Here is a 72089-nt window from a genome sequence, read left to right on the forward strand (position 1 = left end):
CACAAGCAGAAGGTGCCATGACATCTCTACTTTGTTAGTGCGGTGCTGGTTGAATCTGAGGCACTTTATCCCATGATACAAAATCTCATTAGCGACATGCTCATCACCTCAACAATCTGCTTGACTATGTCCAAGAGCATTCGATTTGTGGTGATATGTTTCTACATTAGCAACATCATTCACAATCGAAATGCTATGAGAAGGATTGCCAAGTGAGTAGGCAAGTAGCCTCATCCAACCACAAGCACTCAAAACCGGACGTTTGAGATTGTTGTCTGGGTCATACAACTTTCTAAGGATCTCGATCAAACAGGCTCGTAATCCATGGATGACCATGAAGTCTTACGTTCTCCTCCGCTCATTGGACAAGATAAGTTTATATGAGTTCCTTCTAAAAAGAAAAAGTTCACTGGAGTCTAGTCTCTCTTGTCTGCTACTGACCTTGCTCAAGCAATAAACGATTTAGGGTCCGTTTGAATCCTATGAGCTAAATCAAAGTGACTAAAGTTTAGTCACTTTATAAGCTAAAGATCTAAATAGGAAGAACTAAAAGTGCCTAAAATGATAAAAATGTATTCTTTTATTTACTTTTAGTTTTCAAGGAGGAGCTAAAATCTAGTTTTTGATTTTAGCTCCTCGGATCCAAACATTAACAAGGTAAATGATGTTGGGGGCATGGAGGCTAGCAACATGCTCGTCTTTGCGTAAGGAGGCGCTTCAAGTATGTGTCGGAGCCTAACTCTCGCCGGTGTCTTAACAATGGCAACGACTAATATGCAAGCAACCATTAGGTGTAAGCGTGCAAGCAGGTCTTTTGGTCCGTTGGATGTAGATCTAACCGTATGTGTAATCGAGGTTTGTTCGCAGCTTTTTTTATAAAGCTACACGAGTTGGTGGTGGGAGGATTCAAATGCTAAATATAGCACACGATTAGATCTAAATCTAACGGACCAAAAGACATGCTTGTACGCTTGCACATAATGGTTGCTTGCATATTAGTCGTTGCCCTTAACAATATGGTATATAGTCTCTTGGATCGTTGTAGCACTTGGCATTCACCAACTAGTGGTCAATCCAAAGGGTAGTAGTCATGTTAAAACTTATCTGAGTAAAATACATTAGCGGTCCTCGAACTTGGTACACTGTGTCATTTGGGTCATTGAACTCAGAAAAACGGAAAAAAATGAGTACCGAACTATCCGACTCGTGCAAAATCATCAAAAACCGGGTTTGCTGAAACTAGACGCTGACATGGCATGCTGGAGCCTCCCTAAGATAGCTCTCTCACTAAAATATAGTAGATTGATTTTTTTCTTGTGTTTAAGAGGAGGATGTTCCACTAATTTATAGGCGAGTAGAACTCACACAAAAAGAAGTAGCGAAGAGTGACAATAAAGAAGCTATTTAAGTTGTTTCTCTTCCATTATCAATTATCAATGTGATACTAATAAATAGACCTTAGCTCATAAACTCCAACGATATATTTGCCAGAGAATTAAGTAAACCAAAATGCTGTCCACATTCTATTCCTTATTGCATCGGACATATAACATGCAGTTCATTATTCAGAGCGCCATCGTCATGCTGAAACCTGAAAGCTGATCAAACATCACAGCGAGCAAATGTAGTCCACCAGACCGTCGAGAGCCAAACTAATTCCTCCTCTTTCTGCAACGCACTGCTTCGCCTGCGCCTTAAGAAGCCGAGCCCTCTCCCTTGGCCCCTGTGGCCCCAGCTCGCCGGCCATCAGCTTTCTAGCCGCCTTCGCCATGGCTGTCCTCTCAAGCGGCTTCCCGACCTCGTACCCGATGCCCCACTGGTGCGTCACATACCTCGCGTTCACTATCTGCTCGGCGAAGCACGGCTGCACGAGCATGGGCACCCCTTCGGATATGGCCTCCACCATGGATTTCCACCCGCAGTGCGTCCAGAACCCACCCACCGCCGGGTGCGCCAGGACCTCCCTCTGCGGTGCCCACGCCACGATCTTGCCCCTGTGCCTCACCGTCTCGCGGAGCTCCTCCGGGACCGGCGGCACCTCCTCATCCGCGCCGCGGACGGAGCCGCGGCGGAGGACCCACAGGAACGGCACGCCGCTGCCGGCCAGCGCCCACGCCGTCTCCTCGAACACGGCGCGGTCGACGCGCGCCACGCTTCCCATGCTGACGTACAGAACGGAGCGCGGCGGGCGCGCGTCCAGCCACGCCAAGCAGGTGGGGTCCGGCGCGTCCTGGTACCCCGCGGCCGCCGCCGCCGCGGGGTCCGGCGACGCCAGGTGCAGCGGCCCCACGGCGAAGACCGGGCGGCCGGACAGCTCGCGCCGGATCTTGGCCAGCGCCGCGCCCTCGATGCCCTCGAACGTGTTCAGCACCACGCCCGACGACGAGGCCCGCACGGCCTCGGCGTTGCGGGTGATGAAACGGAGCACCGTCTCGTCGTCGCTGCCGTCCACGCGGATCAGGTCCCGCACGCGCAGGGGCTCCAGGCCCGGCACCACCTCGTCCAGCCGCTCTTCTGCATGCAAGACAAGAAAAAACGAGTAACCGGTCGGTGCCGTGCCGGTGGCACAAGATCGTCACGCGGAGAAGGGGAGGAGAAGAGGGTGGTGGATCGAGTGCCTTTGATGGGGAGGTAACCGTCGGCGCGGAGGCGCGGGGTGGCGAGCATGCTGAGTAAGGTGGCGGCGCCGTCGGCGCGCAGCACGAGCGCGGGGACAGCGACACGCGTGGCCGCGCCCAGCATCTTGTACCACTGCCCGTCGACCACCACGCAGGCGACCTCGCGCGGGCCACCGGTTGTTGTACCGCGCGCCAGCAGCTCCCCGGCGAGGGCCGCCTGGAACGGCGCCTCGCAGACGGCGTTGAGCTGCATCATCTGCTCTACCATGTCGGGGTTGGCGACGACCTCGGCGGGGAGGGACTCGCGGATGGACACGAAGGTGATGTCCGGGTGGAGTGCGGGGTCGGGCGCGTTGAAGTCGGTGTGGAGCATGGTGACGCCCAGGCCCCGCGCACGGAGGAGCTTCCCGAGCTGGAGCATCTGGTTAATGTGGCTCCAGAACGGGAAGGGGAACATCACGACGCGGAGGCCGGAGGGAGCACGTCCGTCGTCGCCGGCCATCGGTGCTGGGTGGTGCTGGTGTGGTGGATTCAGGCTGTGGATGCTGCCTGCGCTGCGCCTGCCTGAGGATTGAAAAAGATGGGGGTGTCGGCTGAAGACACTGCTACATTGGCATGCAGCCTGACGAGACACGAGGCATGTGAAGAGGAGGTTGCTTGTGCCTTGTGTGCTGTCGACCTGTCGTTACCTTGCAAAGTAAACAGAAAGGGAGTCGCACCAAAACTCTCTGCAAACTGCATAGGCAACGCATTTGTCTTGTTTGGATTTGTTACGGCGACATGACAAGCGAGAACGCTCGGTAACGAACAGAAAGATTCTCCGAACGTTCTCCTACTCTCCTACCCAGGCCCAGGAGAACAAGAGGCTATCCTACCTAGCCCATGAACATGACGGCAGCAGGAGCAAGCCCACTAAGAGAGTGTTTAAATACACTAAAGCTAATGAATACTGTGGAAATTTTAATCCTTTTTAATATTATTTCTAGAATAAATACTATGGAAATTTTATTTTTGAAACTAGCTCATTTAGCCACACTAAGAGGGTGTTTAAATGCACTAAAGCTAATGATCATTTAGCTAAAATTTGCTAGCTAACAAATAGAGAAGAACTTGATTCATGAACTAGCCCTTAGGAAGGAAATAAGAAAATATATCCACTTACCAAGTAGCCCTTAGTTGATTTTTTTATTTTCTATGCTAAAGGCTAGTTTATGGCTAAGAGCATCTTCACCCCTGGCCAGAGATCTCTAGATGGAGACAAACAAGGAATTGTGTGGAAAAAGGAAATAGGGTCGAAGAAGGAACATAAACGAAAAAATTAAGGTCGATTCGAAGAAGGGACGAAGACGAAGAAGAAACCGAGACAAAAAAGAAACTTTATTTTTTTATTTATACTGAAAAATATGTACTACTCTTATTGTATTTAATAAAGTGTCTTAACTTTAAGAAGAAAAAAGGAACTACCTATACATTTAGTCATATGTTCCATTAGAAAGGACTTATACATTTGTGTGTGCATATATTAATTAAACATATATATAGCTTCATCAAAAAAATTAAACATATACATATGTTAAAATAGCCATCCATATCAATTTGTATATACATAAAATAAAAAATCACTTTAGTATTGGTTCTTTGCTAGAACAGTACTAAATATCCAACTTTAGTACCGGCTCTAGGCTAGAAACGGTACTAAAGGTTTATCTTTAGTACTAGTTGTAGTCAATAACCGGTAGTAAAGGTCGACCTTTTGTCCAAGAACTAGTACTTTGGACCTTTAGTACCAAGCCATACAACTAGGACTAAAGATTGTCGCCTTTAGTCTTGGTTGCCCAATGCTAGTTAGGAATACAGTATTGTAGCTGAGTCTCAATCAGCACTGATCGCCTGTTCTCTAGTAGTGGCTAACATGATGACATGGCAAGCGTTGCTGCACTAATCCGCCTGGCATGATAAAAGAGTATATTTAGCCACACGTGGCCCTCCGTCCCTTCTTCATCCTGTGCTTCACGCCTACATCCGTCATCGCCAAACCTACCTATCGCGCTGGACCTCTTACTTCTAAGTACATATTGTGGACTTGGTTTGTATGAACTTGCACTAACATTCTTGTTATTAATGTCGCGAGTTCATCAATCAAGTACTTTGAAAACCTCAAATCATTTTTACGTATACTCTAAGTTGCGTTGTCATCCATCACCAAAAAAGGACAGACTAAAAGCATTTAGGCCCCTAGTTGGGTTTCAGTGATTAATGACAACACTAGATTATTGTGACAAATGTGTGTTTACAGAGACAAACTGAGTTTGGTGATAACAATGGTGATTGATTGGATATACATGGTTTTTGAAAGGGAAATGTGCCCTTGGGCCATTTCTAAGTATTTTGGTGATTGAGTGCAAACACAAGTGCTTAAATGTGAATCTATGCCCATGGATGAACAAAGTACAAATCACAAGTAAAGGTATGTTTCTAAGCCTTAGTACATTGGTTTTGTGTACTAATATATTTGTCTAAGTGTTAGAAACAGAGAGAAGAAGAAAGGGAGAATGTTGGCTGTGTACAGCCAACAGGCTGTTTCGGTCTGGGGCACCGGATTGTCCGGTGGTGCACCGGACAGTGTCCGGTGCGCCAGGCTGCCTCGACCTGAAGACGCCGCTCTCGGAAATTTGCCGACGGCGTACGGCTAAAATTCACCGGACTGTCCGGTGTGCACCGGACTGTCCGGTGAGCCAACGGTCGGCCGCGGAATCTACGCGCGACACGTGGTCTGGCCAACGGTCGGAAGGGGGCACCGGACTGTCCGGTGTGCACCGGACTGTCCAGTGCGCCAGATCTGCAACGGTCGGCAACGGTCGGCTGCGCTGTTTAAGGAAAGAAATCGGGCACCGGACAGTGTCCGGTGTGCACCGGACTGTCCGGTGCGCCCGACGACAGAAGGCAAGGATGGCCTTCCAGATTTGTTCTCAACGGCTCCTAGCTGCCTTGGGGCTATAAAAGGGACCCCTAGGCGCATGGAGGAGCACACCAAGCATTCCTACAACATTCCTAAGCACCAAGACATCGATCTCACGCATTCGTTTCATTGTGATAGCATATAGAGCTCTTGTGGAGTTGTGAACTCTTTGAGTTGTGTTGCGAGCTCTTGTTGCTGCTTGTGTGCGTGTTGTTGCTCTGATCTTTTGAAGTCTTGTGTGCGTTGCTCATTCCCACCCTTGCTCTGTGTTTCTTTGTGAACTTCAATTGTAAGGGCGAGAGGCTCCAAGTTGTGGAGATTCCTCGCAAAACGGGATTGAGAAAAAGCAAGCAAAACACCGTGGTATTCAAGTGGGTCTTTGGACCGCTTGAGAGGGGTTGATTGCAACCCTCGTCCGTAGGGACGCCACAACGTGGAGTAGGCAAGCGTTGGTCTTGGCCGAACCACGGGATAAACCACTGTGTCATCTCTGTGTTTGATCTTTTGTGGTATTGTGTTTTGTTGAGACTTCTCTCTAGCCACTTGGCAATAATTGTGCTAACACTTAACAAGTTTTTGTGGCTATAAGTTTAAGTTTTACAGGATCACCTATTCACCCCCCTCTAGGTGCTCTCAATTGGTATCAGAGCTGTTCTCTTCAAGAAAGGGACTAACCGTCCGAAGAGATGGATCCTAAGGGGAAGGGAATCGTGATCAACGATAAGGAGAAGGAGTCCTTCGTCAACGAGCCCAAAGATGACAAGCCTACCGACTCCGGCTCGGGTCATAGACGAAAGGAAGGGAAGAAGAAAAAGACAAGGCGCATCAAGGAGATCGTCTACTACGACGACAGCGATGAGTCTACTTCTTCCCAAAAGGACGACGACAACGACTACAGGAAGACGGTTAATTCAAACTTTTCATTTGATTATTCTCGTATTCCACATAGTTCGAACTCGCATTTGCTTTCCATTCCTCTTGGCAAACCTCCACACTTTGATGGGGAGGACTACGGATTTTGGAGTCACAAAATGCGTAGTCATTTATTCTCTCTCCACCCAAGCATATGGGAGATTGTAGAGAATGGAATGAAATTTGATAGCTCGGATAGCCCTATGTTTATTAATGAACAGATTCATAAAAATGCACAAGCTACTACTGTATTGCTAGCCTCTTTGTGCAGGGACGAGTACAATAAGGTGAGCGGCTTGGATAATGCCAAGCAGATATGGGACACCCTCAAGATTTCTCACGAGGGGAACGACATCACCATGCTCACTAAAATGGAATTGGTGGAGGGCGAGCTTGGAAGATTTGCGATGATAAGGGGCGAGGAGCCAACCCAAACATACAACCGGCTCAAGACCCTTATCAACAAAATAAGGAGCTATGGAAGCACACGATGGACGGATCATGACGTCGTCCGACTATTACTAAGGTCCTTTACCATTCTTGATCCTCATTTGGTGAATAATATTCGTGAGAATCCCAGGTACACCAAAATGTCGCCCGAAGAAGTTCTTGGGAAGTTCGTAAGCGGGCGAATGATGATCAAGGAGGCAAGATACGTGGACGACGCGTTGAACGGTCCTACTCATGAGCCTCAACCCATTGCTCTCAAGGCAACGAGGAGCAAGGAGGCGCTACCAAGCAAGGTGGCGCAAGTTGAGGCGGCCGGGCTAAATAATGAGGAGATGGCCCTCATCATTAAGCGCTTCAAGACGGCGCTTAAAGGTCGCAAGGGACAGCCAAGCAAGACCAAAACAAAGGAGAAGCGCTCGTGCTTCAAATGTGGTAAGATTGGTCATTTCATTGCTAACTGTCCCGATAATGAAAGTGACCAGGAAATAGGGGACAAAAGGGAGAAGAAGAAGCATTACAAGAAGGCCAAGGGCGAAGCACATATCGGAAAAGAGTGGGATTCGGATTGCTCCTCCTCCGACTCCGACAATGAAGGACTTGCCGCCACCACCTTCAACAAGTCATCCCTCTTCCCCAACGAGCGTCACACATGCCTTATGGCAAGGGAGAAGAAGGTAAGTACTCGAGACACCACTTATACTTCTTCTAGTGATGATGAGTCTAGCGATGAGGAAATAGATTACTCTAGCTTGTTCAAGGGATTGGATAGAAATAAGATTGATAAAATCAATGAATTGATTGATGCCTTGAATGAAAAAGATAGACTCTTAGAAAAACAAGAGGACATTTTGTATGAAGAGCATGACAAATTTGTAGAGGCACAAAAATCTTATGCCTTAGAAGTCAAAAGAAATGAAGTGCTTTCTAGTGAACTATCTTCTTGTCACGAAACCATTGCTACTTTAAAGAGTGTTAATAATGACTTAAATGCTAAACTAGAAGTAGCCAGTAAATCTAATTCTTGTGTGGAACATGTTGAGATTTGCACTAGATGTAAAGATTTCGATGTTGATGCTTGTAGTGATCATTTAGTTTCAATTTCCAAATTAACTGAGGAATTGGCTAGTCTTAATGCCCAACTTAAGACTAGCAAGAATGAATTTGATAAACTAAAATTTGCAAGGGATGCCTACACGATCGGTAGACACCCCTCAATTAAGGATGGACTTGGCTTCAAGAGGGAAGCCAAGAACTTAACAAGCCATAAGGCTCCCATTCCCGCCAAGGAGAAAGGGAAGGCCCCTATGGCTACTAGTGCTAAAAAGAACCATGCCTTTTTGTATCATGATAGGAGACGAACTAGAAATGCTTATAGGAGTTATAATGCATACGATGATTTTTCTCATGCTATGTTTGCTTCTAGTTCTTCATATGTACATGATAGAAATGTTGGTAGAAGGGATGTTGTCTATAATATGCCTAGGAGAAATGTTGTTAATATTCCTAGGAAAGTTAATGAGCCTTCTACAATATATCATGCTTTGAATGTTTCCTTTGCAATTTGTAGAAAGGATAGAAAGGTAATTGCTAGGAAGTTAGGGGCAAAATGCAAGGGTGATAAGACTTGCATTTGGGTCCCTAAGGAAATTGTGACTAACCTTATAGGACCCAACAAGAGTTGGGTACCTAAGTCCCAAGCCTAAATTTGCCTTGCAGGTTTATGCATCCGGGGGTTCAAGCTGGATTATCGACAGCGGATGCACAAACCATATGACGAGGGAGAAGAAAATGTTCACCTCCTACGTCAAGAGTAAGGATTCCCAAGATTCAATCATATTCGGTGATGAGAATCAAGGCAAGGTAAAAGGGTTAGGTAAAATTGCGATTTCTAATGAGCACTCTATCTCTAATGTGTTTTTAGTAGAGTCTCTTGGATATAATTTGCTATCTGTTAGTCAATTATGCAACATGGGGTATAACTGTCTATTTACAAATGTAGATGTGTCTGTCTTTAGAAGAAGTGATGGTTCACTAGCTTTTAAGGGTGTATTAGACGGCAAACTTTACTTAGTTGATTTTGCAAAAGAAGAAGCCGGTCTAGATGCATGCTTAATAGCTAAGACTAGCATGGGCTGGCTGTGGCATCGCCGCTTAGCACATGTGGGGATGAATAACCTTCACAAGCTTCTAAAGGGAGAACACGTGATAGGTTTGACTAACGTGCAATTCGAAAAGGATAGACCTTGTGCAGCTTGTCAAGCAGGTAAACAAGTGGGAGGAGCGCATCACAGCAAGAATGTGATGACTACTTCAAGACCCCCGAGTGCTTTTGGACGGAAGCCGTGAACACGGCTTGTCACGCCATCAACAGGGTCTACCTTCACCGCCTCCTCAAGAAGACGTCGTATGAACTGCTAACCGGTAACAAACCCAATGTATCTTACTTTCGTGTATTTGGGAGCAAGTGCTACATTCTAGTGAAGAAAGGTAGAAATTCTAAGTTTGCTCCCAAAGCAGTAGAAGGGTTTTTATTAGGTTATGACTCAAATACAAAGGCGTATAGAGTCTTCAACAAATCATCGGGTTTGGTTGAAGTCTCTAGCGACGTTGTATTTGATGAGACTAATGGCTCTCCAAGAGAGCAAGTTGTTGATTGTGATGATGTAGATGAAGAAGATGTTCCGACGGCCGCTATACGAACCATGGCGATTGGAGAAGTTCGGCCACAGGAACAAGTTGAACGAGATCAACCTTCTTCCTCAACTATGGTGCAACCCCAACTCAAGACGATGAACAGGTTCATCAACAGGAGGCGTGTGATCAAGGGGGAGCACAAGGTGATCATGTGATGGAGGAAGAAGCGGAACCGGCACCTCCAACCCAAGTTCGAACGATGATTCAAAGGGATCATCCTGTCGACCAAATTCTGGGTGATATTAGCAAGGGAGTAACTACTCGATCTCGATTAGTAAATTTTTGTGAGCATTACTCCTTTGTCTCTTCTATTGAGCCTTTCAGGGTAGAGGAGGCCTTGCTAGATCCGGACTGGGTGTTGGCCATGCAGGAGGAGCTCAACAACTTCAAGAGAAATGAAGTTTGGACACTGGTGCCTCGTCCGAAGCAAAATGTTGTGGGAACCAAGTGGGTGTTCCGCAACAAACAGGACGAGCACGGGGTGGTGACAAGGAACAAGGCTCGACTTGTGGCAAAAGGTTATGCCCAAGTCGCAGGTTTGGACTTTGAGGAGACGTTTGCTCCTGTGGCTAGGCTAGAATCAATTCGTATCTTGCTAGCATATGCCGCTCACCATTCTTTCAGGTTGTACCAAATGGATGTGAAGAGCGCTTTCCTCAACGGGCCAATAAAGGAGGAGGTGTACGTGGAGCAACCCCCTGGCTTCGAGGATGAACGGTACCCCGACCACGTGTCAGGGTGATGGCGCAGAAATTCGAGATGTCAATGATGGGTGAGTTGAACTACTTCCTTGGGTTTCAAGTGAAGCAACTCAAGGACGGCACCTTCATCTCCCAAACAAAGTACACGCAAGATCTGCTGAAGCGGTTTGGGATGAAGGACGCCAAGCCCGCAAAGACTCCGATGGGAACCGACGGACACACCGACCTCAACAAAGGAGGTAAGTCCGTTGATCAAAAGGCATACCGGTCAATGATAGGGTCATTACTTTACTTATGTGCTAGTAGACCGGATATTATGCTTAGTGTATGCATGTGTGCTAGATTTCAATCCGATCCTAAGGAGTGTCACTTAGTGGCGGTGAAGCGAATTCTTAGATATTTAGTTGCTACGTCTTGCTTCGGGCTCTGGTATCCAAAGGGGTCTACCTTTGACTTGATTGGATATTCAGACTCCGACTATGCTGGATGTAAGGTCGATAGGAAGAGTACATCGGGGACGTGCCAATTCTTAGGAAGGTCCCTGGTGTCATGGAATTCTAAGAAACAAACCTCTGTTGCCCTATCCACCGCTGAGGCCGAGTATGTTGCCGCAGGACAGTGTTGCGCGCAACTACTTTGGATGAGGCAAACCCTCAGGGACTTTGGCTACAATCTGAGAAAAGTCCCACTCCTATGTGATAATGAGAGTGCTATCCGCATGGCGGAAAATCCTGTTGAGCACAGCCGCACAAAGCACATAGACATCCGACATCACTTTTTGAGAGACCACCAGCAAAAGGGAGATATCGAAGTGTTTCATGTTAGCACCGAGAACCAGCTAGTCGATATCTTTACCAAGCCTCTAGATGAGAAGACCTTTTGCAGGCTGCGTAGTGAGCTAAATGTCTTAGATTCGCGGAACTTGGATTGAATTGTAGCATACATGTATTTATGCCTTTGATCATGTTCAATCTGCATTTTGTTGCTTATTGTGGTGCTCAAGTTGTACAAACACTCCCTGGACCTCACAAGTCCGTTGCAAAGTGATGCACATGTTTAGGGGGAGATGTGTTACAACTTGACCCTTTTGAGACTAACCATATGCTTGAGTTTGCTTGATTTAGTCTCGAAGGAGAATTGAAAGGGAAAAGGTGGACTTGGACCATGAAAGACTTCCACTGCACTCCGATGAAAAGAGTAACTTTTCCAAGTTCATCTTCTAACTCTTATTGCCTATTTGCTCTGAATTGAAGATTTTGGTGAGGCAATGGGGTTAAAGGGCCAAGATTGATCCCGTTTTGGTGCTTGATGCCAAAGGGGGAGAAAATAAAGGCCAAAGCAATAGATGGATCAGCTACCACTTGAGAAATTTAGAAATTTTGAAAATAGTGAAATAGAGCTTTTTGTTTTGTCAAAACTCTTTTATTGTATCTTTTGTCAAAAGTTGGCTTCTTGTGGGGAGAAGTATTGATTATGGGAAAAAGGGTAGTGAAATAGAGCTTTTTGTTTTGTCAAAACTCTTTTATTGTATCTTTTGTCAAAAGTTGGCTTCTTGTGGGGAGAAGTATTGATTATGGGAAAAAGGGGGAGTTTTTGAAATCTTTGATCAATCTCTTTTGGAATGACTCTCTTTATGCTTCAACATGTGTGTTTGACTTAGAGATAGAGATTTGAGTTTGATTTGCAAAAACCAAGTGGTGGCAAAGGATGATCCATATATGCCAAAAATGAATCAAAATAGATTTGAGTTCTATTTGAAGTAATTTTGCACTTGTTCTAGTTGCTTTATGTTGTGTTGGCATAAATCACCAAAAAGGGGGAGATTGAAAGGGAAATGTGCCCTTGGGCCATTTCTAAGTATTTTGGTGATTGAGTGCAAACACAAGTGCTTAAATGTGAATCTATGCCCATGGATGAACAAAGTACAAATCACAAGTAAAGGTATGTTTCTAAGCCTTAGTACATTGGTTTTGTGTACTAATATATTTGTCTAAGTGTTAGAAACAGAGAGAAGAAGAAAGGGAGAATGTTGGCTGTGTACAGCCAACAGGCTGTTTCGGTCTGGGGCACCGGACTGTCCGGTGGTGCACCGGACAGTGTCCGGTGCGCCAGGCTGCCTCGACCTGAAGACGCCGCTCTCGGAAATTTGCCGACGGCGTACGGCTAAAATTCACCGGACTGTCCGGTGTGCACCGGACTGTCCGGTGAGCCAACGGTCGGCCGCGGAATCTGCGCGCGACACGTGGTCTGGCCAACGGTCGGAAGGGGGCACCGGACTGTCCGGTGTGCACCGGACTGTCCGGTGCGCCAGATCTGCAACGGTCGGCAACGGTCGGCTGCGCTGTTTAAGGAAAGAAATCGGGCACCGGACAGTGTCCGGTGTGCACCGGACTGTCCGGTGCGCCCGACGACAGAAGGCAAGGATGGCCTTCCAGATTTGTTCTCAACGGCTCCTAGCTGCCTTGGGGCTATAAAAGGGACCCCTAGGCGCATGGAGGAGCACACCAAGCATTCCTACAACATTCCTAAGCACCAAGACATCGATCTCACGCATTCGTTTCATTGTGATAGCATATAGAGCTCTTGTGGAGTTGTGAACTCTTTGAGTTGTGTTGCGAGCTCTTGTTGCTGCTTGTGTGCGTGTTGTTGCTCTGATCTTTTGAAGTCTTGTGTGCGTTGCTCATTCCCACCCTTGCTCTGTGTTTCTTTGTGAACTTCAATTGTAAGGGCGAGAGGCTCCAAGTTGTGGAGATTCCTCGCAAAACGGGATTGAGAAAAAGCAAGCAAAACACCGTGGTATTCAATTGGGTCTTTGGACCGCTTGAGAGGGGTTGATTGCAACCCTCGTCCGTAGGGACGCCACAACGTGGAGTAGGCAAGCGTTGGTCTTGGCCGAACCACGGGATAAACCACTGTGTCATCTCTGTGTTTGATCTTTTGTGGTATTGTGTTTTGTTGAGACTTCTCTCTAGCCACTTGGCAATAATTGTGCTAACACTTAACAAGTTTTTGTGGCTATAAGTTTAAGTTTTACAGGATCACCTATTCACCCCCCCCCCTCTAGGTGCTCTCAGTTTTCATGACCCTATTGATGGTATTTAACTATTAGTTTTCAAATGATGAGCAAGGAGGTTAAGGATCGATAAGTTCTAAGTGTCAAGGAGTTGATGAACATATAGACTAGTTTTAGGAAAAGCCTCTGGCAACTGGGACCACCGGTCAGTGAGCACGCTAGGGAAAAGCCTCTGGCAACTGGGACCCGTCGGTCAGTTCGAGGAGGAAGGAAATGTCTACCTTAGAAGCACCCGCCCACGGACGAACCCCGCAACACCTAAGGTCGGGAGTGGCGAAACCAGATAGGGGGTCAGGTGAACCGAAAGGAAACCACTTGAGTAGATCCTTCGCCTGACCCACCATAAGTGACTGCCACACTAACTATGCCTAGCACCGAGCCAAGGCAGAGGCGTCGGTCTGCCTCCCACTCATGGCCTACGAGCTCCTCGGTCTGCAGCACACTCATGTCATACGCACCCCTCGGACTGTGGTGCATTTAAGACCCGCGTACCCCCCCTCCCTGGGCCTGAGTGCACAGACCGCTTGCACGACACACCAAGAAAAGTCATGCCAAGCCCCGAGCTACGGAGGCTAGGGGTTGGTATAGCTCAAATGATGGCGCTCATGTCCCACGCTGCCCGTACCGTCCGTTATAAATAATACGAGACTGTCAGATGACCCTAGGGCCCACGGGTGCGCGTGGCTTCACCTCGTGGTAGAATGCTTAGTTTTACCATCTCCCGGTGATTCCTTTCTGAGGAAGCCACCACCGAGCGACCCTCTCTTTGGCCTATAAAAGGAGGAGGTCAGTCCCCATGAATAGGAGGGTAGGGAAAGGGGGGAAGAAGGACGGAGATACGATAAGACGCCTAAACGGACACCAAGACACAAAGACGAGGGCCTAGAGGTCAGAGCCCCAACGCCAAACCAAGACTTAGTTAGGACTCCACTCTGTAGCCCTTAGCTCCTCTTCCTCCATCACACAGAGACTTGGGAGCCTCTCCTCCCTCTCTCGCTCGCTTCTAACCTCTACTACGAGCATTGATCAGCAATGGTGCCGGTAGCGCAAGCCGTCCATGACTAGATGTAGGGACTGAAAGGGAAATAGGCTTACACCTTTTCCTAATTGATTTTGGTGGTTGAATTTCCCAACACAAATAATTGTACTAACTAGTTTGCTCTAGATTATATGTCCTACAGGTGCCAAAGGTTCATCTACAACTATTCTAAATCAACTATCCGGCATACCGTAGATTATTCCGGACAGGAGAAGCTTTTTGGAAAAACAGACTAAGCGCAGACCGTCCGGGCCTTTGGGGAGGACCGTCCGCAACACCTAAATGACCCTTAGACAGAACCAATGCAAAAACACATGTCTCTACTGCGGAACGTCCGATGAGAAAGCAAGCACCGTCATAGACCACGCGCGGACCGTCCGGACTGAGGCGCGGACAGTCCGGTAGGTAAGGAACCGAAAAACCCGAAGGTGACGGGTTAGGTAAAATGAATTATAGCATCCTCGCGGACCGTCCGGGGTGCACCACCGGACCGTCCGGGGTGCACCACCGGACCGTCCGCGACTACCTTTTTCTGACATCTGACGACGCATTTAATGCATTATAGCCGTTGATATAGTCGTTACTGCTGACCGTTGCGATTTCAGCCGTTGATGTACAGGGGTGGACCGTCCGGACCAGGGGCGCGGACCGTTCGCGGTCGGCAGAATTGGAGCAACGGCTAGGAAGTGGTTGGTGGCTATAAATACAACCCCAACCACCTCCATTCACTTCACCCAAGTATTCCAACCTTCAACATTCAATACAAGAGCTAGCATTCCATTCCAAGACACAATCAAAGCCTCCAATCTCTCAAAGTTTCACAATTGAGACAAGTGATCATTAGTGATTAGTGACTTGAGAGAGAGAGTGATCCGTGTGTTATTTGCCGCTCTTGTTACTTGGCTTTTGCAATCGTGCTTTCTTCTTCCTCATTCTTATTCTCAAGACACTTGTAATCAAAGCAAGAGACACTAAGTTTGTAGTGGTCCTTGTGGGGTCTAAGTGACCCGTTTGATTAAGGAGATAGCTCACTCGGTCTAAGTGACCGCTTGAGAGATGGAAAGGGTTGAAAGAGACCCGGTCTTTGTGACCACCTCAACGGGGAGTAGGTTTGCAACAACCGAACCTCGGTAAAATAAATCACCATGTCATCCACTCTTATTCGCTTGTGATTTGTTTTCACCCTCTCTTTTGGACTCGATTATATTTCTAACGCTAACCCCGGCTTGTAGTGGCGCTTAAAGTTTATAAAATTTAGATTTGCCTATTCACCCCCTCTAGGCGACTTTCAATTGGTATCAGAGCCTAGTACTTCATTAGAGCCTAACCGCTCGAAGTGATGTCGGAAGATCACGCCAAGAAGGAGATGGTGACCGGTGAGAAGCCCGCCACAAGCCATGGGAAGGCTTCATCCGGGGAGTCCGGCAACAAGGTGAAGGGATCCCCTTCACACGACAAGTCGCGTCGGAGCGGCGAGAAGAAAAAGAAGATGAAGAAAGTTATCTACTACGAGACCGAATCTTCATCGCCATCCACCTCCGGCTCAGACATGCTGTCCGTCACTTCTAAGCGCCATGAGCGCAAGAAGTTTAGTAAGATTCCCCTACGCTATCCTCGCATTTCAAAACGTACTCCTTTACTTTCCGTCCCATTAGGCAAACCACCCATGTTTGATGGTGAAGATTATAATATGTGGAGTGACAAAATGAGGCACCATCTAACCTCACACCACACTAGTATTTGGGATGTTGTTGAGATTGGAGTACAGGTACCATCACTGGGGGATGAAGACTATGACTCGGACGAAGTTGCCCAATTCCGGCACTTCAACTTCCAAGCCACCACTATACTCCTCGCCTCTCTAAGTCGAGAGGAGTATAACAAGGTGCAAGGGTTGAAGAGCGCCAAGGAGATTTGGGATGTGCTCAAAACCGCGCATGAAGGAGACGAGGTGACCAAGATCACCAAGAGGGAAACGATCGAGGGGGAGCTCGGTCGCTTCATGCTTCACCAAGGGGAGGAGCCACAAGCAATGTACAACCGGCTCAAGACATTGGTGAACCAAGTGCGCAACCTCGGGAGCACCAAATGGGATGACCATGAGATGGTCAAGGTTATTCTTAGATCACTCGTATTTCTTTACCCTACTCAAGTTCAATTAATTCGTGGTGATCCAAGATATAAACTAATGTCTCCCGAGGAAGTTATAGGGAAATTTGTGAGCTTTGAATTGATGATCAAAGGCTCCAAGAAAATCATCGAGCAAGGCGCCACCTCCACATCCGAGGTGCAACCTGTTGCCTTCAAAGCGACAGAGGAGAAGAGAGAAGACTCTACACCTAGTAGGGTCCCCATCGACGCCTCTAAGCTCGACAATGAGGAGATGACTTTAATCATCAAAAGCTTTCGCCAAATCCTCAAGCAAAGGAAGGGGAAAGATTACAAGCCCCGTTCCAAGAAGGTGTGCTACAAGTGTGGTAAGCCCGGTCATTTTATTGCAAAATGCCCATTATCAAGCGATAGTGACAGGGGCGACGACAAGAAGGGAAAGAGAAGAGAAAAGAAGAGGTACTATAAGAAGAAGGGCGGCGATGCCCATGTTTGTCGGGAGTGGGACTCCGACGAGAGCTCCACCGACTCCTCCTCCGACGAGGACGCCGCAAACATCGCCGTCACCAAGGGCCTTCTCTTCCCCAATGTCGGCCACAAGTGCCTCATGGCAAAGGACGGCAAAATGAAGAAGGTAAAATCAAAATCCTCCACTAAGTATGCAACTTCTAGTGATGAGGATAATTCTATTGATGATGAGGATAATTTGCTCACCCTTTTTGCCAACTTAAACATGCAACAAAAGGAAAAATTAAATGAATTGATTAGTGCTATTCATGAGAAGGATGAACTCTTGGATAGCCAAGAGGACTTCCTAATTAAAGAAAATAAAAAGCATGTTAAAGTTAAAAATGCTTATGCTCTAGAAGTTGAAAAATGTGAAAAATTAACTAGTGAGCTAAGCACTTGCCATGACACTATTTATAGCCTTAGAAATGAAAATGCCAAATTAATTGCTAAGGTTGAGAAATCAAATGTCGGTGATAATTCAATTGCTAATCTTAGAAATGATAATGCTAGTTTAATTGCTAAGATTGACAAATTGAATGCATCTCTCTCTAGCCTTAAAATTGTGAATGAAAAATTGATTGCTAAGGCTAAAGATTTAAATGTTTGCAATGCTTCCATTTCCAATCTTAGAGATGAGAATGCTATTTTACATGTTAAGATTGTTGAATTAAATACTTGCAAACCCTCTACATCTACTGTTGAGCATGTTACTATTTGCACTAGATGTAGAGACATTAATGTTGATGCTATTCATGATCACTTAGCTTTAATTAAGAAACAAAATGATCACATAGCTCAACTTAGTGCCAAAATTAAAGAGCATGACTTAGAAAATGAGAAATTTAAATTTGCTAGAAGCATGCTCTATTGTGAGAGACGCACTGACATTAAGGATGGCATTGGCTTCCAACAGGGAGACAATGTCAAGCTTAATGCCCCTCCTAAGAGATTGTCTAACTTTGTTAAGGGCAAGACTCCCATAGTTCAGGATAACGAGGGTTACATTTTATACCCTGCCGGTTATCCCGAACACAAAATTAGGAGAATTCATTCTAGGAAGACTCACTCTGGCTCTCATCATGCTTTTATGTATAAGAGTGAGGCATCTAGTTCTAGGCAATCAACCCATGGTAAATTGCCTAAAAAGAAAACTCCTATTGCATCAAATGAACCTAACATTTCATTTAAGACTTTTGATGCATCATATGTTTTAACTAACAAATCAGGCAAAATAGTTGCCAAATATGTTGGGGGTAAACACAAGGGGTCAAAGACTTGTGTTTGGGTACCCAAGGTGCTTATTTCTAATGTGAAAGGATCCAAGATTGTTTGGGTACCTAAGAACAAGGCCTAAATTTATTTTGTAGGTTTATGCATCCGGGGGCTCAAGTTGGATCATCGATAGCGGGTGCACAAACCACATGAAAGGGGAGAAGAAGATGTTCTCCTCCTATGAGAAAAACCAAGATCCCCAACGAGCTATCACATTCGGGGATGGAAATCAAGGTTTGGTCAAAGGATTGGGTAAAATTGCTATATCGCCTGACCATTCTATTTCCAATATTTTTCTTGTAGATTCATTAGATTACAATTTGCTTTCTGTTTCTCAATTATGCAAAATGGGCTACAATTGTCTTTTTACGGATGTAGGTGTCACTGTCTTTAGAAGAAGTGATGATTCAGTAGCTTTTAAGGGAGTGTTAGAGGGTCAGCTATACTTAGTTGATTTCAATAGAGCTGAACTCGACACTTGTTTAATTGCTAAGACCAACATGGGCTGGCTCTGGCATCGCCGACTAGCACATGTTGGAATGAAGAATCTTCACAAGCTTCTAAAGGGAGAGCACATTTTGGGACTAACCAATGTTCATTTTGAGAAAGACAGAGTTTGTAGCGCATGTCAAGCAGGGAAGCAAGTTGGTGTTCATCATCCACACATGAACATCATGACGACTGACAGGCCACTCGAGCTGCTCCACATGGATCTATTCGGCCCGATAGCTTACATAAGCATCGGCGGGAGTAAGTACTGTCTAGTTATTCTGGATGATTATTCTCGCTTCACTTGGGTGTTCTTTTTGTAGGATAAATCACAAACCCAAGAGACCTTAAAGGGATTCTTGAAACGGGCTCAAAATGAGTTCGGCTTGAGGATCAAGAAAATAAGAAGCGACAACGGAACGGAGTTCAAGAACTCACAAATCGAAGGCTTTCTTGATGAGGAGGGCATCAAGCATGAGTTCTCTTCTCCCTACACGCCACAACAAAATGGTGTAGTGGAGAGGAAGAATAGAACTCTATTGGACATGGCGAGGACCATGCTTGATGAGTACAAGACTTCGGATCGGTTTTGGGCCGAGGCAGTCAACACCGCGTGATACGCCATCAACCGGTTATATCTACACCGAATCCTCAAGAAGACATCATATGAACTCCTCACCGGTAAAAAGCCCAATGTTCCATATTTTAGAGTCTTTGGTAGCAAATGTTTTATTCTTGTTAAAAGAGGTAGAAAATCTAAATTTGCTCCTAAGGCTGTAGAAGGCTTTTTACTTGGTTATGATTCAAACACAAGGGCATATAGAGTCTTTAACAAGTCCACTGGACTAGTTGAAGTTTCTTGTGACATTGTGTTTGATGAAACTAACGGCTCTCAAGTAAAGCAAGTTGATCTTGATGAGCTAGATGATGAAGAGGCTCCATGCGTCGCGCTAAGGAACATGTCCATTAGGGATGTGTGTCCTAAGGAATCCGAAGAGCCTCCACATGCACAAGATCAACCATCTTCCTCCATACAAGCAACTCCACCAACTCAAGATGAGGGTGAAGCTCAAGATGATGAAATTGAAGATCAAGAGGAGCCACCTCAAGAGGAGGACAATGATCAAGGGGGAGATGCTAATAATCAAGACAAGGAAGATGATGAGGATCCAAGACCGCCACACCCAAGAGTCCACCAAGCAATCCAACGAGATCATCCCGTGAGCACCATCCTCGGCGACATTCATAAGAGGGTAACTACTCGATCTCGTGTTGCTCATTTTTGTGAACATTACTCTTTTGTTTCCTCTATTGAGCCACACAGGATAGAGGAGGCACTTCAAGATTCGGATTGGGTGCTGGCGATGCAAGAGGAGCTCAACAACTTCACAAGGAATGAGGTATGACATTTAGTTCCACGTCCTAACCAAAATGTTGTAGGAACCAAGTGGGTCTTCCGCAACAAGCAAGATGAGCATGGTGTGGTGACAAGGAACAAAGCCTGACTTGTGGCCAAGGGATATTCACAAGTCGAAGGTTTGGATTTCGGTGAAACCTATGCACCTGTAGCTAGGCTTGAGTCAATTCGCATTTTACTTGCCTATGCTACTTACCATGGCTTCAAGCTTTACCAAATGGACGTGAAGAGTGCCTTCCTTAATGGACCAATCAAGGAGGAGGTCTATGTTGAGCACCCTCCCGGCTTTGAAGATAGTGAGTACCTTAACCATGTTTACAAACTCTCTAAGGCGCTTTATGGGCTCAAGCAAGCCCCAAGAGCATGGTATGAATGCCTAAGAGATTTTCTTATCGCTAATGGCTTCAAAGTCAGAAAAGCGGATCCTACTCTCTTTACTAAAACAATTGCAAATGATTTGTTTGTATGCCAAATTTACATTGATGATATTATATTTGTGTCTGCTAACAAATCTACTTGTGAAGAGTTTAGTAGGATTATGATTCAAAAATTCGAGATGTCTATGATGGGGGAGTTAAAGTATTTTCTAGGATTTCAAGTCAAGCAACTCCAAGAGGGCACCTTCATTAGCCAAACGAAGTACATTCAAGACATTCTAACCAAGTTTGGGATGAAGGATGCCAAGCCCATCAAGACACCCGTGGGAACTAATGGGCATCTCGACCTCGATACGGGAGGTAAATCCGTAGATCAAAAGGTATACCGGTCGATGATAGGTTCTTTACTCTATTTATGTGCTTCACAACCGAATATTATGCTTTCTGTATGCATGTGTGCAAGATTCCAAGCCGACCCTAAGGAAGTTCACCTTAGGGCCGTGAAACGAATCTTGAGATATTTAGTTTATACTCCTAAGTTTGGTCTTTGGTACCCTAGGGGATCCACTTTTGATTTAATTGGTTATTCTGATGCTGATTGGGCAGGGTGTAAGATTGATAGAAAGAGCACATCAGAGACTTGCCAGTTCTTGGGAAGATCCCTGGTGTCTTGGGCTTCAAAGAAACAAAATTCTGTAGCTCTTTCTACCGCCGAAGTCGAGTATATTGCCGCAGGCCATTGTTGCGCGCAATTGCTTTGGATGAGGCAAACCCTTAAAGACTATGGTTACAAATTGACCAAAGTCCCTCTTCTATGTGATAATGAGAGTGCAATCCGCATGACGGATAATCTCGTTGAGCATAGCCGCACTAAACACATAGCCATTCGGTATCACTTTTTGAGGGATCACCAACAAAGGGGGGATATCGAGATTGCATATATTAACACCAAAGAACAATTAGCCGATATCTTTACCAAGCCACTAGATGAGAAAACATTTACCAAACTTAGGCATGAGCTAAATATTCTTGATTCTAGGAATTTTGATTAATGTTTTGCACACATAGCTCAAATATATACCTTTGATCATATCTCTTTCATGTGCTATGACTAATGTGTTTTCAAGTGAATATTATGCCAAGTCATAGATTGAAAGGGAAATGGAGTCTTCGGCGAAGACAAAAGGCTTCCACTCCACTCCATCGAATTATTCATCCTTTGCCGTCACTCCACACCGTTCTCCAAATTTGGTATAATCTTCACTCATATATTATTTGCCAAAGGGGAGAAAGTAAAGGGCTTATATTTCACTCACTAGTATCCGTTTTTGGCGATTCATGCCAAAGGGGGAGAAAGTATTAGCCCAAAGCAAAAGGACCGCACCACCACCAATTTCAAAAATTGAAGTCTTTCAAATTTGTATTAAAAGAAAAGTTGTGTTCAATTGGTATCTTAGTTTTGATATAATTGGTATACCCTCTTAAGAATTAATATCTAAACCCCTCTTGAACTCTAAGAGGAGGATTTCATTAAGGGGGAGTTTTGTTTAGTCAAAAGAAAAGCATTTGAAACAGGGGGAGAAAATTTCAAATCTTGAAAATGCCTCTCAAAATCTTATTTATATACCTTTGACTATTTGCAAAAAGAGTTTGAAAAGAATTTCCAAAAAAAACTTTGCAAAACAAAACAAGTGGTGCAAGCGTGGTCCAAAATTTTAATAAGAAGAAAACCATCCATGCATATCTAGTAGAAATAATTATTGGTCTCAATCCAAGCAATCTTTGCACTTACATTATGCAAACTAGTTCAATTCTGCACTCTTATATTTGCTTTGGTTTGTGTTGGCATCAATCACCAAAAAGGGGGAGATTGAAAGGGAAATAGGCTTACACCATTTCTTAATTGATTTTGGTGGTTGAATTGCCCAACACAAATAATTGGACTAACTAGTTTGCTCTAGATTATATGTCCTACAGGTGCCAAAGGTTCATCTACAACTATTCTAAATCGACTGTCCGGAATACCGTAGATTATTCCGAACAGGAGAAGCTTTTTGGAAAAACAGACTAAGCATGGACCGTCCGGGCCTTTGGGGCGGACCGTCCGCAACACCTAAATGACCCTTGGACAGAACCAATGCAAAAACACATGTCTCTACTGCGGACCGTCTGATGGGAAAGCAAGCACCGTCCGAGACCACGCACGGACCGTCCGGACTGAGGCGCGGACAGTCCGGTAGGTAAGGAACCGAAAAACCTGAAGGTGACGGGTTAGGTAAAATGAATTATAGCATCCTCGCGGACCGTCCGGGGTGCACCACCGGACCGTCCGCGACTACCTTTATCTGACATCTGACGACACATTTAATGCATTATAGCCGTTAATATAGCTGTTACTGCTGACCATTGCGATTTTAGCCGTTGATGTACAGGGGCGGACCATCCGGACCAGGGGCGCGGACCGTCCGCGGTCGACAGAATTGGAGCAATGGTTAGGAAGTGGTTGGTGGCTATAAATACAACCCCAACCACCTACATTCACTTCACCCAAGTATTCCAACCTTCAACATTCAATACAAGAGCTAGCATTCCATTCCAAGACATAATCAAAGCCTCCAATCTCTCAAAGTTCCACAATTGAGACAAGTGATCATTAGTGATTAGTGACTTGAGAGAGAGAGAGAGAGAGAGAGTGATCCGTGTGTTATTTGTCGCTCTTGTTACTTGGCTTTTGCAATCGTGTTTTCTTCTTCCTCATTCTTATTCTCAAGACACTTGTAATCAAAGCAAGAGACACTAAGTTTGTAGTGGTCCTTGTGGGGTCTAAGTGACCCGTTTGATTAAGGAGATAGCTCACTCGGTCTAAGTGACCGCTTGAGAGAGGGAAAGGGTTGAAAGAGACCCGGTCTTTGTGACCACCTCAACGGGGAGTAGGTTTGCAACAACCGAACCTCGGTAAAACAAATCATCGCGTCATCCGCTCTTATTTGCTTGTGGTTTGTTTTCACCCTCTCTTTTGGACTCGATTATATTTCTAACGCTAACCCCGGCTTGTAGTGGCGCTTAAAGTTTATAAAATTCAGATTTGCCTATTCACCCCCCTCTAGGCGACTTTCAGGGACGTCCTGCGCGAACCATTACAAATCTTGCGCCCACCACGCACATCGTCTGGAGCCCAGAACACACACAAAAATTTACTTGTCGGAGCGAGGTTCAAAACACCGACAGTTGGGGCGCAAGGTAAGGGCCTTGCGCTTTCCCGACGAAGTTCTTCGAGCTCCGGATGTCTAGCCGTGATGCCATCGATCCCCCAAAGTGGCAATACGTTTTGGGAGCCTCGACGCTTCCCTCGATGGCAAAGGCGAAGGTGAAGTGTGTTAGGGGCCCGGAAGCCTGACCCCCTCCGCCGAGGAGTCTCCGAACGACCGCAAGGGCCAACAGCGGCCCCCACATCGATTACAACCCTGAAGCAGCCATCCGCTTCAGAAACCTCGATATTGTCATCAACCAGGAGGATGATATGGTCAGGTCGATGCCCGCCTGACCTCCTTGGACCGAGAACCTCGACACCGTCTCAGAGGCCCTTAGCAGCCTTAGCCTTGCCCCCACGCGGGTGGTGTGAGGAGCACAAACTAACCCCACCTTCTAATGCCGACGAGATAAGGTGACAGGTCGTGATCCATATGGGGCCCAACCCCACGTATGACGATATGTTGGTCTTCTTCACATCATACACGGAACTTTCCTCGTTATACGACATAAAAGCGTCGTCCTACTACGGTGGCTCTAGCAGTGGCCCTGGCGCATTCCCACCATGACTACGCCACGCCCCGGTGGTGATCATGGCCCTAGTGGCCCATGGCCATCTCCTTACATTCGATGACTTGGAGTTCGCGGGGACGGTCGATGGCGACATAGACCTTATCTTCGACATACTCTGTACGGACTCCAACTCTGTCACACCCGGGTTTTAGGGGTCCAAAACTCGGGCGCAAAATAATCACCAAGTGTGCTATGATCAAGTCTCACACATTAGATTAGCACAATTAATATTCTGTGTATATCTTGATCCTTTTAGTGTGATTATTCGATTTGGAATAGAGGGTGCATGTGACTGTATGACTTCAAGGTTCTTATAATTCAGTGATAAGTTCATGGGGTACATCAAAGTTTACTCAACTAGAAATAGGGGAAGACCAATTGCAAAAATGGTCGAAACATACTCCACAAATATAAATCATGTTTTGGGTTATCTAAGTCAAATGTTTTAAACTTTGACAACTAGTTATTATTATATTATATCCAAAAAATATAGAGAAGGCATACTTTTATTTCCCAAAGCAAATATGCTCATAGCACTTCTAAACATTCAAACCCAACCTGAAAAAAAATGTCAAACTTTGAAATGTTTAGCATAAGACGACAATTATATAGGGTTGTCCCTCTTCTACATCTGTTCTTTGCAAACTTTTATAATATATTCTATCCTCTCTAATAACGTACTTTATATCTCATCCTCTATAGATTGAAAACACATTATAGATATGTAGTTTGCTCCAATTTTTTATATGTACAAATTATCGTGCTCTCAAATATCTTATATATTTTTTATTTTACTAATCCGTTGTGATAGACGTGATAGAGAAGAGAGTCTATCTATAGAGGATAAAGAAATATCATGTATATTTTGAGGATACCATTGGAGACTATAAAGAAGAAAATCTTCTTTATACTGAAGATAGAGAAGCATATAATCTCTTGGAGACAGACTAAGGTCTCTTATTTGTGACAGGGCAGAGTAGCCTATCTTTTTAGCAAGGTCGCACATTTGCCCTCCTAAAAGTAGAATTCATAAGCTCAAACAAAAGGTGGATATAGAATTTGTATCAAAAGCCTCACAAGTAGGCTTCTCCATCATGTCCAATCAATATTGAAAAAAAGATAGATCCAAAAGAGATAAACTGAGACAAGCCTTTCCCTCGCAACCATCATGCCCAAACAATAATAATACTAATAATTTGAGATGTAATTTCTCTCTCGACGCAAACCTAGAACCAAAGTTGAAGACATACACCACAAACAAAATTTCATCTCAGTTCACATTTTAGGCTGATTTCCAAGAAGCTGTCCGATTAGATTAGTCACCTGAAGAAGTAATATTGGAGATAACAGTGAGAAATTAACCGAATTGAGGGGAACGTTGAAGGCTGATTGAATTGTCATTGTGGGTAATTCTAGTTTCTGCATTGGTAGAGACTAAAGCGAAGTGAGACAGAGAGCCTTAGACATCCAATATGAGCTATTTTATGCTCCGATTAATATGAAGGCACAGTAAACACTAAATCCATGCAAACAAGTGAGGCTGTAACATATGATGCCATAGCTGGAACAATAAAAAAATTATATAACTAAATCTATTTGCTTCTCAGACATGAATCCCAAAGAAAAAAGAGGGCAGTACCTTTTGAGGATGAAGAAAAAAACAATCAAAAAATATTTTGCTGTAGAAATTAAGCATTAATGAAGTTGTCTTTTTCCCATAGTACTAGTCTATAAAGAGCTAAAATATGTGTCCCAGTAACAAGCACAAAAGTGCAATAGTACAGATATCACCAAATTCAGCATTTCACATTTTAAGCTTCATTGTGGACACAATGGGTGTGTTTGGTTCGGCTTTTTTCTCAATAGCTTTTCTAAAAAGCTGGCTGTGGGGAAAAGCTGGCTGTTGAGAAAAGCTGGTGGTTAGAATTTAGGTGTTTGGTTCGTTAGCTGTGCAGAAAAGTTGTTCGTTAGAATCTACGTGTTTGGATAATCAGATTCTCATATTGCAGATTCTGTTCGAACAAACGATAAACTTGAACCCAGAACCAACAAAAGGTCATTACACAATAATTAGTGGAGTTGATTACATCATAAGTACCGTTACATTGACATAGTTAACTACGACACTAATGCATTAGCAATTGCATCTCGAAAAGCACTCATGTCTAACTCATCAGATGTGCTACTACTACTCTCACCTGAAGGTACATCATGACTGAGGCTATTAGGTCCTAGTTCATCAAAGTCTCTATCGTGTAGAGCACTTTCTCTAATAAAGTTATGCAATGTCATACAAGCAATAATTATCTTGGATTGTTTGGTAAGCGAAAAAGAAGGGAGACCTAATAGCACTCTCCACTTCATTTTAAGCACCCCAAACGATCGCTCTATAACATTGCGTAGCGAAGAGTGTGCATAGTTGAATACTTCTTTGCTCCCAATAGGTTGCCTCGCATTTTGCCATTCCGAAATGTGGTACTTCTGACCCTTATAAGGTGCAAGGTACCCCTTTCTATTTGGATAGCCTGAATCGACAAGATAGTATTTACCTGCACAAACATGAAATACAAAAGTTAAATACTTAAGACATAAATTAATACCGTATGATAAAAAAGTACAACAAATTTATATACCTTCCGGTGGATGGGGGAACCTGTCCGCATAAGTTATCGAAGTATCTTGTAATACTCTAGTGTCATGTACGGATCCTGGCCATCCTGTGACAACAAATGTAAACCTCATATCGAAGTCACAAACGACCATTACATTCTGCGATGCGTAACCGTGCCGGCCAATATATTTGGCTTGCTCCGAGGCCGGGACTGACGCTGGAAAGTGACTACCATCAATTGCTCCTATGCAATCCTTGAAGTGTGGCCAAAATCTCACCTCTCGCAAACGAGGATGAATCTCGATGAAATTTGGGTCTTTGGGCTTGATTATGTCAGATGACATCTTATACAGTGCATTAAGGACTACTTCACTATACTTGCGACTAATTGTTTCCAAGGAGTGACCAAACTTATTCCTTATCTGACTAAATGATTGTGGACCCCCACATGCCCACAAGAAAATGCCTAGAGCTTCCATAGTACTGACACCCCGGCTTGGAAGCAGACCATAATTTTCCACCAACGTATCATGCAATCGTCTAAAAACAGTTCGTCGCATGTGAAACATGTCGAAGCAGTCGTTACTATTCTCCAACGTTCTCTCAACCCATTGAATACCAGTTTCAACCATTGCTCTTCTAGGAACCTGACTTAAAGGTCTGCCCCAAATGTCTACAACATATAGAGCAACAAGCAATGCTGCATCTCTGTCATCCATTTCATGATCATATGTGTGTGCACCAGGGTCACACATCTGCATGCACGTAAACAACAGCCACATATTCATATGCAACCACAGTTTATAAGGCACATATTAATGTAGAAGCATAGTTTACAAGCCACATATTCATGTATCATAGGTGACAGAAAATTCACAGATTCACATTGTTCACAAGCTTACAACTCTGATTATTGAAATACATGTTCAACTCGAATATTTGGAAAATTGTTTGAAAGGGAAAATGATGCGTACGAAAAGTTTATGTTCTAAGACGACAATCCTCATCAAAGTGAAACGACTTGACTCATAAAACAGACACAACTAACATAATACTCAACATAAGCCTCTGTTGTCGGACGACCAGCATCTAATTGGACTTTTTAAGATCTATCTCGTAAGCTTTGCGAAGCCAAGCGTTCCTTCCTTCTTTTGTCTTCAGTGATGCAAATACATCTCTATACTTTTTTCTCAATCAACAGATGAGTGGCAAACAAATGTAGGTCGCTGCCTTCTAGTGATCCATCATCGATAACTTGTTGCAACTGTGCAATAACCTCAACACGAACTGGGTCCGTGTCAGCAGAGGTAATGGACTTGTTAGTGGTCATTGAACGCGACTCAAAAGCCTCCACTAGGCGTTTCATGTACTCTTCCCTCGAATCTTTTTTCTTCTTTGGTTTAGGAGAATCATGCTGCATCTTACGCTTCCCAGTCGCATTTGTGCATGGGTCAGGTGTGCTGTTTTCACCCCCACCTAAAGTGGCTTCCAAATTATCATGAGATGATGAATTAGCATCCTCGACGCCAGGAACAAGGGTTCTTTCATTTGTGCAGACAATGGGTCCAAACATAACCTTTAGCTCGTCCTCATTCTCTAGGGGGGCTGTTTTGAACATAATACAACCTGGCATTTCCTGCAGCAACATGGTAGTTCCTAGTTTGAGATGGCCAATACTATTGTTAGTCTACAAAAAAAAAGATCTACTTACTTCATTTTGCTTAGCCCACCACTCATCTGGCGCACTGACTGAACTAGTATGAGGGTCTCGACCAAGACCTGTAGCCCTTTCATTAAGAGTTTTCCACTGTGTGAACATTCTCTTTAAGGAGTCCCACCTATTTTTCATTTGATCCCTGGTGTAAGTGCGACCAGTGTGTTCCTTAAACTTCCTTATGAGGTTAGCATACCCTTCTGCATTAAGAAAGTGTTGTGGCCTGTTCCGGGCATTGACCTCTTCTACACAAATTTCTGTGTAAATTTTTGTTGCTCTACTATCCCACTTTGCAATCACTTTGCTAGACTTGTCCATCTAGTGCAAAACAAGTGTAGAGTTTTGAAAATACGTAGTGGTCTCGAATTAAGAAGAAAACAAAAACAACACTCAACTGACCATAATAACATAAGGTAGTACCATAAGTAGTAAAATTCGGATTTCCTTAATTACACAAAGACAACGTTAATTAAAGAGGTACTGGACACAAAAGGACAGGGAAGACATTTACACCAGCCCATTAAGCAAAAGCCTGATCATATCCCTGTTTCACTAAGACCTTACTACAAGCTGAACCAAGTTCTAACTTAAACCTCATTGTCACTAAAGGAAGGCATCTGATCGGAGTCATATTCAATTCCCCAAAACCTTTCGAAGTGCTCGGCAAAGTCCCAGTCTGGACTAAGGTTGTCTTCACCAGGGGGTGGTGAGGACAACTCTGAGGGTTCGTAGTTGCTCTCAGGCTGGTGGGTTACGTTGTTCACCTTGTCCAAATACTCTTGGAAAACTAGAGAATCTTGCTCCATCATGCAAGCAATGTCCTCCAATGCTACACGAAGTTTGGTAGCGTCAAAGGAGGTCAACCCACGTCCTGGACGGATTGTTTCCCGAGCTACGAAATAAATCTTGTCCGCAATCTCTTGCATCCTTCCAATTGCCTTGTCGGCTATGGAGTCTGCTGAATCCATCTGATGTGGATTTAGGTGGTTAGTGAACTAGACAAGGGGACAATCTACTAACTTCCATTTATTCACATGAATTGCGTGCTAAGATGGACAAACTTTGGTTGAAGGTACTAACATACAGGTAGTAACTAACACAGTATGAACTCAACCTTGAACATACAAAAGGTTGTGACAAACAAAGTAATAAAGACCCCGAGTAAACCATACAAACAAAAACAACCATAAACAAAAATTGGCTCAGCACCTGTTGACAGTAAAGTGCGCAACAAATTGAGTATAACATTACCTTGGTTGCACTGGATCTTGGAACCGAAGACGAAGACCGCCGAGTTGATACGGATATCTGAAGGCGACAATGCACAAAAAATTAGTTTAGTACGTCGGTCCATAACAGTAATGATGTACTGAATAAACTGGAGAACAGTCGGCAGTGGTTCAAGCCTAAACAAATAGCAAACGGGGCAAGACGAACCCTAGCAACACGAGAGGAGGGGGCGGCGAGGGTCGGGATCGAGGCGAGGTAACCGTACCTGGCAAGATGACGACGCGACGTGGGGGAGCAGTGGAACCTTCACGTCGAAGCAGCGGCGCCGGTGTGGGTGCGATAACCCTAGCGACAGTAAAGGGTCAACGAACGTCCGAGGCGGTGGCGGTGAATGAGAGGGTCCGGATGGAGAGAGCCCGTACCTGCGAAGACGAAGACAGGGGGAGAGGTTCCTTCGCGACAGGGCTGCGGCGCCGACGTGGGTGCGTGAACCCTAGAAAAGACGGGAATGAGACGCGGCATAGGGGAACAGACGGTTGGGATGGAGGAGTTCGCGGATGGAGGTCGGCCGTACCTGCGAAGACGACGGCGGCGGCGCGTGCTTGGGCGAGTACCCTAGCGAAGTGGACAGACTTCTATCCGAAGCCAAGTGAAGGCCGCTTCCAGCCCGTGCGCGGGGGGCTTCTTACCGAAGCGCGTCGGGCAGAAGCCGCGCCAAAATCTGAGCGTTTGCTTCCAGCTTCTGCTTCTGGCGGCCAGAAACCGACCAGAAGCTGAACCAAACAGGGGCAATATCTTTTCACTAATAAAAGCTATAAAACTACCGAAAACAAGATGAATGTTCAATATGGAATGGACCAAGAACATAGAAACAAACTTGCCTACCAATACTTAGAAACACATCGATCAATGCAGCTGTTCTCACCCATATTGAGCTCAGCATCTTTGTGCCTAGATATAGTGAATACAATCCAAATCAATCACATATAATCCATAACTTCGTGTATTCACTAACATCATGGCAATGAATCCAAGAAAGCAAACTTTAATGTTGGGAAGTGATATAGCTGTCTTAAATAGTTAAATTGTATCATATCTCTAATCATTTAAAGCATCAGTTTCGTGCATCGTGCGCCACGTGTAAAGGCCGTACGTCTGTTCCTCTCCACCTCTTCTCGCCTACCAATGGTTTTCTGCTCCTTTAAAGCACCAGTTTCGTGCGTCGCGTCACGTGCGAAGCGCGCATTCTGTTCCTCTCCCCCCGCTTATCGCCTACCAATGGACCGCCGTGAGAAACCACCTAAACCCAACACGACAAAAAGTCACACGCAGTGCAACGCTCTCACATAGTACCACCTCGCTAGCTAAAGGAGGACATGCGATCGTGGAAGCTATAAAAAAAGAGGGTCGGGCTCCTTTTCAATTGATATCTTTCTTAGCCTTTTGGTTAAGATAAAGTGTAATATTTGTTTTTATGAATTTAATATCTGATATATAGACTGTATGTTCACTTTGATATTAATTTTATTTTTTATGAGTAACAAATATGATTGTGTGTTGTCGCAACACACAAGCATTGTACTAGTGATTATCTTCATATCACACATTTTTGCCACACTAGTGCACATCCAATTTTCATTACTTGTAGCAATAAAATGAAAGAGTTCACACAAGCAAGTTTTTAATGATGGTAGCAAACGATACTGATATAGCAACTAGACAATAACAGAGCATAGGGCTCCTTCACTCTTTGCTAGGGCGCAAAACATAAAACTACTGATCAGCATCATGAACCAATAAACTTCAGCCAAACCAACGCAACAGCACAACATTAGGGGTGTAAAAACAGGCTAATACATCAAGAAGCTGACCACTTAATAACTTCTGCCACTTGCTTATCAGCAAATCTTCGTGCCACAGGTGGGTTTACAGAAGCACAAATAACATTGATCTGATATACTTCACATATACGAATACTAATATCAAAACAGAAAAGATGCAGATGTAACAGCAATTTAGAGAAATATAGAAGATAATAAAAAATCATGCTAAATCCAGGTGTACCTCTTCTCGATGCACTTGTCAAAACATGTATGTGTAAGTTTGTAGTGAAACAAAGACCGAATATCAGATAAACTGGCAGACATAAATTTTGGTTTGGTTTGGTTTAAGAACAAAAGACAATGTCATGTAGAAGACAAATTCCAGTGGTATAAATAGAAAACTGAACTTCACTACTGCATCAAACCTCAAAGCTCCTGTAACACCCGGATTTTAGGGGTCCAAAACCCGGGCGCTAACAAAAACACCAGGTATGCTGGGACCAAGTCTCACACATATGATGTAAAGTGGCACAGGATCGAATGTCACATCTTTATATATAACAGGAGTTCTATACAAAATAAATAATTACATTATAAGGAGACAACGGTCCAGCAACCCAAAGTTGACTGGGAGACGACGACCTAGACCACTCACGAACTCATCGCAGCATCTTCCATGAGCATCATCCTGCAGTACCTGGTCTTGACCTGTGGTGTATGTGAGACAGCAAGAGTGAGCTCACATACGTTCATCACTCAACAAGTTGTGGGGAATAATGTGCATGAACTCGCCAAAGGTGGGAGCTCACGTGAAGTGTAAGGCTTACCAAAGAGGATGGTTAGAGCTGAGCATTGCTTTTAAAGTTGGTCAAAATTTTATTAGCAATTACTAAGTATAAGTAAATACCAACCCAATTAAATAGTAGAACAAAAGTAACAAACTCACCTGCGATGCAATGCATATGACAAATTGAGTTTAAGTTCCATAATTTAATCATGTGAGTGTCCGAGCCGCTCATGACCGTGAGCACGGCTAGTATACCAGTTTTACACTCTGCAGAGGTTGCGCATCTTTACCCACAAGTCATGTTACCCATCTGCCAAGGGATCGCGACTTCCCATACACCTCTACCGAGGAGGCGAGGCAGGGTAACACTACGAGGCCTTTACAAAGTTCCACTAGCTTCAGAAAACCCGCTACAGTTTATAGGAAGCTCCAATGCAGGAATCCCTTGCAGGACCGCCATCACAGCAAAATCCTCCCGAGGGCCTCCCCAGGAATCCCTTGCAGGACCGCCATCACAGCAAAATCCTCCCGAGGGCCTTCCCAGGAATCCCTTGCAGGACCGCCATCACAGCAAAATCCTCCCGAGGGCCTCCCTACACTGACCACTCCCCTACTGCCCTTGCCCCTTTCGGGTAAGGTAGTCTTCCACTAGCTTTCCTAATTAATCGGCCAAGGGCGTCCCATTAAACCCTTGTGGTAGCACTGTTTTCCCGGGTGGTTCTCCATGTTCCAATTAACATAATGATCTTATCATGAACAGTGATAATAAACAGATAATAAAAGTGTGATCATGAATAATGTATCTTCATACCCAAAACCACATAAAGCACTAGCAAGTACTACCCAAAAAGTTCAGTGGTAAACAAGGTATAAAGATAGACAAACTAGGGTAACCTATTGGGTCCCATCAAATTAACCTATGCAGATCATTATGATTAATTAGAACATGAGTGGGTAAAAAGAAGTGATCAAGGGCACAACTTGCCTGAGACTTGAGATTCCAGGTACCAGGATGATCTTCAGGTGACTCGTGACCTCACGCTAGTCGTAGCAATACAAACAAATATGGTATAGGCAAAATTAACATCACACCAAACATAAGAATAAACTGAGTAATAATAATCTATGCGTTGCTACGAGATTGTAGGACCAAGATTCACTAAATTTGGAGTTATAGTTATTTAGTTATGAATTTCTGAAGTTATTAAGCACCTAGAACAGATTAATTCAAATGAACAATTTTGCTTCAAGTTTCATGGCCAAACAGTGTTACTAGTTGATATACAATATTAAAATAAAATTATTGCAACTGGAATGACTCAATTTGGAGTTAAAATGAATTACATATGAATTATACAAGTTTTAAGATTTATTTTTATACTAAAAATCAATTTCTAATATTAATTATCTAGTTTCTCTGTTATTTGGACTGCGCGCAGGATTTCAGAAAAGTGCAGGGTCTAATTCAAAAGACTCTCTAGGCTCAGGCTACAACTGAGGTGGATTGCGGGTTCAATAGTTTGAAGTGGAGGGTCTCTTTAAGAAAATACACGGCCGAAGGGGTACGGAGTGCTAGCGGTCGTCCGATCAGGCGCGGATGGCCCAGATTAGATTGGCATTGAAATGAAGCGGTATGCGATCACGCCCCTCGGATTGCAGATCAACGCTTCGGATTTAAAGTGGCGAGGGACATTCCCGCACGCAGGATCAAGATCCCGCGGTCACGCTGGATCCGATCGGACGACCCAGAATGATCCCCCAAAGGGGGTAAGCGCGCTCCAATCGTGGCCACCCGATAAAGATCGGACGGCCAGGAGCCGTTCTCCTTCCTCGAGCACCCCCAAATCTCAACGACGCGCTCACCGCGGCGGAGCGCCATGTCCAGAGCTCCCCAGCAATACGCCCAGGCGTTAAATTCTCGATTCCCTAGCGCTACGCGTAGAGGAGGTCAAGGCGAATCCGTTGGTGGGCTTATTACCTTGGTATGATGCGGCGACGGTCTCCGCTCGCGCGATGGTGCGGCACCACGGCCAATCCCCGCGACGGCGACAAAATCGCGCGCACCCCGGACGAGTTCTTTGCCCGCCAATGGCTCCTACACCATCAACGAGCGCGGGCGAACCAGATGATGGCCTCCAATGGCAGATGCCGGCAAGGTTCTATGGTGGCGGCCGCGCTCTTCCCTTTTCCTACCTCTCTCTGCTCTCGTCGCTCCTCACAGTTATGACGACCGCCCAGCTAGGATGATGAGGGGGGGCTCGCGGGGCCGAGGAAGTTATAACTAGCATCAAGTCCGCGATGGGGATTTGGCCGGAATCGCGCGAAGCCCACGGCGGCGGAGTTGCCGCGATTCTGTTGGGATCCGAAGGGGGACGCTGAAGCTGACAGAGTGGGGTCCATGCGTCGGTGATACAAGCCAATTTCGCGCGCGCGCTTACTCCAGTTGGAGCCACCGCCATGTGGGACCCGCAGCCAGAGGCAGGGCGTGATGGGTTACGCAAGCTGGCTGGCAAGCGGGCCCGCGGCGCAGCGTCCGACCACACGCGCGCGATGCACCAGAAGCGGAGTAACGATGACTGACGAGGTGGCCCCGCCTGCCAGTGAAGTGAGCGCGAGGGGAAAAGGGAGCCAGTGTCTGGGCCGGCTGGATGGGCCACGCAGTAGAGAAGATGAACTGGGCCAGAAGTGAGGTTGGACGGCCCATGTAGGGTTTTAATCCTTTTCTTTTTATTTTCTTTTCCATTCCAATTATTCAACTCAATTCAAAATTTGGTTTTGCATTCTAGATTTCAAATATCGAACAAAAGTCTACATGAATTATACTTTTACTGTCTGAATTAATATTATTTATTATTGTTATCTTATAATGTATATTCTTTTTATTTTTCTTCTCTTTTCTCTTTTATTTCCAAATTCTAAATTTTCCAACTTAAACTTGTCTCACAAATTCGAATACAAATGTAAACTTATAAGAAAACTTCATGGAATGCACATTTATGTATCTATTTTATTTGTTATTTACATAATTTAATGCCATTAGTTGAGTATGTAGAGAAAATCAAGGGATCCCTGAAACATCCACTTATAAATTTACTTATTTATTCATTTTTTTTTCCTTCAAATTTTGGGCTTTACAAATCCTACCCCCCTTAACAGAAATCTCGTCCTCGAGATTTGTAAGAAAACGGATACAAAAGGATTGGTTTGTAGGTCGGTGCATAGTTCTTATTATTTGGTCTAAATATGCAAAGTCTTTTTTTGAAGTTTTAGCATCTGTAGAGGTGATTAACAAGGCATGGGCACATGTATATGTATAGCCACCTAATGTGTAGAATAAAAGATGTCTTTAAAGCATGGATAGGCTTGGGTAGGAAAGAGTAGGGTATTGTGGATCTTGCTTTCTTTGGAGATATGGCTTGACTCTTAGTATTCTTCAACGAGTTTGATCTCCTTCTCAAGTCTTGGTGTCTTCATCCGGGTTAGGGACAAGAGGTTAAGATAGATTTGTAGGCAACGACTTAGAAGGTAGAGTAGCTGGTTTAGTAGGTAGCTATGAGTTGATTGAGATTAGTCAGAATCTGGTTTGGTTGTTTGCTTCTAGATTTGTTGGAAGGTTATGTAACCTATAATATAGGTCAAATTGTTGTGTATGGCCGAGTTGATCTAAGTCACCAATTTAGGCGTAAGTGGATTAGGGTATGGCCTTATCTTTTGTACCAGTATCGAGTAACTTACTCTAGATTAGATCATAATAGATTAGATAGAATCTAGATTAGGTTGGATATGACTAGATTAGACTAGTTAAGATCTAAATAAGTTTTTTTTTGGATTAGCTCATGGTTGTTATTCTAGAGTGGAATAAATATGCTAATTAGGACAGGATGAATCCATAAGGATAAGGTAGAATCTTTTGAGATCAGTTAGTTCTATTTAGAATAAGATAAAATCTTTTCGAGATAAGATGGATCTATGAGTGTAGGAAAGAATCCTTCGAGATGAGATGGATATTGTTAGGCTAGATACTTAAATGAGGGATAATCTAGTTTATCTAGTTATTTTATAAGTATTTTTCCCTATATGTATATGCAGATGTAATTGTGGACATTACTCCACAACCCATCACACTCAATCAAAGATCCAAATCAGACAAATATCATAAGAACAAGCATTCAAGCATATAAAAAATAATAGTTTTGTTTTTGTTCCTAAGATTAGGTTTCCTATTCCTAAAAGTCACTTTAGGTACATGATTTCAATGTGTGAAATCCACATTTTTCTTTAGAAAGAAAAAGGTAAGAATAATCAGAGTAAAGCGGAATTAGATGAGAAAAGATTAAGATAAGTTTAGAAAAGAATCAGAGTAGTAGAGGTAAGTAGATAATGGTTGTCCAATTCTATCTAGGTTTCGTCCTACAGTCAACATTCCTCTGATACCACTTCTGTAACACCCGGATTTTAGGGGTCCAAAACCCGGGCGCTAACAAAAACACCAGGTATGCTAGGACCAAGTCTCACACATATGATGTAAAGTGGCACAGGATCGAATGTCACATCTTTATATATAACAGGAGTTCTATACAAAATAAATAATTACATTATAAGGAGACAACGGTCCAGCAACCCAAAGTTGACTGGGAGACGACGACCTAGACCACTCACGAACTCATCGCAGCATCTTCCATGAGCATCATCCTGCAGTACCTGGTCTTGACCTGTGGTGTATGTGAGACAGCAAGAGTGAGCTCACATACGTTCATCGCTCAACAAGTTGTGGGGAATAATGTGCATGAACTCGCCAAAGGTGGGAGCTCACGTGAAGTGTAAGGCTTACCAAAGAGGATGGTTAGAGCTGAGCATTGCTTTTAAAGTTGGTCAAAATTTTATTAGCAATTACTAAGTATAAGTAAATACCAACCCAATTAAATAGTAGAACAAAAGTAACAAACTCACCTGCGATGCAATGCATATGACAAATTGAGTTTAAGTTCCATAATTTAATCATGTGAGTGTCCGAGCCGCTCATGACCGTGAGCACGGCTAGTATACCAGTTTTACACTCTGCAGAGGTTGCGCATCTTTACCCACAAGTCATGTTACCCATCTGCCAAGGGATCGCGACTTCCCATACACCTCTACCGAGGAGGCGAGGCAGGATAACACTACGAGGCCTTTACAAAGTTCCACTAGCTTCAGAAAACCCGCTACAGTTTATAGGAAGCTCCAATGCAGGAATCCCTTGCAGGACCGCCATCACAGCAAAATCCTCCCGAGGGCCTCCCCAGGAATCCCTTGCAGGACCGCCATCACAGCAAAATCCTCCCGAGGGCCTTCCCAGGAATCCCTTGCAGGACCGCCATCACAGCAAAATCCTCCCGAGGGCCTCCCTACACTGACCACTCCCCTACTGCCCTTGCCCCTTTCGGGTAAGGTAGTCTTCCACTAGCTTTCCTAATTAATCGGCCAAGGGCGTCCCATTAAACCCTTGTGGTAGCACTGTTTTCCCGGGTGGTTCTCCATGTTCCAATTAACATAATGATCTTATCATGAACAGTGATAATAAACAGATAATAAAAGTGTGATCATGAATAATGTATCTTCATACCCAAAACCACATAAAGCACTAGCAAGTACTACCCAAAAAGTTCAGTGGTAAACAAGGTATAAAGATAGACAAACTAGGGTAACCTATTGGGTCCCATCAAATTAACCTATGCAGATCATTATGATTAATTAGAACATGAGTGGGTAAAAAGAAGTGATCAAGGGCACAACTTGCCTGAGACTTGAGATTCCAGGTACCAGGATGATCTTCAGGTGACTCGTGACCTCACGCTAGTCGTAGCAATACAAACAAATATGGTATAGGCAAAATTAACATCACACCAAACATAAGAATAAACTGAGTAATAATAATCTATGCGTTGCTACGAGATTGTAGGACCAAGATTCACTAAATTTGGAGTTATAGTTATTTAGTTATTAATTTCTGAAGTTATTAAGCACCTAGAACAGATTAATTCAAATGAACAATTTTGCTTCAAGTTTCATGGCCAAACAGTGTTACTAGTTGATATACAATATTAAAATAAAATTATTGCAACTGGAATGACTCAATTTGGAGTTAAAATGGATTACATATGAATTATACAAGTTTTAAGATTTATTTTTATACTAAAAATCAATTTCTAATATTAATTATCTAGTTTCTCTGTTATTTGGACTGCGCGCAGGATTTCAGAAAAGTGCAGGGTCTAATTCAAAAGACTCTCTAGGCTCAGGCTACAACTGAGGTGGATTGCGGGTTCAATAGTTTGAAGTGGAGGGTCTCTTTAAGAAAATACACGGCCGAAGGGGTACGGAGTGCTAGCGGTCGTCCGATCAGGCGCGGATGGCCCAGATTAGATTGGCATTGAAATGAAGCGGTATGCGATCACGCCCCTCGGATTGCAGATCAACGCTTCGGATTTAAAGTGGCGAGGGACATTCCCGCACGCAGGATCAAGATCCCGCGGTCACGCTGGATCCGATCGGACGACCCAGAATGATCCCCCAAAGGGGGTAAGCGCGCTCCAATCGTGGCCACCCGATAAAGATCGGACGGCCAGGAGCCGTTCTCCTTCCTCGAGCACCCCCAAATCTCAACGACGCGCTCACCGCGGCGGAGCGCCATGTCCAGAGCTCCCCAGCAATACGCCCAGGCGTTAAATTCTCGATTCCCTAGCGCTACGCGTAGAGGAGGTCAAGGCGAATCCGTTGGTGGGCTTATTACCTTGGTATGATGCGGCGATGGTCTCCGCTCGCGCGATGGTGCGGCACCACGGCCAATCCCCGCGACGGCGACAAAATCGCGCGCACCCCGGACGAGTTCTTTGCCCGCCAATGGCTCCTACACCATCAACGAGCGCGGGCGAACCAGATGATGGCCTCCAATGGCAGATGCCGGCAAGGTTCTATGGTGGCGGCCGCGCTCTTCCCTTTTCCTACCTCTCTCTGCTCTCGTCGCTCCTCACAGTTATGACGACCGCCCAGCTAGGATGATGAGGGGGGGCTCGCGGGGCCGAGGAAGTTATAACTAGCATCAAGTCCGCGATGGGGATTTGGCCGGAATCGCGCGAAGCCCACGGCGGCGGAGTTGCCGCGATTCTGTTGGGATCCGAAGGGGGACGCTGAAGCTGACAGAGTGGGGTCCATGCGTCGGTGATACAAGCCAATTTCGCGCGCGCGCTTACTCCAGTTGGAGCCACCGCCATGTGGGACCCGCAGCCAGAGGCAGGGCGTGATGGGTTACGCAAGCTGGCTGGCAAGCGGGCCCGCGGCGCAGCGTCCGACCACACGCGCGCGATGCACCAGAAGCGGAGTAACGATGACTGACGAGGTGGCCCCGCCTGCCAGTGAAGTGAGCGCGAGGGGAAAAGGGAGCCAGTGTCTGGGCCGGCTGGATGGGCCACGCAGTAGAGAAGATGAACTGGGCCAGAAGTGAGGTTGGACGGCCCATGTAGGGTTTTAATCCTTTTCTTTTTATTTTCTTTTCCATTCCAATTATTCAACTCAATTCAAAATTTGGTTTTGCATTCCAGATTTCAAATATCGAACAAAAGTCTACATGAATTATACTTTTACTGTCTGAATTAATATTATTTATTATTGTTATCTTATAATGTATATTCTTTTTATTTTTCTTCTCTTTTCTCTTTTATTTCCAAATTCTAAATTTTCCAACTTAAACTTGTCTCACAAATTCGAATACAAATGTAAACTTATAAGAAAACTTCATGGAATGCACATTTATGTATCTATTTTATTTGTTATTTACATAATTTAATGCCATTAGTTGAGTATGTAGAGAAAATCAAGGGATCCCTGAAACATCCACTTATAAATTTACTTATTTATTCATTTTTTTTTTCCTTCAAATTTTGGGCTTTACAGCTCCTGATGTAGTTTTAAGAGAATCAAAGAAATATCACTCACCGATTGAAAAGGTCAACCCTATGCTCCATCTCTTTCTCCGCCAATCCAAACATCTATTGCAACGCATAAAACGAATGATCTCAGAAACACTTCAATTAATAGTAAAAAACTGAATGCAATTGTTTACATGTAGAAGAAACAACCAGAGGAAAAAGATAGAATAAAGCATCCCAAGTAACATAAGTTTGAAACTGAATATCAGAAAACTTTGGAGATCAATGGTCATGATAATTGCTACAAATCCTGCTTGTTCTTATACATCACCACTTGAAACCATCATCTGAAAAAAAAATCCTGAGTGCCGCAGAAATAATGTTTTCTCTCTTGAAGAATTGGACTAGTATAAGCTGCGCAGTTATTTGGTCATAGTGCAATGCTACTCGATGGAAAGGCAGATATGAAAAAAGTAAAACATTCTCTACTTTGTTCCCCTTTGAAAAACACCGAAATCTACACGCAGTGCATTAGTATCAGGGTTTCCCATGGAAGTCGTGCAAAATTCACCTCCCCAAGCATAATTTATTCCTTATAAAAAAATCATGGTACAAAAACCATAGGCTTGCTTTCCTCTTAGTTTATTGCAGGGTGAGTGGGTGACAAATCTAGGAAGCACAAGGTGAAGAATAGATCTTAAGTATAAATTTACTTGCTCAAACCAACTAATTTGGCATGTTTTTTTTTTTTCGTTCGAGCAAAATAAGAAAATCCTCGTTTCCTCAGATCAACGTGTACATCAATGATATAATTTTTACTCGGGCAAGTAAACTGCAGAGAAGGCGCACACCTGCTCCTTCTGCATATTGGTCGGCGCAGCACCAGCGGCCATTGCTGCAGCTCACTTCAAGAAAGCGACAGAGCGCAAGCAATCAGGGGATCGGGTCAATCTAAGATCCAAGAAAAACGAGAGCCCAGAAGCCAACGAAGATGAAATAAGAACAGGGGCACGGTGGCGCTGACGGATGCCGGCGGCGGATCGCGGAACGGTAAGCACGACGACTGCAGATCGAAGCGGACGCGATGAGCTTTTGCGCGAAGAACTGCAATGTGGCCATGTGGGCCCGCAGTCCTTCACGGCCCATAAAATGCATCATCTATTTTTTATTTTAAATTTGCTTTATAAAATAAAGCACCAAAATAAAAGATCATAAAGTTATTTTCTTAGATATTTTATTTTAGCTTATTTGTGATCTAAAGTGATATTTTATTTTTTTATCCTTCCACCATAATTCAATGTATATAATCTAAGAGTAAAAACAAATCTGCCATAAGGGCTAATTTGGTAGCCAGTTTAGGAACCCTAATTTTCCACGGGGTTTTCATTTTCCCAAAGAAAATTAGTTCATTTTCTCTTGAGAAAATAGAAATCCTTGGAAAAATGTAGTTCACAAACTAGTTTCTCGCTGGTGCAATCTTCTGAACATTCTCGCTGGTGTGATCTTCTGAACATTCTCTTCACATGTGAGCGTACTGGTACTTGTTCAAGGGGCGTACGTTTGGTAGAACGGACACACGCGAGACCACCCCGAAAGTGGGCATCAATAGGCAATTAGGCATGGACTTGGCACATGAGATGCACGGGTCGTTCTTCGGCACAACAATAAATAAACAAATAATAAGAGTAGGTACTATAACATGCTCTCTCGTACTTGTACCCTATCTCTCCCTCTACATGTACAGACACTTCACGTAAATTACTGCTAGAAAAAAGGAACAAAAGATACCCTGCGCGCGCCGGCACTAGCCGAGGCTTATGAAAGGACGTGAAATGGCCTCATGCTCATGGTTTGGCCGTACCGTTGGCGTGTTGCAGGTGCTCCATGCCTATATCCACACTTCTTTAGCTGCATCGACAGTCTCCTAATCTTTTGTGCTATTGGGGTTTTATTGACTGCATCTGCGTCGTAGAACTCTGCTGTGGGCTTCAATGGTGTGCTCTTCACTGAGGGATTGGTATTCTGCAATTTACAGACATGGATTTATGACTCGGTGGCATATAGAATTTCAAAGCAGCAACCACATGGTACGCATCTAATAATCAAAATAGTTTCTAGGATTGGAATCGGAAAACCAGATAATTAGCACTATCATGACTTCCTGAGTCATGTTTCAACCAGATATAAGCTGTTGAAGTCCATTTTTCTTTACTCCAGGAACTGTAGGTAGCAGGTACCAAAGTTATTCCAAAGCATTTGCATGTGTCAACTACTACATCATCTCCAAGCATGTACTGCTAACTCCAATTTGTGCGTATCCTCAAATGCACTGGCACATACCCTACAGTATCAGGACCTCAGCACAACTTTCAAGATTGGTGGGGCAGCAACGAAATGAATGTTCAGAAACAGTCTAGAAAAGGTTTCAATTCTCTGGTGATGTTGGTGACTTGGTGGATCTGGAAGCACATAAACGCTTGCATTTTTTTATGAGGCTACTCCCAGCCATCAGTCTATTGTGCAATGTATCAAGGATGAGGCCGACATCTGGTGTAAGGTGTAAGGCCGGTGCCTCAGGGTTGAGCTCTATCTAGCTTGAGTAGTTGTAAGGTTTGGCCGCCTTGAATTGGCCTCTTTGTACCTTTGTTTTTGGGTCTATTTTGGAATTTGCTACTTCTTAATATATAATGATACGCAACTCTCCTTCGTGTTCGAGAAAAATACCCTACAGTATGAACAGGTCTGAAGCTAGTGCTAAATTAACCCTAGCAGACCAGTCAAGGAACATGTATATTTCGTTGAAATTTACAGTGAATGGCCTTAGTGGCAAAAATGCTACTATCATGGTACATTGGCTCCAGGGTAGCTCAATCTAGGAGAAACCCTTGAGTGTCAATACATTTGTTCAGCATGTTCCCAATACATACAAGAAACGGTTCTTCCCCCTGCCAACCTTTTTTTGTTCACGTGATGTTTAGTAGATAGTAAGGATTTATTATATGCAGATCTTTCCACTGCCGTACTTAGCATGAGTGATATGAGGATGATATAATCATAAAAACAGGTCCAAATGCATCGACCCTCAACTGTGGTTTACTTTTTTCTCGAACGACGCAGGAGAGTTGCGTGTCATTTCATTTAAGGAAGAGAGCTGTGTCATTTCATTTAAGGAAGAAAAACAGCGGGAAAGGTCAAGAAACCCAACCCAAGTACAGACAGGCCCTTAGCAGGTTTTACAAAGTAACTGAAAACAAAAAGAACAACCAAGACCACCAGCGCCTAGCTAGCTAGCTGGGATCAGCGCCCTATTAGGCCATGTTCGTTTGATCCCAAAACCATAGGGATTGAGGGGGATTGGAAGGGATTGGAGATGATTTTGACTTGTAGGGGATTTAATCCCCCTCAATCCCTATAGATGAGCACAAAACGAACAGGGCCTTAGGGTTGATTTGGTGATCAGGGATCATAGGGGGATTGGAGGGATTGAGGGGGAAACTAGTTCATTTCCCCCTCAACCCCCTCTAATCCTCCCGTGATCCCCTTGTCACCAAATCAACCCTTAAGGAGCTCAAGCAACCTAAAAGCTCCCGCAGCACACCAAAGGATGCCCTCGCTTCCTATCCTAAGGAGAAGAAGCTGGACATTAGGCTGCACACCCTCAAACACACACAAGTTCCTGAATTTCCAGATTTCCCAGGCTACCAGAATACAGAGAGTGCTCAGCCCTTTTCGAAAATTCTTTGGCACCGACTTGACAGATCGCGCCCACCAGGAGAAGAAACCCGAGTCAGCCAGAGTGGGGGAAATTTCAGCCAGCTGCAAGGACTGCAAAATCAAGGCCCAGATCTGTCTAGACAAGACGCAACCGATGAGAATGTGCTGAAGGGTCTCATCAGCCTGGTCACACAAGGGGCAGGCAGCTGGGTGGGCGAGACCACGCTTGGCAAGTCGCTCCGCAGTCTAACACCGGTTGTTCTTGGCGAGCCAAAGGAAGAATTTGCAGTGGAGAGGAGTCCAGCTTCTCCAGATTAATCTCCAACGTCATAACTTGGAAGTCCTGGGTTGGTCTTTGAGAATCCATTGGTTGTGGGTTCAGAAAACCGACCCTAACAGACCGTGGGCTGGCTTTAGCATCAGCATCCCACCTCAACTGTGGTTTACATTTTTGTTTTTACTGTTCCAAAATTTAGTTTTCACCAAAAATGTTGACTTTCGTATTTTAAAATTTGGAATCGAAACACATAGAAAATAGGACTGAAAAATGCATCTCGTACTCGACCGGAAACGGTAAATTTACCGGTTTCTCGGTCTTCTCTACCGGGAAATCGAACCCTGCCCTCAACATACATGGGATCATTTTCCACCCCATCATGTAAAAGCCTCTCACAAGTACCATACCGCATTCCTCGACCTCATCGATTTGGGAACAAGCCCTAGAAACAGAACAGCACTTTCAAAAGAAATGGTGAGTCTGATGACAGCAGATAATCCTATCCTAGAAAACGAATATGTTAAGGTTCTCAGAATTCTGCCTCTGACAAGAAAAGAAGAAAGGAGGGCATAAGGGTACAAGTTCCAAGAGATTTAGGCAGTGGAAAAGGTTGATCTCAACTTCTCAAGGAGTAGGACGGGCTGCAAGCAATATTGATAAGCTTCTGCCTGCCTAGGGTGTATGGAAATATTGCACAGGCAGGCATAATACCCTTAGACGTAGGCAATTAAAGTGGGACCTACATTACACAGCTCTGAATATTATTAACTCGTCCTTTTCATTCTTTACATGTCAGCAATTAGTACACTGTTTACAGAGTGTTTCTTCACTACCTAACTTTATAGTAGAAATTGATTTGGTGATAACACTAGACAAATCTGGACATTCTTCGTTTATTCATTATGTATAGGCTTAACTTGTTTATTTGTCAATATTTCTGCATTGTACACAGAACATTCATTCTCTAACTTTATAAAATTTTTTGTAAATCAAATTATCATGTGCAATAATATTAGTTCCATATTCTTAAGCATCACACTTAGCTTACCTGCAGATAATTCTATAATCTTCTAAATTTTTGTACCATTCAGAATTACTGCATTCTTGAGCACCACAGTTATCCCAGAACGAATGTAATATCCTTCAGCTGGCCTGTCTGCTTCTTGCACATTCTGCATTCATAAGGGGATATTCTCAGCTCAACATCTTACTCTGGAAAAATGACAAACAAGGGCCTCCTTTGGAACGCAGGAATCATATAGGAATTTGACAGGAATCAGTTCATTTTCACAGGAAACGGGGAATTTTCCCTCAATCCAAAGGAGGCCAAATTTCATAATATGAACAAAAATAACATTTGCAGAATGTAATACACTCATTATATGTCATATTGGACCCTTATACAATGGGTTTTCCTGGCCATCTTTTTTTAGCAAAGTAGATTAAGGTCATCTCATTCTAGCAATGACTTTTTAAGAGATAAGGCTATTTCTATGCCAAAATAAGAAAAAGCTGGCATTCTTTGTCATTTATAGTTGGTCATCAAATTAAGAATCAACCACTGATTCATTATTGCAAGCACGTTCATGCTCATCCTTACCGAGTTATCTTATGTAGCATGATATGCTCATTCTTACAGAGTGATTTTATTTTATCAGTAAATGGCTAAGGAACTGAGCTAGCAGATATTGAATAGGATCAAATGTATGGACTTCAAAGCCTAGCAGATATTGAATAGGATCAAATGTATGGACTTCAAAGCCTTCCATAAAATTTATAAAGAGGGGTTTCATACCTCAGAGTTCATAATGACTACATTCTTTCCAATTCGAGCATTTTTATCAATGATACAGTTCCTGTGTGACAAAACTCTACGTCAATGAAACATGCATAATACTTAGGCAAACACATTAATATAGAAAGAGACAATAACCTTATTTTAGTGTTCTCTCCAACACCGACTGGGACTTTTCCAACAGACAGCTCAGATAATCTCTCAGCTTCAGTCTGGTAGTAATCTGCCCCCATCATCATGGTGTCCTAAACCATTTTGTTGTTCATTAATAAACTTGAAAATAAACAAGCAATCCACAATATTCAGCAAGAACAGAAAATTGTGTTATCAATGCTGGATAACTACTCGCATTGCAGAGTACAGTTGACGATTAAATACCCATGCACATTTTGCTTTAAAATTCAAAACTAACAAAAGGGTACGAAATCGGCACAAAACTAAACAAACAAAAGAGCTCATACATGCTCAATGATGCATGGTGATTGTTAGAGTATATTAGGCAACACCGGATATGGATAGTTTAGGATTGATTGTAATCCCATGATAGCATTCCTTATCTCTAGGAGAGGTGTCTTGCACTCCAAGCCTATATAAACAGCCCGAAGGCTCAAGCAATAAATCATCCCACACATTATATGCATTCTCTCCTTCCTTCATGGTATCACGAGTTAGGGTTTCTAAATCCTAGCCTAGTCTTCCACTACCGCCTCCGCGCCGCCCCCAGGGAGATCATCTCCTCTGGGGGCAGCGCCCTCGTAGGATGCGCAGCCGATCCCTCTGATTTGCTGCGCCAGTCGTCGCGTACTTCACGTCGCCCCGCCACCCGTCGTCGTTGTGTCAAAAGCACTAGCAGATCGGGACTTTCACCTGATCCGCATTGTGGTGGTTGTCTCCTCCGTCGCCGGCTAGCTCTGCCTCGCTCCGTCCTGTTCACACGTCGTCATGGTGACGACTGTGGCCAGGCCACCGCGTCCTAGCTTCCCCTCCGCTCGCCGTCGTGGTGACGGCCGCGGGGAGGCAGCTCGGATCTGCAGAGGCTGCTCCACCACTGGTGTGTCCCTCTGTGTGCCTGCGTCCACCCTTGGTCGAGTCGTGCCCCTCCGCGCCGCCGGCTAGGCCTTCACCCACGCGGACTCGGCCGATCAAGCCGCGGACTCGGCCGCGCCGTCGGGCCTCCCCTCGCCTCGGAGCTATGTCGTGGCACCTCGCCACCGAGCCGCCCCTCGCCATGGAGCGATGCTGGGCTCCTCACCACCGGGCCGAGCCACGCCGCCAGGTCGCGCCGCGATGGTGATCGCGGGCTACGCCCTTCCCCCTGTCACTGTGATGACGGGTCGCGCCGCCCCCTTGGTCGCTACAGTGATGGTATGGATATGCCTTTTCTCTCTTCCCTATTCTAGAGAATGATGACAGGAGGATGGGGGCTAGTCACCCGCTCTGCTATCTTTCTCCGTGACTTGATTCTCTACGCTAGGGGAACAGAGGATTGGTGGACTGGCTATCGGTACTTCGGTGATGTCCCTAGATATGTTGTTGTTGTGTGTATCTTTTCCTTTTTTCCCCGATCAGAGATCGGGTTTGCGTCGCCCACCGCCAGTCGACTCGCACATCCTCGACATCGGCTTCCTCATCTTCTTCGACGGTGCAACTGGCGTGGCATGCGGCGTAACCGGAACGCTTGCCTGTGTCGCGCCTCTTCGCCTGCAAATGGCTCTATGCCGGCTCGTCGTCGCCACCACCGATCGGGAGGCTCCACCATCATCGTCTCCGCCTCGCACGTCATCGGCCTGATCAACCGATCGCGGGCAAACCACCCTCCCGAGACGTTTATCGTCCATCGCGCGATGCTTCGCCAAGCAAGAGGGCCGTCGTTGTGTCGCCTCCTCGGGCAGCAGCATCGTTGTCTGTCGGCATCCTCATCGTTGCATCTACACGTCGATTCCATCGGTGTGCGTCTCCTGCGCACGGTCTACGAGCTGTTTGACACCTGTAAGCTGCGTCGACATACTCGTCGCTGGTCTACACCACATTTGTCCTCGAGTTCTTCGCCGACAAGTACCTTCGTCGCGCTCCTCTGGCGCCATCGAGTCTCTTCATGTGTGTCGTAACTCTCACCGTTGCGACTCCAGGATCCTCGATGCGTCACCACGCCTACCTCTTCGCCTTCGTCCAGCACATCCTTGTTGCCAGCGTCGTCGTCTCATCCTCGACTATTTCGTCTACTCCGCTCTAACAACTGTGAGCTACGACGGCACTCCCGCCATACGGCACTACAACCATCGTGGAGGTCTTCTCTGTTCAGACGCTGACACTTGGTTGGGGCCTTCTACCTAGTACGGCGGTACTGGCAACACTGGCACGTGCATTCGTCTACGACGTGTTTCCAGGCGTGGCAAACCCGGAGCACGCCTCGTCCATGGCGGTTTGACAGCATCGTCCCCGGCATCGACTACTTCCTCTATGACTGCCTCGACTACATCGCCATCTTCGTCTATGGCGTCCTCCTACGCCACCATCACTCTGGCGCTTCCTGGCGCGCTACGGGCCTTCCCGCGTGATGCACCCGCGACTTGTGTGGCTTGTTGTCTTTGGCATCCTCGACAGCTACATCGATCACAGCTACCCGACGCACAGCACCTCGACACGGCTACTCATCCTCACGCTTGGCTACTTCGACATCGGCACAAAGGGCTACCCCGCCTTGCTTGGGCAACCTCGTCGGCTTCCACTCCAGCCACAGCATCTGCGTCGCATCGACCATTACGACTGCGGGGGGTGTCAGCTCGACTGCTTCTTCTACAGTCTCATCGTCTGCACCGCTCCCACTGTGACAGGGGGGGTCTTAGAGTATATTAGGCAACACCGGATATGGATAGTTTAGGATTGATTGTAATCCCATGGTAGCCTTCCTTATCTCTGGGAGAGGCGCCTTGCCCTCCAAGCCATGTACTCTTATATAAACAGCTCGAGGACTCAGGCAATAAATCATCCCACACATTATGCGCATTCTCTACTTCCTTCAGTGATGTCACAAATGTGTATATTGCAGAAAACAAACATAAATAAATGGGCACTACAGAGTAAGAGTCTGATGGACGTGACAATGGATTGAGCTACATCATGTGATGTTTTATTTAGCATTTCATATGTTTAATTACAATTGTGGTCATTAGATCTCCCTTAGGGCTTGTTCGTTTTAACATTAATCCATATGGATTAGATGGTATTGAGTCGGTTTAAATCCATAGCAAGTTAAAATCCATTCCAATCTATTTTAATACACTCCAATCCACATGGAATTGAAACAATCGAACAAGGCCTTAATAAAGTTATGAATATCAACCATGCAAACTGAATATCAAAGAGTAACATTTTCCCCACCTAACTCCCACCCCACCAGGATAATTTTAGATTTCCTTTGCAACTATATAACTCACAAACACTCAATAATTTACCTTGAGCTGCACTCCCGGTTCTAACCTTGAGCGGATACCAATGACAGAGTGCTCAACACTGCACTCAGTTAGAAAGCAGCCATGTGAAACTATAGAGTTCAAAACCTGCACAAAAACAGATAAATCAAGCAAGGCTGCCAGGTAATGCATTATAAACGAAACAATGTATAGGTAATAAGAGATTCTGACCTTGCAGTTTTCTACCTTGGTTGGGGGTAAAAATCTAGGAGATGTAAAAATAGGCTTCACGGGATCATAAAAATAGAAGTTGGGAGACTACAAAATAAAAAATGAAACTATTATCCAAGCTCGGAAAGATTAAGCCAGAAACAATGTTAATCAAAATGTAAACCTGATCAGTGAGAGCAAGGTTTGCTTCAAAGAAAGACTTTATTGTTCCAATATCTTCCCAGTAACCATCAAACAAATAAGCCTGGAGCCAACAGAAGAACAGATCCTTCAGACCACGTGTTCATGACAACTAAAAGAAGGTAACATAAGTTCATTTTGGATTTTTGACGAATGTAGAGTGTAAATACCTGCACATCATAATCTTTTGCAGCCATTGGAATCACTTCTAAGCCAAAATCATTAGCTGTAGGATAATGGCCTCTAATAAATATGCACAACAAAGAAAGAACATAAGTGTCGTCACCACCAGCTGCAACATAATGTGAATGAAGGTGCATGGAGATTGCAAGATGTCATAATTCCTGTCTTACAAGATACAAGTCAAAAGAGGTAACAATTTTGTAACTTGTGGTTAAATTCACGTTTGTTGGGAACCACAAAAGGCTTAATCAAAAGAAAGCTAGATGTATCGTTATATACAAACTGTGAACACGAAATGTCATCAATACATTGTTCTTTCACGTAAAAGGTTTTAAAAATAACCAACAAAAGCCTTACTTAGCAAGTTTGTTCTAATTCTTACCTCAGAAGCTTTCTGAGAACATCTGCCTTGAATACATATATTCCCATTGAAGCCATGTATTTGTACGTACTTGCAAACTCTGGGGATAATCCAAACAATCCCATGTCCACTTGCTTCATTAACAAGTACAATAGAGTATTTAAAAATCTTTCCACAAAGTAAATAAATCCAAGGATACCATTTGAAATGAAGTTAGGGAGACATAGGATTCAACTCAAATAATTTAGAAGATGATGCAACATAAAAGGAAGCCCATGACAAAAATACTAATTATGCAAAAGAAAGGCAATATGCAGTCAATCTATACTTGTCTGAATAAATCATTAAGTAGTTGTTCATCTTTGGGGTCAGTGAGAGGGAGTGTACCATACCATTGATTCCAAATCTGCACCCTTGGGCTTTTCAAGGAAATCAGTGATGTGCCCATTCCTGTCGGCCTTCATCAATCCAAAATCAGATGCCCGACTGCATGTATATATGAGATAAAAAAACAAAATAAGAAGATAGGAATATGTTAGCGTGGGATATGACAACAGTAAACAAAGTGATTCTAGTTCTTATAAAATGCAAAGCATGAGATATCTGAAGCTTTCCAGCATGAACATTGATGATAGTCATAAACAAATATGCACTACTGAATAAACAGTGCATACAGTATAGGTAGCTAAGATATCATCATATTGGCATATTGCTTTGTTAGCCAACTGAATACTAGTTTAATTACCAAGAAAAGGCAAGGAACAAATTTAAAAGGGACAAAGCTGGATGACCTTTCATCCATTGGAACACACGCAACTGAAATATCAGCACCAGAGTCAACATGCTTCTGCAAAACAATATTATAATATACCTTTGTCAAGCAATGAAAAATAAGACTGAAACTTGAAATTACAACATCAACTTGCAGCAGATAGGAGACCTGCACAAAATCCATGTAATCCATCCGATACAGATGATCACCAGACAGAATCAGTATGTTTTCTATACATTTGAGTCTTGCATCCTTCACAGAATAACATCAGGCAAAAAGTTAATTGGACATAGTGATAGCATACTCTGAAAGGTAGAGTATTACACATGGCCCAGGAAGAACCTCAAAAAGCCAGAGGAACTGCCTGACAGCATCTGCTGTTCCCTGGAACCATTTCTTTCCTGATTCCCCAGCTGTTTGGGTAGCTGCCAGCACCTATCCAATGAGCAAAAAATAAACAGGCAGAAAACAAGATCAGGAGTCCATCGCAATGGTATTCCGCAATCGAGCCTGCTTATACCGAAGAGTGTACCTCCACAGACCCGCCACTGAATCCAACTCCCTCACCAAAGTTGTATGTCCTTGCGATGTGGCGATTGAGAGACTGGGAATTGAACTGGGTGAGGACGTAGATCTTGTTGATCTTGCTGTTTATGCAGTTGCTCATCGGGATGTCGATGAGCCTGTAGCATCCCCCGACGGGCACCTGAGAGCGAGAGACGGCGACTGAATCACTATTACAGTAACTACCCCGTAGCTCAGTCGATGGCACGGATTGCAACGGGAATCTACAACCGCTAATCCCAAGTTGTGTAGTAATGCCGTACAAGAGATTGATGAATGACGAAATGTGACTTATGAGCGATGGAGACAAAGTCTAGAAACAGGGAGGTGCTGAGGCGATTTTATTACCGCGGGCTTGGCCCTTGTACGCGTGAGCGGGAAGAGGCGCGTGCCGGCGCCACCGCCGAGGATGATGGAGGCCACGGTGTCCGGGCTGACGTCCCTCCGCGCAGCCGCAGCCGCCGCCGCCTGGGCGCCCGAGTCCGCCTGCTCCTCCTGCCACAGGTGACAACCCGAAAATGTGATTGACCCATGACCCGCCCTACCACGGAACGGCACGGCACGCGAACGCAACACAGATCACGCCACGCTTGACACCAGCGTGGCCTAGGCCCTTGGCGGCGGCTAGCATGTCCAATTGTTGGAAGTCGGAAGCACGCGGACCTCACGGCAATGCGCGAGCGCGACTGACCTTGATCCCACGGGGGGCGTCGGCGAAGACGCAGGTGGTGGTGGTGGCGATGGCGGCGACCGACACCGCGCGGCGCCGGGTCGGGGGCGAGGCGCGGCGCGCGGGGAGCGGCGTCGCGAAGCTAGCGAGGAAGGCCGCGCTCGTGTGCGGCGCGGCGGGGTACGCCATCGGCCGTGCAGCCGTGCCGTGGTACGTACGGGGTGGCCGCGAGGCGCTGGAGCCTGGAGGAGACGGCGCGCAGGCAGGGGAGCCGGGAGAGTCTCTCTCTCTGGCTGTGGGGTTGCAGCTCGGGGTTTTGTAACGGGACGGGACGGGACGGAGTGGAGCGGGTGGGGAGCCGGGAACAGTGGGTAGGCGCGTGGGGGCACGGAGGTTTTTTGGATCCAGCTCGCGCGGCTCGAGTCACGAGAGATTGGCTGGCCAGCCGTTCGGCGGTGACCCGGCTGAATGCTTCTTTGCTTCCCACGGTTCCGTTCCACCGCTCACTGGCGACTTAAAAAAAACAGTCACCCGGCCACCCCCTCGCGCGCGCTCCTAGGCGCTGCATGTTGAGTTGTTGACATGGTGTGGCTCACAAGGCCACAGGCGATGGGGAAAAAAACTCTATGCAGTGACAATCGGGCTCGCTGGTAGGGATGGCAATACCCAAAACCCGAAACCCGATGGGTAAAAACCCTATTAGGGTACGGGTATGGCGGATTTTGATACCCATGGGTATTTTATTGGGTCATTTGTTATGCCCATCGGGTACGGTGGGCGTGGGTATGTTCTCTGTTGCCCCATACCCGCTACCCAATGGGGAACCCGCTAATATATGACACGTGGGTCCGGATTTATATGTCTCATATAAAATGAATGTTATGTTTTGTCCACAGTTTTGTAGAATCAATGCTATGTTTTGTGTGATTTGAAGGCATGATATTGCCATTTAATGTTGAATATTGTTGAACTTGTGATAAAATTATGTTGGGTTCGATACATTTGTTATGCTGGTACTTATTTTTGCGATTCAAATGATCATGTCTATCGTAATGCTAATGGGTATGGGTATCCAATGGGTACCCGCTACCCATGGTGGGTATGGGTATGGCGTAATTTTGTACCCATGATGGGTAGTGGGTATGGGTATGAGTCAATTTTTTTCTAGTGGGTATGGGTATGGCTTCGCGTGCCCACTGGGTACCTTACCCACTGCCATCCCTACTCGCTGGTGGTGACTGGTGAGACAGACACGCATGACTGACTAGCATGCAAAGCGGGCGACGCTTGGATCTGTTGAATAATTAAATAGTTTTTAGATTAAATTTCTAATATAAATCATGATCAAATCAGAGAACTGAAGTAAAAAAGTCAAATCAGATGATGCGTATTGATCAGACATACTGGTAGATGGCGCGGGCCGGAATCAGTCGGGTCGATGACGTCGAAACAGCGAAATTAGCAGGGTCGACGAGGTCAGAAGATCACGAGCAGTCACGTGAGGACGCTTTCCAAAAACCTTATTCGCTCTCTCCCGGTGCAGGATCTCGAATGCGAAGGGTTCCGGAGACCTGCTCTCCTGATCGCAGATGCACGTCTGCGGTCGGGATGAAAAGAACTGAAGGTGGCTCAGCTGTGAAGAAAGGTGAAAGCGAAAACTGAGATGATTTGGATGCTGGCTGCCAGGCGCATTTTATAGGACCGAGTCCGCGAACAGATAGCTATCTTCGATCCTATCCGCCCGCGAAAATCTCGCGTTCAGTTTAGATTTTATAACGATCGGTTAGGATTCTAAACTTAACAGCCAAACGACCAAAAATTCAAACGACAAAAGGAAGTCGCGCCCCCGCAAGGCGAGGGGCCAGATTTCGGCGGACCATTCACGAGCATGTCGTGCGCTCGCGCCCCCGCCCAGGCCAGGCTAGACCTGGCGAGCGAGCACGCGCGTGTGGCTCTCCACACTCTCTCCTCTCATCCATGACTTGGTGAGTGAGTGTGACTTCCATATTTAAACTAGCTCCACTCCACTAGGACTAGCAATATGGTGTTATTGGTTCCACCATTCCCTAGTCATACACATATATGGGCTTTTGAGATTTTCCTGGGATTTAATTGAATTTCTCAATTGGGTCTAGCCCATAAATCCTAACAATCCCCCACCAGATCTCAAATGCCCATCTGCAGTTTTCGCCACTGTTCACTACTGTTTAATATACTAGTGTTTCAGCAGAGACTCTTAAGTTGAACTTCCGCCTAGAACTCCAAGCTACACCAACCCACAACTTGGACAATGGACTATGCCTTGAATTGCAAGTTTTGTATGAATGGGTTTCACTTGAAGCCATGACCAGTACTTGGCTACCAGTAGTCCCCTTCTCCGGTGGAGCATATACGTCGTACTCCAAGGTCTCTTTATGAGTTTACTAGAGATCACCCAGATCTCATAGACTGCGACGTTAGACAGTCTAACTCATATAGGTGTGTTCTTTCAAGAATGTTCTGCAGGACAACATCTTTGCTAATACAAGCCAACAAAACACATTAAGGCACAAAGCCAACCTGCCTTACAACATTTGAGAGTATTGCATATTTACTTAGAGAGGGTCAAAGGTTACTCTCCTCAGTTCACCAATGGCTTGTTCTTTCCATGACCTAATTCACGGGATCTCCGATCACATAGACTGGGTTTCCACCATGGCAACTTATACGGGTCTCATACCCATCTCTCTCGATGCGATTTCTATCACAATACGTGGTAGTCCCTTGGTAAAAGGATCTGCTAGATTTTTATCTGTTGAAATATAAGTCACACTTATAACTCTGGAGTTTCTCAACTTTCTGACAGACTTCAATCGTCTTTTGACATGTCTTGATGACTTCCCATTATCCTTAGAACTTGTCACTTTAGCAATCACTTTCTGATTGTCACAGTTCATAAGGATAGCTGGTATTGGTTTCTCAACCACCAGCAAGTCCATCAAGAGTTCACGCAACCATTCTGCATCAACGGTTGTTGTGTCAAGTGCAGCTAGCTCGGCTTCCATGGTTGACCTCGTCAAGATGGTCTGCTTGCATGACCTCCATGATACCGCACCTCCACCAATAGTAAAGACATAACCACTGGTGTTGGGACCATGCTTCGTCGCCGAAGGTCCTGCAGAAAGAAACAGCCTTGGCTGAAGCTGCTCGTACGTGATGCCGAAGGTGCCATTTCGTGAAGCTTCGGAATTACAAACCGACTTAAAGATAGAATGACCTTTTAGTCCATGAGAGTCCGAGTCATTGTTGTAAACTTTTATGAAGGGTATAATTGTAATTTCTCACGGGCTATGTCCTGTGGCTATAAATAGTGAACAGTATTCCTTTACTGTTCACGCATTCCTGCTATTGCAATTGCATCACTCGGAAATTATCCTTTGTCAAGGCAGAGGTATAAATGTATCTAAATATTACATTTGAACATCTTAAATTTATATATAGGAAATAAATGATGTTATTTATTTCCAATTCACTTGTTTTTAATGCTTGATGTCTTACGTTATTTCACATTATCTTTGTGAATTCGACTACGAAGGTATAACCTTCGTAGTTCTGCCATTATAACCTTCGTCCGAAGCATATCCTTGGGGAAACGATGCTTCAAAGGACGAAGGGCATTGATATTTAACATTTTATGTTGCCTTGTTCTTAATTCATAGCATTTGAGAACAAGTCCCCAACATTGGCGCCCACCTCCGGTGAACTCACTTCCACTTTTTTGAGCTGATGGCTTCGTTCAACGATCAAGCCGGAGCTGTTTCGGCTCCGAAGCTGGTACTCCCGATAATAGGCGGTTCATGCTCAGAGCCAGCCAACAAGAAGCAGAAGAAAGAAGCACAGAGAAGGGTACAACACGTTGGGGTGCAAGGACCCTTCATCAAGTCAAGATGGTCTCACATTCCAATTACCTTCTCTCAAGAGGATCTCCAACTCAAGGATTACCCACACAATGATGCTATGGTTATCTCTTGCGTGATCAAAGGATTCCTGGTCCATAATGTTTTGGTTGATACAGGCAGCACAGCTGATATCATATTTGCTAAGGCCTTCAGACAGATGCAAGAGCCCGAGGATAAAATTCATGATGCCACACATCCCCTTTGTGGCTTCGGAGGAAGGCAGATCGTAGCACTTGGAAAAATCACAATGCCAATAACCTTCGGATTCATTAACAATACAAGGACTGAACAAGTTGTATTTGATATTGTTGATATGGAATACCCTTACAATGCAATCATTGGTCGTGGTACTCTCAATGCCTTCGAAGCAATCCTTCATCCAGCTTATCTTTGCATGAAGATACCTTCGGACCAAGGGCCCATTGCTATTCATGGAAGTCAGGAAGCTGCCAGAAGGGCCGAAGGAAATTGGACAGACTCCAAAGCAATCCATAATATAGATGGAGCTGAAGCTTGTGAGCAATACAAGTTCAGAAGGGAAAAAGCTGCTTCGGCTGATCAGCCGAAGCCCATGCTCTTATGTGAGGACATAGCAGAGCAGAAGGTGCTATTGGGATCTCAACTGTCCGAAGAGCAGGAGAAAACCTTGATAAGGTTTTTGTTCAACAACAAAGATGTTTTTGCTTGGTCAGCTAATGATCTTTGCGGGGTAAACAGGGATGTTATTGAGCACTCGCTCAATGTTGATCCATCCTTCAGACCAAGAAAGCAAAGGCTTCGGAAGATGTCTGATGACAAAGCCGAAGGTGCTCGCAACGAAGTGAAAAGACTCCTCAGTGCTGGAGTTATCAGAGAGGTAAAATATCCAGAATGGTTGGCTAACACTGTTATGGTAAAGAAGGCCAATGGTAAATGGAGAATGTGCATCGATTTTACTGATCTCAATAAGGCCTGTCCGAAGGACGAATTTCCATTGCCAAGGATAGATTCCTTAGTCGATGCAGCAGCTTCATCAGAGCTTATGAGTCTGTTGGATTGTTATTCAGGCTATCACCAAATCTGGATGAAGAAGGAGGATGAACCGAAAACCAGCTTCATAACCCCCAGTGGAACATATTGTTACCTTCGGATGCCTGAGGGGCTCAAGAATGCCGGAGGAAGTTTTAGCAGAATGACAACGAAGGTCCTCCATTCTCAGATAGGCAGGAATGTGCTAACTTATGTTGATGATATCATTGTAAAGAGCACGAAGCAAGATAACCACATTGCTGATCTGCAGGAGACCTTCGCTAATTTTAGACAGGCTGGCTTAAAGCTGAATCCAGAAAAATGTGTCTTCGGAGTAAAGAAGGGGAAATTTCTTGGTTGCTTAGTTTCAACAAAGGGAATTGAGGCTAATCCAAGCAAAATCGAAGCTATACTTCGAATGGAACCACCAAGTACAAAGAAGGGGGCTCAAAGATTGACAGGAAGGCTGGCATCTCTCAACAGATTCATATCTAGATCAACAGAGAGAAATTTACCATTTTTCGAAGTACTGAAGTCAGCCGAAGTTTTTCAATGGGGACCAGTCCAGCAGAGAGCCTTCGAAGAACTGAAACAATATTTGATAGATCTAACAACATTAACTCCACCAACGCCAGGGGCTCCTTTGTTATTATATGTGGCAGCTTCGCACTCAGCGGTAAGTGCAACACTTGTCCAGGAGAAGCTTGAAGGCCAAGTTAAGAGGCAGGCTCCAATATATTTCGTATCCGAAGTTCTTAGTTTATCAAAGAAAAATTATACAGAATTGGAGAAGGTACTGTATGCTGTTTTGATGGCCTCCAGGAAGCTTCGTCATTATTTTCAAGCTTACAACATAATTGTTCCTTCTTTACAACCTCTGAAGGATATTATGAGAAACCGAGAAGCTACTGGAAGGATTGGAAAATGGGCTGCAGAGCTCAATGAATTTTGTATTGATTATGTCCATAGATCTTCGATTCAGTCCCAAGCGTTGGCAGACTTCATTGCTGACTGGACGCCAGGGGCTTAGGAGGAAGAAACGAATAAAGATACCGAAGCATGGACAATATTTTGTGATGGGTCTTGGGGAACCTTCGGAGCAGGAGCGGCTGCTGTGTTGATTTCACCTTCCAAAGTTAAAACTTGTTATGCGGCAAGACTTGATTTTAGTTGCACGAATAATATCGCTGAGTACGATGCTCTGCTCTTGGGTCTTCGGAAGTTAAAGGCAATGGGAATCAGAAGGGCCATTCTTAAAACTGACTCCCAAGTTATTTCTGGTCATATTGACAAAAGCTATAAAGCAAGGGACCCGAAGCTTGAAAAATATTTAGATACAGTCCGAAGGATTGAGGCTTCCTTCGAGGGATTCTCTGTCAAAAATATTCCTCGTGGAGAAAATGAATACGCTGATCTATTGGCCAAGTCAGCAGCACAGGGACTGCCTTTACCTTCGGAAGTATTTTTCGAAACAATAAAAGCACCTTCGGTCGAGCTTCTTGAAAGAGCGGTTCTTAACATATCCCCTGTCTATAGTGAGGATTGGAGAACTGAAATCATCTCTTTTCTTCAGGGTAATTTTCTTTCAAATGACGAAGCTTATAACAGGAGGATAGAAGTAAGAGCTCGGCCATATGTCATAATAGAAGGGGAGCTATACAAGCGAGGGGTCTGTTCCCCGTTGCTCAAGTGTTTATCCAGATCCGAAGACATAGAATTGATGAAGGAAATACACGCAGGCTTGTGTGGGTCTCACATTGGATCTAGGCCTTTGCTTGGGAAAGTTTTTCGTCAAGGATTTTATTGGCCAAAGGCAGCTTCGGATGCAGCGGATTTAGTCCAAAAGTGCGAAGGTTGTCAGAAATGTGCAAGAGATCAAAAACAACCTTCGTCTTTAACTCAATTAATACAACCCACTTGGCCGTTACAAAGGTGGGGCCTTGATTTGCTAGGCCCGTTACCACCAGCACAGGGGAACTTAAGATATGTGGTAGTGGCAGTGGAATATTTTTCCAAGTGGATTGAGGCAAAGCCCTTAGCCACAATAACTTCATTTACTGTTCAAAAGTTTTTCTGGCAGAACATTGTTTGTCGCTTCGGAGTACCGAAGGCCATTACTGTGGACAATGGGACACAGTTTGATTCTGAAGCCTTCAGAGAATTTTGTGATCAAATTGGCACGAAAATCCATTTTGCATCAGTCCGACATCCAGAGTCAAATGGACTTGTCGAAAGAGCTAATGGGGTCATAATGACAGGAATAATGAAGTCAATCTTCAATCAGCCTAGGGGAAAGTGGCCAGACGAGTTAATCAAAGTGGTGTGGAGCCATAACACAACCATGTCAAGATCAACAAGTTTTACGCCCTTCAAATTATTGTTTGGTGACGAAGCAATAACCCCGGAGGAAGCCCAAAGCAGGATCAATAAGAACAGTAGCTTCGGCAGAAGGCGAAGACGAAGCTGATTGCTCTATAGAAAAAGATGTTATAGAAGGGTTCAGACTTCAAGCTGTGGAAAACATCAATAAATATCAAGCTGAAACAATAAAATAGCGTGACAGAAAGGTCAAGCTGAAGAACATTGAACCAGGACACTTCGTACTTCGAAGAGTAGCCAACCCTGAAACAGTAGGCAAATTACAGCTGAAATGAGAAGGCCCCTTTTTGGTAGTATCTTCGTCAAGACCCGGTTCCTATAGATTGAAGGATATGGACGGCAACGACATTCCTAGATCATGGAATGCAGATGAGCTTCGACGATATTATGTTTAGCTTGATGTAATTTTTTCTATTCTTTTTTGTGGCACCCTTTTCCTTTCCAAAGGGGGAGAAAGGTTTTTAATGGGGCCACAACATGTAATTTTCCTTATTTCAATTCTATAAGAGTGATATCCCCCAAAAAATGTAAATGTAAATGCAAAGGAAAAAAGAAAAAGGAAACAGGGAGAAGCTCAAAAGTCGTTCCTAAGGGAATGCAGAGCTTACAGCGAAAAATAAACGCTGATTCCGCCGAAAGTAAAAGGCGAAGAAGCTCCTAAGGGAGGCTTACAGCGAAAAATAAACGCTGGTTCCGCTGAAAGTAAAAGGCGAAGAAGCTCCCAAGGGAGGCTTACAGCGAAAAGTCAACGCTGTTACACCGAAAAATAAACGGTGAGGCCGAAAAGTAAACGGCAAAAAGATTTGAATCATTCCTAAGGGGATGAAGGGCTGTGATTATGGTTTTTGAACATGTGTCCCAATATTCATTTGCACAATACATTTCATCATGTCATTTGCATTCATAAACATTCATTTAGACATATATAGAATCATCATCATACCACACAAAAAAGACAGGTGCTTCAGCAATGAGGAAAAACTTCGAAGGAAAATTTTTTTATGCTTCGTTGTGTACGAAAAGAAGGGAAGGTGTTTTTCGCCTTCGGCTCAAAAGAGAAGTTTCGTCCACAGCAAAGCAGATTGTACACAGATAGCAGAAACAAAATATATTACAAGGTATGTACAAATTTACATGAGTTGTTCCATAACTATATTACAAAAGTTTCTCTAGAATCTTTGCAGGAAAATATATTGTAAACAACTATCAAGCTTCAGGCTAGGCTTCGTCAAAATTCAGCTTCGTCAATCTTCAGCTTCGTCATCCTGCGTATACCAAATAGCAGAATAAGAAAGGTACAAATTTCAAGGAGAAGATAAAAGTAACAAATATCAGTTTCTTACCGGCTTAAGATGACTACGAGCTTCGTCACCCGCCATTTTTCGCCCGCCGCTTACCCAGATCTGGGTCATGAATCTATTTCCAATACTTCGGGCCAGGCTTGGGATATCTATCAGATCTGATGCTGATAAGCTGAAGTTTGGTCTATTCACAATATTTCCATGCGTACAGCCAGCCTTCAGAAAAGCAGTAGTTGTGCCCCGAGAAGCTACCAGGGCGCAGAAGTCGGCATGCCCACCAATAACTTCGTCAAGGGCATCAACCTCGCCTTCAATATATTCTAATGTGCTGGGCAGATTTTCAGCTGAAGGTGTAAATTTTGCAGAGCTGGCTCCGATAGAATGAAACACATCCTTCAGCCGCTGCACGCATCGGCTGCCGAAGCTTAGGCACTTCCCTTGAAGTTCCTTTAAGGATTTTTGCAAATTTGAATTTTTATCCATCTCAGTTTTAAGGTTTGCTTCAAGGTGTTTCTTTTCTTGCTCAAATTTTTCTAATTGTTTCAGCAATTCATTCTTTAAGCTGTCGTTCTCTGCTTGGACTTCAGTCAAGGAGCCTTCTATAGACTGGATAACAAAGTCTTTCTTTTCTAATGCACCTTCGTGCTCTTTAACCATGATTTCAAGGTCTTGGATGGTGAAGTCCTTCTTTTTCAGATCAGCTTCGTAATTTTCGACTTTTTCAGCCAAATCTTGGATGGTGGCTTTGTTTTTCTCGTCTTCGAGATCTTGTTGCATTTTTAGAACCTTACTTAGCAATATGCTCTGTCAAAACAGTCTTCGTTAAAAAATGACCTAAATAATAATAATAATAAAATAGCATTAATATTTGTTACCTTAAAATTAGCATAAAGTAAGCTTCCGGCGATATGGTGTCGTTGGTAGCGGCAGAGGTCCGCTTCCAGCTTCGGCAGGCCAATGTTTTTGGAGAGGGTTCTAACAGTTTTAGCTTCGCTGCGGTTTCGAAGGCATCTCAGCTTTCCTTCGTTAACCCCACCAAACAGTGTAGCCCCTGGCTTATATCCGCAGGATATGGCATATTTTTTAAGCTCTTCTTTTTCAGCATCTGTCAATTCTTGCCCAAGTAAATCTTGAAAGTTAAAATCTTTTTCTTCCAAAGTCTCTTCAACTTGTTTTTCCCCCTTTTTAGTAGCTGTGCTCGCTGTAACCACAGCAGCTTCTTCCTCAGCCATTTTCATGAGTATATTATCAATAACTTCAAGTGTGTCTTCCAGGTTCAGATCTTCTGTGGCCCCGGTTTCGGCCCCGGTAGCTTCGGCTACGCCGGTTTTAGCTTCGGGGGTTTCCACTCTGGTGGCTTCGGCTGCGACGCCTTTTGCTTCGGCGGTCTCGACAAAAGCAACTTTTGACACTGTCGCCGGTGGCGGCGTCTGATGAATCACATTTGCTATCTGAATAATTCTTCGTTTTTTCCGCAGTGCAGGACCTTCTTCTGCCGAAGCTGCTTTGTCCTTCTGAAAAAACTTCATCAGTTTCGGCGCCAGCTGACTTAGCTTGACAGGCAAGGGTTCAGTCATTACCTTCATAATCTCTTCTACATCGGCAGTAGAAGGCGTTGTAGGAGTATCTTCTTCCCGAACCAACGTTTTTGGTTCTGGAGATGCAATTTTCCTCTTTCTTGTAGCAGCCACCTTCGGCTCAGGGCTCAGCTTTTCAGGACTCAGCTTTTCAGAAATCTCCTTTTTCTTTTTGGCCACTTTGGTGCTCTCTTCGTCAACAGCGCTGACAATTCTTTTTCTCTTCGAGCCGCCAGCATCTCCGCCCAATCGCCCATAGTCAGGATATTCGAAGCCTATAGCATCAAGTACTCTGTTTAGCCTTCGTTTCGGCCGGGTGCCGAAGGCTGCTGTCATCAATTGGTCCTCCTTTTTAGAATAATTTCCAAGAATTTCAGTACTCATTATTTCGATTGTATCGATCCATTCTTGGCAAGGAGCTTTAAAGTATTTCTTGAATTTATAATGGTAGGGTAGCCGGACAAGCTCCCCTTCTTTCTTCTCCCCTGTAGGCTTCGGCATAGTCCACTCCTTCATAGTTGGAAATACTCTAAAGGCAAGAAATTCCTGCACTAAATCCCTAGTGCCAATGTGCTATGCAATAATTCTGAATTCAGCCAACGCTTTTTGGGTTGGACCTTCTGGTGTCATATTGCACTGAGGTCGGGTTTCTCTGAAGATTAGTTCAAGTGGACTCTGCACAAGCTTCTCCTTGTCGTCATCAACCTTGACGTAGAACCATTCCGACTTCCAGCCTGCCGGCCACTTGCTTCGATAGCTGATGACATGGAATTTTGTGGTTTTTCGATATGCAAAGTTGTAACAACCAAAATTTTCATGTAGCCCATCCTTTCTGGCCTTTGTTTGGTAGTGTAGCTCGTGTACTCGGCAGAAACCTTTGGCAAATGGCTCCACTGCTTGGCTTCGGAGAGCCCAAATATAAATAGTAAGCCTAACAATGGCGTTAGGAGTCAGTTGGTGAAAATAAATTCCAAACTTTTGAAGCACATCAGAAATCATCTTATTCAAAGGAAATCTCAAGCCAGCTTTAAGAAAACTCTTGAAAATCACTATCTCATCCTTCTCTGGCTTCGGGGTAGTTTCTTCTCCACCAAAGCGAATCAGCTTTTTCTCATCTTCGCTGAAGTAGCCCGATTTCACCATCTTGGGAAGATCAGCTGTTGGGGACTTGTTCTCAAATGCTTCAAGAACAAGACAACATAGAAAATGTTAATCGGTTAAGTCCTTCGTCCTACGAAGCATTATTTCCCTTGGGATATAATGGTTTTCGGACGAAGGTCACAAAGGGCGAACCTTTATAAATGCATTACATATTGACGAAGAATGAATTACAAGAAACATAAAGAATTACGTAGATCATCATATATCATCATTATATATAAATAGAAATAACATTGAATTATAGATGTACCTCCAATTTGAAGGAAATGAAAGTACAAGCGTGACGCTAAAGTGAACACCAAATCAGCGTGAACAGTACGGGGGTACTGTTCACCTATTTATAGACACGGGGTACAACCCATACAAAATTACATACATGCCCTTTACATTTGGTGGTAATTCTATAGTAATCTATCGAGGTCTAAATGGCCTTTTCATCTTCAAGTCGGTTCCCTTTTCTGCGAACATGCCGAAGCTTTCCTGCTTCACAGCTTCGGCGCTGTGTCTACCTTCGTATCTTTTGAGCTTCTCCCTCTCTGATACGAGTCCGAAGATACCTGTTCACACATTATACTCTAGAAACACTGTTAAATCATGTTTTTGAGGACCTTCGGAAGCCGAAGGCCCCCAACAGTAGCCCCTCGCAATATTAATTTGTTAAAATAATAAATTTAGATTGCGACATGGACGAAGGCTTTAAGCCGAAGGTCCGAAAAAACACCTTCCCTTTGCTAGAATAGCAACATTCACTGACAGGCGGGGTCTTTCCATTTTTACCGCACCGAGCGTATAACTAAGAGCATACCGCGAGCTCATTTGGTACGCTCTCTTGTCACTTGCTCTCGCTCGCTCGATTTTTAGCTTTTGCGCGCTAAGATTCCCTGAGTCTTTAGTTTTAAAGCTTCGGCTTTGAAAACAGTTTTTTAGTATTTCCGAAGATGTCTGGAGACAAGAAAGCTGTTGCTGAGACGAAGCTGTCTCTTGATGAAGAGAAAAAGAAAACTGCTGGTGAGACGAAGCTAACTCTTGATGAGGAGAAAAACTTGGGGTTTCTTATAGCGATGTCGAAGACAAACACGGAAAAAATTACCAAGGAAATTCTGGAAGGCTTGTCTGAGGATACTGGTGACAGTGACAGTTATGATGTGGACAGCGGTAGCGAAGACTCCGAAGATCGTCCCTGGCGACCAAGCCATTCAGTTTATGGTAAATCAACTATCAAAGAGAATCATCTTGTCAACATGAGAGGAAGGTATTTTCGGGATTTGTCCATTGTGAGGGCCGATGAAGGAGAGAAGACTTGTCCACACCCTGAAGAAAATGAAGTCGTAGTATACCGAAGCTTTCTGAAAGCTGGGCTACGATTTCCCTTGAGTAGCTTCGTCGTGGAGGTGTTGAAAATCTTCGAAGTCTATCTTCATCAACTTACTCCCGAGGCAATTATAAGGCTAAATATCTTCGTGTGGGCCGCGAGAAGCCAAGGTCTGAAGCCTGATGCAAGAAGCTTCTGTAATATACACGAATTATTATATGAAACAAAGCCTTGGGGCAAAGAACAGTACCATAATAACTTTGGCTGCTACAGTTTCGTCTCTCGGTCCGGGGCAAGCTGTCCCGTACCAACCTTTCGGAAGAGATGGCCCGGGGATTGGATGACAGAATGGTTTTATGTGAAGAATGACCTATCAACACGAGAAGATATCAAAGGTATAATTATGCGTCCTATTTGGCAAAGCTTCGGCCTTCGGAGGCCGAAGGTGGAAATGAATGAAGCTGCCGAAGAATGCCAGAGGGCCTTCGGTGTTATCTGCTCTTTTATTGGAACAAGAGATTTAGTACAAGAGCATATTGCCTTCCGGGTGTGGCCTCTTGCGGAGAAATGGGAAATGCCTCAAGAAACCATAAAAGAGGCCGACGAAGGTGGGCTTGTGAGACTGAAGTACACCTTCAAGTTCAGAGATAAATTTACTGAGCCAGATGATGACTGGCTAAAGAGTATTGAAAATTTAAGTGACGAATTGCTTGGTGCTTATTCGAAGGCCGAAGATACTGCGATGTCAGCAGCCTTCGGAGGCCGAAAAAAGAAAAGGCTGAATCGGGTATTTGATGCAATTGGGTTTGTTTACCCTGACTATTGCTACCCCGTCCGAAGGCAGAAAAGAAAGAACACAACCTCTGCAAAAGAAGAAGCTGCAACTGCTCCTAGCGAGCCAGAGCCTGAAAGAAAGAAAATAAAAGTCCTCACTCACCGGCCACGCTATATCGAACCAGCTTCGGTGCCGGAGTTTACCGAAAAATCTTCTTCGGCTACCGAGGCTAAAAAGCCAACCAGACCAGTCACGCCGCCTGCAACTGCAGGGATGACCGAAACGGCGAAAAAGATAGAACTAGAAGAACCGAAGGTTTCGCTGCCAGAAACCAAAGAAATGGCCGAAGCGCCATCCACAGAAAAAATTGGAGAAGTGAAAAAACCAACTGAAGAAAAAGTACCAGAAATTGTGAGTCCTGCAGCAAATGTTGAGACAATAAAAAATCAAAAAGTGCCAGCAGTGACTCCAAAAAGAAGAAGAATGGCCAATGTGCTAGATGTACTAGAAACAATTAAAACTTCAAGCACGCCTCCGAAGAAGGCTGCTGCCATTCCTGAAACGACAACTGAAATTTCTGATAACAAAACTCCAGTGCAAGGGACTGAAGCCGAAGCTGGGTCCTCAGAGCCCGCGAAGATAGAATCCTTGGAAACTGAGGAAAAAATAACAAAGCCAACTTTTGTTGAAGAGATCGGAGTCATTGCCCCCGAAGCATCCATCAGAGTTCGTGATTATATTGTTCGTCATGCTTCGGGGAAAAAACTTTCAGAAAAAGAGGAGCAAGAGGCCCAGCACTACGCCCAAAAGCTGAAGTATCCAAAGGGGGCATTAATATTCAATGGTAGTGGAGAAGAAGACTTTTTGTATTGTCTCCCTGACAACAAGGAAATTTCTGTTTGCCGGGAGATGAGCAAGAGCTTCGGATTCCCAACCTTAGAAGACGGGCTCTCGGTGCTGTCGAAGAACGATTTGGCCGACAGCCTGGCCTACAATAGCTTAAAGGTGCGACAAATGGGATCCTTGTATTCTTTGTTGATACCAAAAAAACCTTTTGCTTGTTTTATTAAAACACACATACTTTTCTTTGCAGGGCCTGATACTTAGTAATGCCCTCAGGGCACAAAAAGATGCTGAAGACGAAGGGTGTACTATAGCCCTGAGCAACCTTCGTTCCGAAGTAATTGAACTGAGGAACGAAGGCCTCGAAAAAGATAAAATATTACACTCATTGGTAAATAAAATAAAGGAAGACGAAGCTGCGTTCAAGAGTCAGGCTGAAGCTCAGAAACGCGAAATAGAAGATCTTCGGAAACAACTGGCCAGAGCCAGGGAAGAACGTATACTTGAAGAAACAAGGCGAGAACTCAGCGACCAATGGGCGGATCACTTGGAAGCAACTGTTGAAGAGCTTCGTTCATCCAAGAAGAGGTGCTATAACAAATCTATAGAATGTGTTAAGAAGTTGAAGGCTAGCTTCGCCAGGGTCGGCGCCTTCTCTAGCGAAGAAAACTTTATAAGAGGCAATCCCGAAGGTCCTATTGAATGGATCGACCACGAAGCTGAAGCCTTCGAAGAAATTTTAAATAGCCATGGGGATATATGTGCTTTCTCTGGGGCCAGAGGAATTGCCACCATTCTAGAGAAGAAGGGCTGTGAACACGTAAAAATCTTAGCACAATCCGAAACTGCTTTGTCCTTTGAAGACGCAAAAGACCCTTCGGCCGAAGCAAGCATAATTGGTGGAAAGTTTTTTACTGATATCTGGGATAATGGTGGCCGAGAAATGGCAGGAGAAATTATTCAAAGAAGTGAAAAGGGCATTCACGATGCTAGAGAAGTGGCTAAGGCTGCTGAAAAGAGCACAGAGCCCGAAGGTCAATTAGGTATTAACTAATAGTTTGTATTGTGTTGTAATTTTTGGTTTTAAGCTTCGTTTTCCGTTTGTAATAGCAGCATAGCCGTGTCCTGTCCTTCAGATCCTGCTGAAGCGTCTCCAGGCCCTCAGCCGAAAGGAGACGATGAAATTAAAAAGATGGCCGAAGCAATCATGGATGAAGTCGTCAATCGACTCCTGAATGAGGCTGCAGAAGTTGTTCTAAAAGAAAATTGAACACTATTGTAAAGTAAACTTCTGAATTGTAACATTTTGTAATCCTGAATGTAATATACCCTTTTTATTGCTTAATTCTTTACGATGCATGAAACTTTACACGTACCGCTTTTTGAGTCTTTGACGAAAAAACACCTTCCCTTCTTTTCATGCTTCGTGAAGAAGGATTTTTGTTTGTCACAACAATATCCAGTGTTCTGATGAATAATATCCAGGCTTCTTGACAATGTGAAGCTACTTAGCATGGTTTGCCCTTTTCAAAACATTCTTCCGAAGATCGATGTCACATCCCCTTCTTGTGCTTTATGCAATATGATGTATGATGCTTATGTTATGCGAAATGATGCGATGATGTTATGCTGAGTAAAATGTTGTTTATTCCGAAGATACACGCGTTCCTGTGACAAAACATACAAAATTTTTCATTATAAGCCTCCCTTAGGAGCTTCTTCGCCTTTTACTTCAGCGGAATCAGCGTTGACTTTTCGCTGTAAGCTCTGCATTCCCTTAGGAACGTCTTTGGAGCTTCTTCGCCTTTACTTTTGGCAGAATCAGCGTTGACTTTTCGCTGTAAGCTCTGCATTCCCTTAGGAACGACTTTGGAGCTTCTTCGCCTTTACTTTTGGCGGAATCAGCGTTGACTTTTCGCTGTAAGCTCTGCATTCCCTTAGGAACGACTTTGGAGCAAAAAACTTACACTGCGTTCCCTTTGGAACGACTTTTTTATGACTTCGGCAACTTACTATGCGTTCCTTAGAACGACTTTTTTCTGTTTCGAATAATTTTCGGTAGTCCGAAGGTCCTCTTGATTATCACAAGTCTTTAAACTTTAACAATTTAAGCCTGAGAAAAATATATTTTCCTTGTTGGAATCAACGAAAGTATTTATATGAAACCTAAACAATATTCTTTATTACAGAAAACAAAACTGGATAGAAAAGATTGCTATTAGGGTAGGATATTTGTCAATAGATGTGCTTTGACTCTGGCACGGTGCTGTTGACTGTACGAGCTTCGGACTGCTCTCGGAAGTCCCTTTGGTGTGGAGCATACTGGCTCCCTTCTGGCTGCTGTCCTTGCTGTAACGGAGGTGGAGGCGGAGGTTGTTGCCAAGAAGCTTGAGATTGACTCGCCGAAGCAACAGAAACTGCAGGGTGGTTGCCTACATACTCTGGGATGTAGGGCGAGTGATACGAAGCTGTATGCATGACCTGCTTCGGCTGAGCTTGTTGTGCTGCGGCTTCGGCTATTTCCTTTTGCTTCTGGATGGTAACATGACACATCCTGGTAGTATGGCCCTTGTTCTCACCACAGAATAAGCAAAAGATTCTTCTCTGTTGATCGCCAAATCTTCCTCCGAAGCCCCTGGCACCTCTGCCTCTTGGAGCTGGTGGTCGGAAGGGAGCTTGCTGTTGCCCCGAAGCCTGTGAGGAATATTGTGGCCTTTGCTGTTGGCTCCCCTTATCATCACTTTGTGTAGAGTTATGAATTGATCTAACATGCCTCGGGTAAAACCTCCCACCGAAGCCCCTGGTCATTTCAGAAAACCTGAAGGCCTCCTCCCTTCTTTGGCGAAAATCGTTATCGGCCCGAATGTACTCATCCATCTTCTGGAGAAGCTTCTCCAAAGTTTGAGGGGGCTTCCTGGCGAAGTACTGAGCTGACGGTCCTGGCCGAAGCCCCTTGATCATGGCCTCAATGACAATTTCATTGGGCACCGTTGGTGCCTGTGCTCTCAAACGCAAGAACCTTCGGACATACGCCTGAAGGTATTCTTCGTGATCCTGGGTGCACTGGAACAGAGCCTGAGCAGTAACCGGCTTCGTCTGAAACCCTTGGAAGCTAGTTAACAAGAGGTCCTTCAGCTTCTGCCATGAAGTGATCGTTCCTGGTCGAAGGGAGGAATACCAGGTTTGAGCAACACTTCTGACAGCCATAACAAAAGATTTGGCCATGACCGCAGCATTGCCACCATAGGAAGATACTGTTGCCTCGTAGCTCATCAAAAACTGCTTCGGGTCTGAGTGGCCATCGAATACGGGAAGCTGAGGAGGCTTGTAGGACGGAGGCCAAGGTGTAGCCTGCAGCTCAGCGGACAGAGGAGAAGCATCATCAAAAACAAAATTCCCATGATGGAAATTGTCATACCAGTCATCTCCGTTGGGAAAACCCTCCTGATGAAGGTCTTGGTGCTGAGGCCTTTGGTGTTGCTCATCCTGAGCAAGGTGACGAACTTCTTCAGAGGCTTCGTCTATCTGCCTCTGTAGTTCAGCTAGCCTGGCCATCTTTTCTTTCTTCCTCTGCACTTGTTGATGAAGCATCTCCATATCTCTGATTTCTTGATCTAACTCGTCCTCTGGTGGTGACGGGCTAACAGCCTTCCTTTTCTGGCTTCGGGCCTCCCGAAGAGAGACTGTCTCCTGATTGTGGTCCAGCGGTTGTAGAGCTGCAGTCCCAGGTGCTGAAGCTTTCTTCGGCGCCATAACGAAGGTTTATGATCGCCGAAGATAAAAAACTTCAAAGAGTGGAAGTGAGTTCACCAGAGGTGGGCGCCAATGTTGGGGACTTGTTCTCAAATGCTTCAAGAACAAGACAACATAGAAAATGTTAATCGGTTAAGTCCTTCGTCCTACGAAGCATTATTTCCCTTGGGATATAATGGTTTTCGGGCGAAGGTCACAAAGGGCGAACCTTTATAAATGCATTACATATTGACGAAGAATGAATTACAAGAAACATAAAGAATTACGTAGATCATCATATATCATCATTATATATAAATAGAAATAACATTGAATTACAGATGTACCTCCAATTTGAAGGAAATGAAAGTACAAGCGTGACGCTAAAGTGAACACCAAATCAGCGTGAACAGTACGGGGGTACTGTTCACCTATTTATAGGCACGGGGTACAACCCATACAAAATTACATACATGCCCTTTACATTTGGTGGTAATTCTATAGTAATCTATCGAGGTCTAAATGGCCTTTTCATCTTCAAGTCGGTTCCCTTTTCTGCGAACATGCCGAAGCTTTCCTGCTTCACAGCTTCGGCGCTGTGTCTACCTTCGTATCTTTTGAGCTTCTCCCTCTCTGATACGAGTCCGAAGATACCTGTTCACACATTATACTCTAGAAACACTGTTAAATCATGTTTTTGAGGACCTTCGGAAGCCGAAGGCCCCCAACATCAGCCTTGGAGATAGTCGACTTTCCAAAGTCCAGATGGCTAGGCTTGCTCGGTACTAAGATATTGTAATCATCGTCAGAGTCAGCCTCCTCAATATCTCCTTGTTCTGCTTCAGCAACGACTTGTTCTGTTTCGGCAGCGACTTGTTCTGCTTCGGCAGCGGGAACTTCTTCCAATGTCACCAATCCAGATCGTTGCATTGCTTCCGAGATAGGAACAGTCTCCACACCTTCGGCTTCATCTCCCTCACGCTCAACTCTAGCGGTAGAGCGTACTCTGGCCATTTAATTTTGAATTTCTGAAGCTATTCTTCTGACGAAGCAAATTCTAAATTGGAGCTTCGTTTGAATGCGAAAGTTAAGCTTCGGCTATGGTCGAAAATTTTGGCAGCAAAACAGTACAATAGCAATGAATGCCGTGGTAACTTCACACCTACCCGTCTGTTTATATAGTGTTACAGGTAAGAAGGTGAATCGTTAGGATTTTTACACCAGGCAAACAGTTGCTCGCACCCGCTGAACGGTGGGCCGCAAGAACCAGAACAGTGAATCTGCATGGTGGGACCGCTGCACGCTTGAAAGCTGTATCGTTTCTCGACAACGAGCTCAGGGAAGGTGTTTTTCGGACCTTCGGCTTCCTGAAGCCTAAGAGACTTTTTTCAC

At 44.6% G+C, this 72089-nt stretch overlaps 3 protein-coding genes and 1 non-coding gene across 4 annotated transcripts; 1 reads left to right on the forward strand and 3 right to left on the reverse strand.

Moving 5' to 3' along the window:
- Positions 1-1190: 1190 nt before the first annotated feature.
- On the reverse strand, positions 1191-3200 carry LOC100384470 (uncharacterized). Its single transcript, NM_001397524.1, has 2 exons — positions 2619-3200; positions 1191-2514 (listed from the first exon to the last, which is right to left on the reverse strand). Exons 1-2 carry the CDS (start codon positions 3118-3120, stop codon positions 1610-1612), a joined length of 1407 nt encoding a protein of 468 aa, NP_001384453.1. The 5' UTR covers positions 3121-3200; the 3' UTR covers positions 1191-1609.
- Positions 3201-26534: 23334 nt separating this feature from the next.
- On the reverse strand, positions 26535-27753 carry LOC103632156 (protein ALP1-like). Its single transcript, XM_008653985.3, has 2 exons — positions 27076-27753; positions 26535-26991 (listed from the first exon to the last, which is right to left on the reverse strand). Exons 1-2 carry the CDS (start codon positions 27683-27685, stop codon positions 26561-26563), a joined length of 1041 nt encoding a protein of 346 aa, XP_008652207.2. The 5' UTR covers positions 27686-27753; the 3' UTR covers positions 26535-26560.
- A 3670-nt stretch (positions 27754-31423) lies between these two features.
- On the forward strand, positions 31424-31624 carry LOC111589886 (U2 spliceosomal RNA). The gene has a single exon (XR_004851703.1). It is a non-coding gene; the product is annotated as a U2 spliceosomal RNA (small nuclear RNA).
- Positions 31625-42152: 10528 nt separating this feature from the next.
- LOC100125657 (glucose-1-phosphate adenylyltransferase large subunit 3 precursor-like) lies at positions 42153-52906 on the reverse strand. Its single transcript, NM_001112588.2, is given in 16 exon segments — positions 42153-42533; positions 45551-45674; positions 46298-46358; positions 46436-46542; positions 49753-49857; positions 49942-50028; positions 50105-50185; positions 50292-50364; positions 50687-50799; positions 51058-51151; positions 51457-51512; positions 51606-51689; positions 51780-51872; positions 51970-52143; positions 52350-52496; positions 52693-52906. Coding segments are annotated over 15 exon segments (1545 nt in total). The 5' UTR covers positions 52861-52906; the 3' UTR covers positions 42153-42533; positions 45551-45572.
- Between the last annotated feature and the right edge of the window lie 19183 nt (positions 52907-72089).

This window comes from Zea mays, chromosome 7 (genome assembly GCF_902167145.1).
Source record: "Zea mays cultivar B73 chromosome 7, Zm-B73-REFERENCE-NAM-5.0, whole genome shotgun sequence".
Lineage (NCBI taxonomy): Eukaryota > Viridiplantae > Streptophyta > Magnoliopsida > Poales > Poaceae > Zea > Zea mays.

What these genes read in the sequence shown, in the direction of transcription:
- LOC103632156 (XM_008653985.3), bottom strand. Translation starts at nt 27,685, where the DNA reads ATGGTTGAAACTGGTATTCAATGGGTTGAGAGAACGTTGGAGAATAGT. An exon ending in GTTCCCCCATCCACCGGAAG is followed by an intron (nt 26,992 to 27,075) that starts GTATATAAATTT and finishes ATGTTTGTGCAG; the next exon opens with GTAAATACTATCTTGTCGAT.
- LOC100384470 (NM_001397524.1), bottom strand. Translation starts at nt 3,120, where the DNA reads ATGGCCGGCGACGACGGACGTGCTCCCTCCGGCCTCCGCGTCGTGATG. An exon ending in CGGTTACCTCCCCATCAAAG is followed by an intron (nt 2,515 to 2,618) that starts GCACTCGATCCA and finishes TCTTGCATGCAG; the next exon opens with AAGAGCGGCTGGACGAGGTG.